At 45.5% G+C, this 57,330-nt stretch overlaps 3 protein-coding genes across 4 annotated transcripts; all 3 read left to right on the plus strand.

The window, feature by feature from the left end:
• The first annotated feature begins 8,096 nt into the window (after window positions 1-8,096).
• LOC121581098 (zinc finger protein 135-like) lies at window positions 8,097-12,086 on the plus strand. 2 transcript variants are annotated; one of them, XM_041896477.2, is made up of 4 exons: window positions 8,097-8,850; window positions 8,940-9,061; window positions 9,220-9,334; window positions 9,535-12,086. In XM_041896477.2, the coding sequence occupies exons 1-4, from the start codon at window positions 8,643-8,645 to the stop codon at window positions 10,575-10,577; spliced, it is 1,488 nt and encodes a 495-aa protein (XP_041752411.2). In that variant the 5' UTR covers window positions 8,097-8,642; the 3' UTR covers window positions 10,578-12,086. The 2 variants fall into 2 exon arrangements, with proteins under 2 accessions (XP_041752411.2, XP_041752412.2); XM_041896478.2 differs by having other exon boundaries at window positions 8,961-9,061.
• A 2,670-nt stretch (window positions 12,087-14,756) lies between these two features.
• On the plus strand, window positions 14,757-32,304 carry LOC121581101 (rho GTPase-activating protein 30-like). The gene is made up of 6 exons (XM_045224856.1): window positions 14,757-14,844; window positions 14,960-15,065; window positions 15,180-15,315; window positions 31,657-31,733; window positions 31,957-32,070; window positions 32,178-32,304. The coding sequence occupies exons 1-6, from the start codon at window positions 14,757-14,759 to the stop codon at window positions 32,302-32,304; spliced, it is 648 nt and encodes a 215-aa protein (XP_045080791.1).
• Window positions 32,305-37,017: 4,713 nt separating this feature from the next.
• On the plus strand, window positions 37,018-41,154 carry LOC123480966 (zinc finger protein 572-like). Its single transcript, XM_041896471.1, has 4 exons — window positions 37,018-37,348; window positions 37,444-37,565; window positions 39,062-39,176; window positions 39,397-41,154. Exons 1-4 carry the CDS (start codon window positions 37,135-37,137, stop codon window positions 40,464-40,466), a joined length of 1,521 nt encoding a protein of 506 aa, XP_041752405.1. The 5' UTR covers window positions 37,018-37,134; the 3' UTR covers window positions 40,467-41,154.
• The last annotated feature ends 16,176 nt before the right edge of the window (window positions 41,155-57,330 follow it).

The following is a 57,330-nucleotide window of genomic DNA, read 5'->3' on the forward strand; positions in this document are numbered from 1 at the left end:
TTAATAAAGTTTACATACTGTTTTACCCACTTCATATGTACTGTATATACCATATTGTAGTCAAGGCCTATCCTATTTACAGTGCATTCGGAAAGTATTCAAACATTTTACATTTTAGTCATTTATCAGACGCTCTTATCCAGAGCAACTTACAGTTAGTGAATGCATACATATTTTTATTTTTATTTATTTTTTCATACTGGCCCCCCGTGGGAAACGAACCCACATCCCTGCCGGCCAAACCCTCCCCTACCTTGGACGACGCTGGACCAATTGTGCGCCGCCCATGGGTCTCCCGGTCGCGGCCGGCTGCGACAGAGCCTGGACTCAAACCAGGATCTCTAGTGGCACAGCTAGCACTGCGATGCAGTGCCTTAGACCACTGCGCCACTCGGGAGTCAAACCCCTTAACTTTTCCCAAATTTTGTTACGTTACAGCCATATTCTAAAATGGATTAAATTACATTTTTTCCTCATCAATCTACACACAATACCCCATAATGACAAAGCAAAAACAGGTTTTTAGAAACACCTTATTTACATAAGTATTCAGACCCTTTGCTATGAGACTCGAAATTGAGCTCAGGTGCATCCTGTTTCCATTGATCATCCTTGAGATGTTTCTACATCTTGATTGGAGTCCACCTGTGGTAAATTCAATTGATTGGACATGATTTGGAAAGGCACACACCTGTCTATATAAGGTCCCACAGTTGACAGTGTATGTCAGAGCAAGAACCAAGCCATGAGGTCGAAGGAATTGTCCGTAGAGTTCCGAGACAGGATTGTGTCGAGGCACAGATCTGGGGAAGGGTACCAAAAAATGTCTGCAGCATTGAAGGTCCCCAAGAACACAGTGGCCTCCATCATTCTTAAATGGAAGAAGTTTTGAACCACCAAGACTCTTCCTAGAGCTGGCACCCGGCCAAACTGAGCAATCGGGGTAGAAGGGCCTTGGTCAGGGACTTGACCAAGAACCCGATGGTCACTCTGACAGAGCTCCAGAGTTCCTCTGTGGAGATGGGAGAACCTTCCAGAAGGACAACCATCTCTGCAGCACTTGACAGGCCACTTGAAGTTTGCAAAATACACCTAAAGGACTCTCAGACCATGAGAAACAAGATGATCTGGTCTCATAAAACCAAGATTGAACACTTTGGCCTGAATGCCAAGCGTCACATCTGGAGGAAACCAGGCACCGCTCATCACCTGGCCAATACCATCCATACGGTGAAGCATGGTGGTGGCATCGTCATGATGTGGGGATGTTTTTCAGCAGCAGGGACTGAGAGACTAGTCAGGCTTGAGGGAAAGATGAACGGAGCAAAGTACAGAGAGATCATTTTATGAAAACCTGCTCCAGAGCGCTCAGGACCTCATACTGGGGTGAAAGTTCACCTTCCAACAGGACAACGTCCCTAGCCAAGACAATGCCGGAGTGGCTTCGGGACAAGTCTCTCAATGTCCTTGAGTGTCCCAGCCAGAGCCTGGACTTGAACCCGATCTAACAGTCTCCCGAGTGGCGCAGTGGTCTAAGGCACTGTATTGCAGTGCTAGCTGTGCCACTAGAGATCCTGGTTCGAATCCAGGCTCTGTCGTAGCCGGCCGCGACCGGGAGACCCATGGGGCGGCGCACAATTGGCCCAGCGTCGTCCAGGGTAGGGGAGGGAATGGCTGGCAGGGATGTAGCTCAGTTGGTAGAGCATGGCGTTTGCAATGCCAGGGTTGTGGGTTAGATTCCCACGGGGGGCCAGTATGAAATAATAAAACAATTATAATAATAATGTATGCACTCACTAACTGTAAGTCGCTCTGGATAAGAGCGTCTGCTAAATGACTAAAATGTAAATGTAAATGTAACATCTCTGGAGAGACCTGAAAATAGCTGTGCAGCGGCGCTCCCCATCTAACCTGACAGAGCTTGAGAGGATCTGCAGAGAAGAATGGGAGAAACTCCCCAAATACAGGTGTGCCAAGCTTGTAGCGTCATACCCAAGAAGGCTCAAGGCTGTAATCGCTGCCAAAGGGGCTTCAACAAAGTACTGAATCAAGGGTCTGAATGCTTTTACACTACCGGTCAAAAGTTTTAGAACACCTACTCATTCAAGGGTTTTTCTTTATTTTTACTATTTTCTACATTATATAATAATAGTGAAGACAGCAAAACTATCAAATAACACATATGGAATCATGTAGTAACCAAAAAAGTGTTAAACAAATCAAAACATATTTCATATTTGAGATTCTTCAAATAGCCACCATTTGCCTTGATGACAGCTTTGCACACTCTTGGCATTCTCTCAACCAGCTTCACCTGGAATGCTTTTCCAACAGTCTTGAAGGAGTTCCCACATATGCTGAGCACTTGTTGGCTGATTTTCCTTCACTCTGCTGTCCGACTCATCCCAAACCATCTCAATTTGGTTGAGGTCGGGGGATTGTGGAGGCCAGGTCATCTGATGCAGCACTCCATCACTCTTCTTCTTGGTAAAATAGCCCTTACACAGCCTGGAGGTGTGTTGAGTCATTGTCCTGTTGAAAAACAATTGATAGTCCCACTAAGCCCAAACCAGATGGGATGGTGTATCGCTGCAGAATGCTGTGGTAGCCATGCTGGTTAAGTGTGCCTTGAATTCTAAATAAATCACAGACATTGTCACCAGCAAAGCACCCCAACACCATAACACCTCCTCCTCCATGCTTTACGGTGGGAAATACACATGCGGAGATCATCCGTTCAGCCACACTGCGTCTCAAAAAAGGACGGCAGTTGGAACCAAAAATAGCCAATTTGGACTCCAGACCAAAGGACAATTTTCCACCGGTCTAATGTCCATTGCTCATGTTTCTTGGACCAAGCAAGTCTCTTCTTCTTATTGGTGTGCTTTAGTAGTGGTTTCTTTGCAGCAATTCGACCATGAAGGCCTGAATCTCACAGTCTCCTCAGAACAGTTGATGTTGATGTCTGTTACTTGAACTCTGTGAAGCATTTATTTGGGCTGCAATTTCTGAGGCTGGTAACTCTAATGAACTTAACATCTGCAGCAGAGGTAACTCTGGGTCTTCCATTCCTGTGGCGGTCCTCATGAGAGCCAGTTTCATCATAGTGCTTGATGGTTTTTGCAATGGCACTTGAAGAATCTTTCAAAGTTCTTGACATTTTCCGTACTGACTGACCTTCATGTCTTAAAGTAATGATGGACTGTCGTTTCTCTTTACTTACTTGAGCTGTTCTTGCCATAATATGGACTTGGTCTTTACCAAATAGGGCTATCTACTGTCACTGCGCAATAGCGAGCAGTAGTTTTCCTACGGTTTAGCTAGCTAGCTTTTGTTTTTGGCTAGTTTGCAGCGGATGCAGCAGGTGTTATCAAAGAGGATGTTGTTGCTAATTTGTTAGCTTCTCCCTTTTCAAGAACAACTTTAAACAAGAAGTTGAGTTCAAATCATCATCATCTGGTGAGTGGAACTGTGTTCTTTATTGCAGCGCACTTGCTGTTATTAGCCATCTCTTTGAAAATAACTTGTGTGTGAAACATTGTTGCATTTCAAGTGGAACTGACAGCAATCTAGACTGATAAATACTGATTTGAAATGTACATAACTGATTCAATTGCAGTTGGAAGAATGACATAGGAATTCTTGGGATGGTGGCTAACGATGAAAAAACACATGCAGACACACACAGGCCCGGTCTTGGCCATTCTGCCTGCTTAGGTGAGACAAAAAAAAATGCCTGCCTATACCCTTGCAAAATTAGAATAGTCCCAGTAAGCAAAATAAGGTTGAAAAAAAACGTCTAGAAAAAACGTATTTTGCAGACATTGATAAGACGTATTTTCCAGACGTTGAAATCGGGTTAATTTTCTTTTCTGAATTTAAGTTGAAAAGACGTAATTTATAGACATCTACAGTACATGATCAAAAGTATGTGGACACCTGCTCGTCGAACATCTCGTTCCAAAATCATGGGCATTAATATGGAGTTGGTCCCCCTTTGCTGCTATAACAGCCTCCACTCTTCTGGGAAGGCTTTCCACTAGATGTTGGAACATTGCTGCGGGGACTTGCTTCCATTCAGCCACGAGCATTAGTGAGGTCGGGCACTGATGTTGGGCGGTTAGGTCTGGCTCGCAGTCGGCGTTCCAATTCATCCCGAAGGTGTTCGATGGGGTTGAGGTCAGTGCTCTGTGCAGGCCAGTCAAGCTCTTCCACACCGATCTTGACAAACAATTTCTGTATGAACCTCGCTTTGTGCACGGGGGCATTGTCATGCTGAAACAGGAAAGGGCCTTCCCCAAACTGTTGCCACAAAGTTGGAAGCACAGAATCATCTAGAATGTAATTGTATGCTGTAGCTTTAAGATTTCCTTTCAATGGAGCTAAGGGGCCTAGCCCGAACCATGTAAAACAGCCCCAGACCATTATTCCTCCTCCACCAAACTTTACATTTGGCACTATGCTTTGGGGCAGGTAGCGTTCTCCTGGCATCCGCCAAACCCAGATTTGTCTCTCTGACTGCCAGATGATGAAGTGTGATTCATCACTCCAGAGTCCAATGGCGGCGAGCTTTACACCACTCCTGCCGACTCTTGGCATTGCACATGGTGATCTTAGGCTTGTGACCGGCTGCTCGGCCATGGAAACCCATTTCATGAAGCTCCCGACGAACAGTTCAGTTGACTGGAGCAGCTCTAGCGGGACAGAAATTTGATGAACTGACTTGTTGGAAAGGTGGCATCCTATGACAGTGCCACGTTGAAATGCACTGAACTCTTCAGTAAGGCCATTCTACTGCCAATGTTTTCCTATGGAGATTGCAGTGCTGTGTGCTCGATTTTATACACCTGTCAGCAACGGGTATGGCTGAAATAGCCAAATCCACTCATTTGAAGGGGCGTCCACATACTTTTGTATATATAGTGTATGTTTGTACTAAATCAAGGCCGGTCCAGACCGGACCAAATCTGAACCAAACATAAATGGACCAAATCTGAACCAAATATAGACGTCTCACAGTGTTCGGCCTGCAATGGAATTTTATGAATGCCCATCCATGTGGTAGGCCTACTGTTTGTAAAACACCAAAAAAAGAAACCGGTCTAGACAGGACTAAAAACAGACTTCCAAAAGACGTCAGCGTCGGTCCTTGCTTACTAGGGTGTAGCTTACAGTGTCGGCCCGCAATGGAATTGTATGTATGCCCATCCATGTGGTAGCCCTACCGTTTATAAAACAGGCAGTTGCATTGGCTGTATTAGTCCTGATTCCTGTGACTAATCAATTTGGTTATTTTAAGCTCTGAATATCAGCTACCCAACTTTATCAGGAGTTATCCTGAACCTATTTGCAATGAGAATCAATGTGTTTACACAGCAGGAAATTGAGAAGTATTTTCTTTTTCGCTATGATCAGCTCGTAAAAAATGTAAAGATAAAAACTTGAATCCACTGATCATGACAATTTACCCCACAGGGTGAAACTCCTGGACAGCAGTTGTGAGTAGCCTGATTGTCCATTCCAAATTGTCCATTTTACTTTGACCTGTCCTGTTTTTAGGATATGGTGTTTGTTAACATGTCAGTGCATTTTTTATTTGATTGGGCGCCATTTAGGTTAGGCTATTTGATCTGAGAAACGTGCATGATGTAAAAAGTGTCCGCCTCATTACATTGTCATATATTTTATCTCCAGCCTGTAGGTTACATAAAAGTTAACATACTCTTTAGGATATATCTGCTACAGGATTTATGTTAGATGACGGAACGGTGGTGGAGCGCCGCAGCGGTCTCTCCAACAGCACTCTGGAGACGCATGCTGGGAATAGACAAGACCAATATTTTGCTCCCCTGCCTTTGACAAAGTGGGTACTGCTTATCACAGGAAGGCATTAGCGTTCACCTGAAAAGCCCATATGCCACTGGTTGAGAGAAATTGTCATTGTTTTGGGGCAGAATTATGTGAGGTTTTACGTGTTGTTGGAGGTGCGTCTTGGCCAGATTAGCTTGGAAAATGCTGCCCTCGTCAATCTTCCGCCATAGGTGGCCGCCTAATCCTGCCTAATGGGCGGGCCAGTCCTGGACACACACACGGTACACACACACATTATTACTTGGTACACCAGATCTAGACTAATAAATACTGACTTGAAATGTACATAACTGATTAAATTGCAGTTCGAAGGATGACACGCAAATTCTTGGAATGGTGGCCAATGATGAAAAAAGCACTTGACTGCTGGGCGAGAAGAAAGGACAGGTTGTGCTTGGCTTCTTGGTGAGTTTACCACCAAGGGCGGACTGGGATCAGAATTCGGCCCTGGCATTTTTAACACACCGGACAATTTTTTCCCAGAGGCCGCAACACCTGCAATTCTTTCCCCCTTGAGGTCCCCACACAGGCCAATTTTTTTCCTTGAGGCCCCAATTAGTAGCGAGATCATGATCATTTTGCACACAAACAAAACTAGTTAGACAGGCCCACTGCAAAAACAATGGACCAGCTTTTCTGGCATTTCCTTGAAATACCAGATGCCCAGTCCACCCCTGTTTACCACAATCATTATCACCAACTCATGCATCATCATCATCATCATCATCATTCTCAATGACCACACTGCTGGTGTTTGGATTATTGTTTTGATATTAGTTATATTAGTGGATGATAATATCTGCCTTCCCTAGTATGCCATGGGCCCAAAGACTGACCTGTCGTCTTCATGTGGTGACATTGAGCTAGAAATGGACGAGACTAGTGAGGGAAAAGGTGGCTGTATAACTGCAGTGACTGTGGAGAAAGGAAACTGCACTGCAGTACAATGACGCTCACATACTCATACACTGTTTGATGCATCTTGTGAATCTTCTGTAAACAAGTTATATGAATAGTTTATTAACTGGATCGTTATTCTGTGTCCTGGCTCCAGAGTTGGGTGTGTGTGGAGATTCCAAGGGAAACGTGGTTCAACCAGCCACCAAATGTCAACTCCTGGAGCAGCAGGAAACCTTTAAGTTGTCTCTCTTTTCCTCTGATGAAACTGATTTCTTTTTTTCAGTGATGATGATTTGGATGGATTTTCCCTAGGCACACAGTGACAGGATCAGTGTACTGCAATTCACAAACAGCACAATCATCTTGGCGTCCCATGACAGAACTGTCAAAGACAGAACTGTCAAAATGTGGGACAAATACCAAGAAACAGGTGCATGTCATTCTAACTCTTCAACTTCCACACACTGAAATAATTTCATCAAGAATTGATGAGTAGTCACAGCAATGCATGTATGCTTACACTTTATCTCTCTGTATCTCGCTCTACAGGTGTGTTTGTGTGGGTCCTGTTCTAGTCTTGGAGGTAAACCCGCACTGCTCCAGTGAACTAGTGTGTGGTGATGCACTGGGCCAGCTCTACTTCCTCTCCTGGAGAGAAATACCACCCAGTGTACACACAGTCATTGTATACACACTGTTCCATAACACATGCAATCATAATTCACTTAATCTCACACAGATATATCAGTACTACTGTACTTGTATGCATATTCTCTCATGTAGCTCAGTCAACTACTCGCTATCTTCTTATACACTATCTGATATGCATACACTTTATATAGGGCCCTGTGTAGCTCAGTTGGTAGAGCATGGCGCTTGCAACGCCAGGGTTGTGGGTTCGATTCCATTCCCACAGGTCTAATACTGCTACACTGAGTGTACAAAACATTAGGAACACCTTTCTTATTGAGTTGCACCCCACTTTTGCCCTCAGAACAGCCTCAATTTGTCGGGGCATGGACTCTACAAGGTGTCAAAAGCATTCCACATGGATGCTGGCCCATTTGATTTATTGACTCTAATGCTTCCCACAGATGCATCAAGTTGGCTGGATATCCTTTGGGTGGTGGCCCATTCTTGATACACACGGGAAACGGTTGAGCGTGAAAAACCCAGCAGCGTTGCAGTTCTTGACACACTCAAACCAGTGCACCTGGCACCTGCTACCATACCCCATTCAAAGGCACTTAAATATTTTGTCTTGCCCATTCACCCTCTGAATGGCACACATAAACAATCCATGTCTCAAGGCTTAAAAATCCTTCTTTAACCCGTCTTCTCCCCTTCATCTACACTGATTGAAGTGGATTTAACAGGTGACACCAATAAGGGATCATAAACTATCCAGGTGAAAGCGATTACATGGAAAGCTCAGGCATCCTAATGTTTTGTGCACTCCGTGTATATGTATGTGCCTTAAAAACCCTAAGAGAATAACCTCTTAATGTTAATCAGCTATAATTAATGTAGTATGCAATAGTTACTTGAAATATATCATGAAATAAAGTTTATTTAAAGTTTACACGAAACTAGTGGCACTCTCTACATGCAGACTAGAACAGACCCTCGTTTTTACCTGGCCAATGATAATTCTACCAATTTTGAAGGGCTGTTGCAGTCTCATATTTACGGTAGTACATATTTATGTCACGTGTTGAAGGGAAGCGCGATTGCAATTGCCACGCATCTCCCACAAGGAATATTGTTGCCGTTTATCAACATCTACGGATTGTTTATTGCACATTAGCTTGGAAATTGTAGACTATTTACTTAACACAGAGAATACAAATCTGTAATTTGGGCTGGACAAGATGGCCAGCTGCAATTTTCAGGCGCAGATGGTATCCATTATGGAGGTATTAGCTAAAGCAGCTGTAGCAGAAATAAACAAACGAGTTGATGATAGCTGTGCAGTTATACGTTTGGAAATGACCCAAAGCCAGCGAGATATCGATGTACTGAAAAGGAAGTGTCAAGTGATGGAGGGCGAGCTGAAGAAGACACGAGTCAGGAGAAAAGGTAATGTGTTATTCATGATAAATTGATTGCATATGCAAAACCCAAATGTGTGAACAGCCCTAATATGACTGAATACAATTATTTTCAAGTTTTTTACCCCATGGCATCAGAGAGATCTTCATATCCAGTCAAGATTGTTTTGAACAAGCAGAGGAGTAACTCACAGTGGAGAGATGGAGAGGTGGCTGTTGGAGAGGACTCTCAACCCCAGGTGTGATACATCACCTGTTACAGTTAGAGACCTGACTTCTTGGATCAATTCTGTTATTGGAATATCAGGAGAATTTACCGCTTTTGTGTGACTTATTAGTATGAAAAGGGTTATATATGGTGTGTGTCCAGAGTAATAACCTCAGTCCCCTGTTACAGCCTACAGATGTGGAGCAGAGAGCGGAGACTGAACCCATACTGATCAAAGATGAGGAGACAGCAGAGGATGTGTGGAAGACTGACCCTCAGGAAGAGCTCAGGATCACTGGAGAGGGTGGGTGCTGACATAAGGGGTACTGCTCTGTCTGTCTGTGAAAGACTGTGGGTGTGGTGGTATGCACGTTCCAAATTGCTAGTTGGCGTTGGGTGTTTTCTGTTCTGGGTTGGCATATGGAGCGCACGTACACACAAAGTCAGTTCTAAAGCAGTCATGTTTTGCAACTGTTAAGGGTCTTTTGTAATGTTTATCCTCAGAGTCTGGTTCCAAGCCTGGGCAACCACCATCCTTTGAGCAACAGCACTGTGATGAGGACTTCATCACACAACCCAACATATCTCCTGAATACTCAAATTCTGAACATCCAGACACACCCCGGCTCACATCTACAGAGGTGTTCAGCACAGAGCAGCACCTGCCAGATGAGGACTCACTAGAGCTAGTGATGGTGAAGGACGAGAAAGAGGAGGAGTTGGATCAGACCACAGCCCTGGCAGGACCTGACCAGTTTGTCATGGATGAGACTGATGGGCATCTGTGGACATCTGTGGATCCAGGCAGAGACACTGACCCTGATGGCCACCCAATTTTCTCCTTTCATGCTTCAGAAGAGTACTCTCAGAATATCTCTATTTTCCCATCTCATAGTGGGCTGCCATCCGTTCCTACTATGACAGATGATGTAGGGCCATCACTTCACTCTTCTATAGGGAAACCACATGCTAACATGTTCAGTGCAGCAGCACACATGAAAAGACATGTCAGGACATTGGCTGATGAGACTAGACAACAGATGCCAGACAGACAGAACAGCGAGAGGCTGAACTCAAGTAATGACGGAAATAATTTAGCACTACAGTCAAGGCAGCATCAGTACAGGGCTTCAGAAGCAACAGTGAGAATGAGTGAGTGCATGACAGGGTCAAACATGGCCACCACCTCCACCTTCTCTGGATACAGCCTGAGTCGCAGTAGTTTTAACATGGTGAAGAGAATGAGGACTCAGTGGAGGTCGGTCGGCACCACCGAGAAGTGTTTCAGAGAGAAACCGCACACCTGCGAACAGTGTGGCAGGAGCTTCACCAAGCAGTGGAACCTGATCAGACATGCTGTGGTCCACAGCGGGGAGAAGCCATACGAGTGCACACAGTGTGGGAAATGCTTCACCCGGCGTTCCAGTATGAAGTTACATCAGAGAACTCACATAGGAGAGAATCCAGTGTCTCAATACGTGGTACCCCGATACCCCGGGGATCCACACACAAGTGTTATGTTGTCTCAGACCAGGTTGGACAAATAGGGGCATAATTGTTCTATAACACTTTGTATGTGAAAAATTGGTACAGAAGGTATTTTGAGACATTTGTACAATATTTTTCTCCCAATTGATTTGTGAAATGGTTTCTGTTGTCCTAACTGTCATTTTAACAACCTATTTATAACTGGTAACATTATGATTTTGTGGTACAGAAATGCAAACATGTTATATTCATAAAAATGTATTTAATGACAGAGTCAGTCTGTGATTTTAGATCAATAATACAGTAGGAGCCATTTAGTATGTATTGTCTAGTTAGTGTTTGTCTATCTGGGATGTTACTTCTTGCCACAAGGGACAGTCTCATATCAGGTCAGGTTAATAACTCAACTTGATTTCCCAAGTTATATTTTCGCGTTACTCTGCTGCCTTAAAATGTTTAGTTACTCAAAACTAGGCAACGACATATTTGTTTCAGTGTAATATACTATACATGCTCTTACAGCTTTACATTTTACGTTTAGAAACAACACTTTTGCTGTGTACATTGACTAAACTGACGCTGCACCGGTACTGTATAAAACTGGTAATCTGAATCAAAGACCATTAGATACTGTAGATCAAGGATGGGCAAGTTTGATGGGGGTGGGGGCCACAAAAGATGTGAACTCATCATGAGGGGCCGCAGTGGCTCTCGTGTCTACGTACCCACATCCATACCCACACAGTCAGAGCCAGCCCTAAACTTTTTGGGGCCTTGTGTGTATATTTCTTTCGTTTTTTTGGAAATTGATCTGTGGGCCTACAACAGGTGAGCCGCCAGTTGCCAATCCCTGCTGTAGATAGCTAAATAGATAATATAAATAAATTGATATGATTGGTTTGAGTTATTCACTGGTTCAATGATTTGCCAATCAACAGACGCGGTAGGTTGCTGCGTCTTGGTTGTGCCGGTGCGAAGTGAACGTAGGAACAGTCTTACCTCTCTTTCTTATTCTTGTGTTTACCTCTACGTCACTCCGAAACTCGAGAGGAGTGACAGTGACAATGTGTTAGGGGTGGGATGGTAGGGGTCAGGGGAATGGAGAGGTGGGGTCAGGTTCAGAGGCTTCATGTTCTACAACCGGCCTGCAGTCACAACGTGCAGTTCAATTGACTTCCGCTGCAGTGAGAGGGCCACAGTAGAGCTCGCTAGCTTGTAGTCCTAAAAAACTGAAATGAGTTAGCCATGGCTCGTTGGTCAAAGCCTATGGGGATTTTGGAAAATACGCCAAAAATAAGGTCTGAGGTTAACACAGGCATGGTCTGAGGTTAACACAGGCATAGGAGACCTTATATTAGTTATTATATTAAATAATGTCTTTCAGTTAACATGACCTTTAAGTATTATGAAGCCTTTATGTGTTTCATGTGTTTGTTTTGATGACATTCTGTAAATGCTTCAAAATTAACATTAACTGATGAAGATTACCTCTTAGCACAAAACGTATAAGAGCTCCTAAGCCTGTGTTTACCACTGACCTTATTTTCGGCGTTTATCCAACCCCCCCGCCCCCCCCCAAAAAAATAAATAAATAAATACAGAAGTGGTCTCAGATCACTGCACTGAGAGGGAGACTAGGAGTGTTGGGGTGAAAGGTGTGGCCTGTTTATTTTGTGGAAGAAAATACATTATGGAGAAGTGAAGAGAGATGTATGCTGTACATTGTGAGCGATGTACATTTAGATTTTAAGTGATCACATTAAGTGTTGTGTTGGTGTACACATATTGAGAAGAGGATTTAGCTGTTTTCTTACTTTACTTCAGTGCCACAAACACAACACAAGACAGCATGACACAGCAGAATGGCTCAAAACACAGCTCAGTATAGCACAGTAAAGCAATGAAGAAAATAACACAGCGTATAATATGAACAGCACATTGTAAATGTATATGAAATCCTCATGGTCACGTAACCATCAATGGCGACCTGTTGCCTGTTTTGCATGTTTTTTTGTCATTAATACGTGTCATATAAAAGTTTGCAAAAAATAAAAAATCATTGAATGAATTAATAAAGCCGCATACAAACATGGTCTCTTTTTTTGCTTTCTTGAGTAAGGCAGCTCCAAAATGCAGGTGTTTCAGCCTAGCTTTCTGTGGTGGTGGTGGGGCAGCCAGCGGAAAATACGGAGTGTAAGGGTTGGTACTGTTCTCTAGTTGTGCCGTGATTGGCTCAGTGTTCTGTCACTCATGGGGACTCTGTCACCGCAGAATCTACGGTTAGAGCGAAAAAATTCAAGCCCCTTGGGTGCTGCCATAGAGTTACATTAGAAGTGCCCATCCAAGAAGGCTCAAGGTCATTGGCCACAGACAAAATGATGTCAAATTACGTTATATCTCCCTTAGCTTTGATTGGACTAATCATGTCAACATCCTACTTTAAAAATCATAGCTTGCAAGCTAGCAGTCATCATCATGAATCAAGTCGACAATCTACTGACAAATCCTTTTCAATCCTTGTCATATGAAGAGAAATTATAGATAAAACATATCGGTGCTCATCGGCCATTGGACATAAATCGCAAATTCAACAATGAGTGGTTTGGAAGGAATCAGTGGCTAACTGCAATCGTTGCAAAGCAATCACTAGCCTGCTATTCAGTGGAGTGGTGTGTGGTCCAAGTCTGGGTTTAAGGGTCTCTTTTCCAAGCTTAAAAGGAAAAACATTCAAAACGATGTGCCAGAAAAGGTTGATCAATCCAGCATGACTTCTGCCGTGTTCCACACAACTGGAAACTCGGAACTGGGAAATTTCAGACTTTCAGACAACTGGGAACTCAGGAAAAAAACGAGCTCCGACTGGGAAAATATGTTTTGAACAGTCATCCAACTCGGAATTCCACAATGGGAACTCGGGCCTCTTTCTAGAGCTCTGACCTGAAGATCACTGACGTCATGATTCAACCTTGTTATTTTCCAAGTTCCCAGTTGTCTTGAAAGCACCATAAATCCAGAAAATGCTAGACTTTGATGACAAAGTTTATTGACAAAATTTGCCCACGAAGGACCGCCTCGCCACCTTCCTGTTCAAGTGAGCACAGCACAACAAGGTGAGTCCAAAAATTTATTGTATGCTGCTACATAAATGATGTAATATGCCAGGGAGATATGTATACTGGAGCTAAGAAATTAATACTAAGTGTATGTTGTGTAGTAAGCTGTTAGTAGCCCATGTGCCTCACCCTAATAATTTGGTCCCTTTCCCCCTCATAACTTAGCCTACTGTTCTGAGTTGGTGGTGCACATGTAGCCTATAGCCTGTTTTAGAGAAATGTCATCATCGAATATTGTAAGAGCTTTCATTGTCTGCTTATATGCCCCCTTTATTTATCCTACGGTTCTGACTTGGTGTACAGGGAGAATACTGTAGGAACGGCCCATGTTCTGAATTCTCAAAAGTGCTGAACAAATAGTTATTTTGACTACGTCCATCCTAGCTCGCTCATTAATCTCTTAATCAAAATTACGGATTGCCTCTTATCCGTTCGTCGTCCCCTTATGCCATAGTTTGTACATCTCAATTGTCAGTAGAAACCACATTTGTTTAAGCAAGTCAGCCATATCAGCTATGTAAATGAGTAAATGAGGCTGAATTAACTGTTTCGCTGCCAGACAAGGCTCCGCTGAAAGCCAGGTGTATCAGTGGTAATGATTCACTCCATGGTGCTGAAAAGAGAACTCTGCTGTTGGGACAGCTTTATGTAGGCCCTAACAGTTTGTGAGCACCGTTTGTCACCGTTATACACTGCTCAAAAAAATAAAGGGAACACTTAAACAACACAATGTAACTCCAAGTCAATCACACTTCTGTGAAATCAAACTGTCCACTTAGGAAGCAACACTGATTGACAATACATTTCACATGCTGTTGTGCAAATGGAATAGACAACAGGTGGTAATTATAGGCAATTAGCAAGACACCCCCAATAAAGAATTGGTTCTGCAGGTGGTGACCACAGACCACTTCTCAGTTCCTATGCTTCCTGGCTGATGCTTTGGTCACTTTTGAATGCTGGCGGTGCTTTCACTCTAGTGGTAGCATGAGACGGAGTCTACAACCCACACAAGTGGCTCAGGTAGTGCAGCTCATCCAGGATGGCACATCAATGCGAGCTGTGGTAAGAAGGTTTGCTGTGTCTGTCAGCGTAGTGTCCAGAGCATGGAGGCGCTACCAGGAGATGCGGAGACTCCGGAGAAAAGGAGGGAACAATGAGAAAGTGTTTGGCTGTGACCTGTTGGACCACCTGGCTACAAATTGTCAGGAGAGTAAGTCCCAAGTTCCCTCAGTCTGTTAGAATATGTTTGAATATGTTAAATATCAGCCTACAGTTGTTCATCCATGTCAGTTCTGTAGAATATTATCATCTTGTCTCCCTCTCAGTTCCTCAGGTGCTGCGAAGCTGCAGTGAATTCATTGAGAAGCATGGGGTTGTAGATAGGATCTACAGGCTATCTGAGGTGTCATCCAACACACAGAAATTAAGGTAAGCGTGTGTGTGTTTGTGTCTCGTGTGTGTTTGTGTCTCGTGTGTGTGTGCGCGAGCGTGAGTGTGTGTGGTCGAGTACAGCAGTAAAATGTAATGTGTTTGTTTCCAAACTGGTGAGTTTGACAGTGAGGGGACCCCAGATCTCAATAAGGATGTGTACCTGCAAGACATTCACCCTCTGCTCTCTCTGCAAGGCCTACTTCAGTTGCCCAATCCTCTCCTCACATACCAGCTCTATGGCAACTATGCTGTGAGTAGGGGAGAGTCAGGTACATTTTTACATTCAGCATCACTCCATCAAGGGAAATATAGTATTCTTTCTAACAAAGATATCGACATGCACTGAGTGTACAAAACATTAGGAACATGACATAGACTGACCAGGTAAAAGCTATGATCCCTTATTGATGTCACCTGTTAAATCCACTTCAATCAGTGTAGATGAAGGGGAGGAGAAAGGTTAAATAATGATTTTTAAGCTTTGAGACAATTGAGATATGGATTGTGTATGTGTACCATTTAGAGGGTGAATTGGCAAGACAAAATATTTAAGTGCCTTTGAACAGGGTATGGTAGTAGGTGCCAGGTGCACCTGTTTGAGTGTGTCAAGAACTGCAACGCTGCTGGGGTTTTCACACTTAACAGTTTCCCGTGTGTATCCACCCCCCAAAGGACATCCAGCCAATTTGACGAAACCGTGGGATGCATTGGAGTCAACATGGGCCAGCATCCCTGTGGAACGCTTTTGACACCTTGTAGTCCATGCCCCGACGAATTGTGGCTGTCCTGAGGGCAAAAGGAGGTTCAACTCAATATTAGGTAGGTGCTTTTAACGTTTTGTACACTCACTGTATATTTCTGGATGCGAGTGGCGCAGTGGTCTAAGGCACTGCATCACAGTGCTAGCTGTGCCACTTGAGATTCTGGTTCGAATCCAGGCTCTGTCGTAGCCGGCCGCGACCGGGAGACTCATGGGGCGGCGCACAATTGGCCCAGGGTAGGGGAGGGAATGGCCGGCAGGGGATGTAGCTCAGTTGGTAGAGCATGGCGTTTGCAACGCCAGGGTTGTGGGTTCGATAAAATAATGTATGCGCTAACTGTAAGTCGCTCTGGATAAGAGCGTCTGCTAAATGACAAAAAATTTAAATGTAAAATGTTATGTATCCCTGGTAATAATCAAAAGCTTGTCCAAAAAAATACCCCGGGTATGGAGTAAGTTGAGTGGCGGGACAAGGTAAGTTAAGCCACCTACAAATGTCTTTAATGAATTAAATATTACCACTACCTTTTGAAAACCATGTCTATCTTTATTTCCCAAACACAATTGAACACAATCACAATAGCTTTTTTGACTTTTAATAATTTTAAGCAACTATTAACACATACCTAACACTTAACAAACACTTTGTACTTCTTTTTACACTTTTAACATAAGCTAGGCCCTATGTTAAGAAGAAAACACTTTGCTCAACTTGTCATTGGCTCAACTTACCCCAAAGCAAACATTTTGACTATATTAGCCCACACAGTTACAAGAACGCACTTTTGTGCTAGGTTTAGGACCTCATATTGAAGCTTAGAGAAACCCCAACTGATGTATAGAACAATCCTAAAGTTATCTGCTTTGGTTTAGATACAAGCATCATGTCACGGTTTCGGCCGAGGCTGCCTCTCTTCCTTGCTCGGGCAGGCTTCGGCGGTCGTCGTCTCCGGAGTACTAGCTGCCACCGTTGTATGTCTCGATGTTCGTTTGGTTTTGTCTTTATGTTGTACACCTGTTTTCGTTTAGCGCTCATTAGTGTCCTATAAGTTCTCGTTGTGTTTGTCAGGTGTTGTGTGTGATTGTTTTGCTGTCGTGATTGTGCGCTACTGTTGCCCGTCTGCTCTTCGTGGTTTTCCTCCTCTGTTTAGGAGGGTTATTCGCACATGTTAGTGCGCATTTTGGTTTACGCCTGTGTGCGTATTTTCTCGCCTCCGGGCTTTTTGGCTCGTGTATTGAGTGTGCTTTCACTAAAGTCTTTTGGACTAATTTTCTGCGTCCTGCGCCTGATTCCTGCACCACACCCACCTACAGCACCCACTGACAGAATCACACACCATAAGGATGGAATCAGCAGGAGCCGCAGCAGCACATGAGTCTCTTGAGGATCGGGTCCGTGAGCAGAATGACCAGATCCTTCGTATCGGGACCGCCCTGCAGGACGTTATCAACACCCTTCAATGCTGGGAGACCAGAGGGACACCCCCAACTCCACCTCCCCTGCCATCACCATCGGCCAGTCAGCCCATTCAAGCTCCGGAACACAGGGGAATTCGACTCTCGCTCCCGAGGGCCTATGATGGGACCGCTGCCGGGTGTCAGGGCTTCCTTCTACAGGTGGAGCTATACCTGGCCACCGTACACCCGGCGCCCTCTGGACACGAGAGCGTGTCCGCCCTCATCTCCTGTCTTACCGGCAAGGCGTTGGAATGGGCCAACGCCGAGTGGAGGAGAATAGACGCCACCACCATCACCTACTCTGAGTTCTCCCGCCGCTTCAGGGCTGTGTTTGACCATCCACCTGAGGGGAAAGCGGCGGGAGCGTCTGTTCTACCTCCGGCAGAGGAGGAGGAGCGCCCAGGAGTTCGCTTTAGAATTCCGTACTCTAGCGGCGGATGCAGGGTGGAATGAGCGGGCCCTCATCGATCACTACCGCTGTAGTCTACGAGAGGACGTCCGTCGGGAGCTGGCCTGCAGGGATACCAGCCTCTCTTTCGATCAGTTAGTGGCAGAGGTGGGACAAAGTCATTGTTATGCAAGTCACAAGTAAGTCTCAAGTCTTTGCCCTCGAGTCCCGAGTCAAGTCGAGTCAAAGATGAGGCAAGTCCCAAGTCGAGTCAAAAGTCAAAGCCATCAAGTCTCAAGTCGAGTCCAAAGTCCTACCATTTTAGTTTCGAGTCATTTCAAGTCCTCTTACCACAGAAATAAAATGTATACAAATCATGTATGTCTGTAAGATTTGTATTTATTTAAACCTTTTTATACAATAACATTAATCAAATACAGCAAAAAACATAACATTTAATTTTCACAAAAAAAATGCTTGTATTTGAACAGCATATTGCACTACAACAATGCAGAGAGAGAGAGAGAGAGAGAGAGAGAGAGAGAGAGAGAGAGAGAGAGAGAGAGAGAGAGAGAGAGAGAGAGAGAGAGAGAGGAGAGAGAGAGAGAGAGAGAGGAGAGAGAGAGAGGGAGAGGAGAGAGAGAGGAGAGGAGAGAGAGAGAGAGAGAGAGAGAGAGAGAGAGAGAGAAAGAAGAGAGAGAGAGAGAGAGAGAGAGAGAGAATGGTTTACGGGGAAGGACAAACACCAAAGCTCTGGAAGTAAAAACAGTGTGGGAACCTGCACTGCAAATGAACAGATCTTACTCCATGTGAAACTCCTACCACAGGAGAGAGAGAGCTGTGTGGACAGGTGATGAGCAGAGAGTGAGTGTGTGTGCGCGCATGCGTGCTGTGGACAGGTGGAGGGAGGCCCCTATACTGCATTGCATTTGCAAAAGATCAAATTGGCCAAAAGTCTGTCAGTCATTTGTGCACGATGGGGACGCAGAATGATGCCACCATGGCTGAAAACTCGCTCCACTGGAGCACTAGAAGCAGGCACTGCCAAGACTCGGATGGCTACTTGAAAGAGTGAAGGAAGAGTCTTACTGTTCAGTGCCCAGAACAAAAGGGCATTCTGTCCTTCTGCCATGTCAATGTAGTGACTTAGCTGTACTGCTGGTGGGGTCCCAACATCCCTTTTCTGCCTCTTATGGTATGCAGCAAACAGCCCTTCTCCTTCCATGTCCTCTAGTTCTTCTTCAGCAGGCACCGGCACAGGCTGCTCTGTCTCTGCAGCATCTTGCAGGATCAATTCTAAAAATAAAAATAAAAACGTGTCACAACAGCAGAAACAAAAGAGCCCTTATTTCTGATGTTGATGATACTGTTCAAGACTGAAATTTTTTATTATTGTTAAAGTCAGATTAATATCACATTAGATCCTATATCAGATTAAGATCAAATTATTGTACGTTGCATTTAAGTTGCATTGCAAGTCAATAATATTTACCTTTAACTCGTTGTGCCACCTCTGCCTTGATGTCACGGTTGACCAGCACATGGGGCTCAATCCACAGCAGACAAAAGGCTGGATCCAAGGCAGCTGCTTTCAGGTAGACTGTGTCTGAAAAGGGGGCAGTGATCCCTTCTTGAGACTGGGCCATTTTTACATTAATGAAGATCCCAAGAAATCTTTTTTTTCAGGGATGCCTGCAGACCTCTGACCAGGCCACTCAGGAAACGAACTTGAGGCTTCAGCTTCTCAAGATGGTGATTGAGGGACAAGATGGATGGAACAACTGCACTGATTGTAATGACTTTCTCCCCTGTGTCAAATCAGTTGCTTCTCCGAACGGTTTTAAGATGTCCACCAACTCCTTCAGCAGATTCCACTCTCGTGGTGTGAATGACAGTTCTTTATGCCCGGCCTTCTCAAGAACTGCGCAGAGCTTTTGCTGATCACAATGAAGGACTGCTTTTACCTGCCGCAGTGTGGAATTCCACCTCGTGCTCACTGCAGCAGGGATGCCTCTGTGCTCCCCAAATTCACCATCGAAGATGTCTTTAAACGTTGTGCTTGTGTGGAGCAGGGAGCTAAGTTTTGATAACTTGGAGAGAGAAGGACATGCCGCTTTTGTTTCTTTCAAACCGTCTCCCACAACCAGCTGCAATGTGTGTGCAAAACACTGCAGGCGCTGTTTCTTTGCCATAGCAGCATCGACGGTTTGCTGGTCTTCTTGGGTTAAGTCATGCCATAGCTCAGGATCATCAAGATTATCTCCAGCATCTTCATCTTCCTCCTGTTCGCTGGGGAAGCAGACTGTAAATGCCTTGCGCATGTTAGCAGCATTGTCACTAATTATATAGTCCAATTTAGCTTTGATGTTGTATTCATCACATATTGCCTCAAATTGGTCACAGATTCGCTCTGCTGTGTGAGAGCCTTTGAAGCGGTTGCAGGCCAAGAGATTAGTCTTTAGCTGTACCCTCTCTGCATCTCGCTCCATCCAGTGCACAGTGACACCAAGGAATCCCCTCATCTTTCGATCAGACCAAATGTCCACAGTGACTGAAACATGGTCAGTGTTGCTCAATTGAGTTTTTAACTTTGACCGTCTCTCCTCAGCAAGGCTCTCTGTTTTTGTGGTCAGCGTTCGGCGACATACTGGGGTATACTTGCTGTCCAGCACAGCCAGAAAGTGACGAAAGCTCTTATTTTCCACAATAGACAGAGGGAAATTGCAATCAATAATCAAGTCAGACAGTATCGCATTGGAGATGGCCTTCTGCTGTGGGTGGGTCAGGCTGTAACGCCCTACACGAGTGTCAAGGAATTGTGAGATTGAAGGCTGTTGTGGTTCATCTACGATGATTTTGTTCATCTGGTATTTTTCATACCTGTAACAGAGAAGAATATGAAACAGATGTCAGAAAATCCTTTACAGCCACACATGTTGTATTTGAAACTACTCTTTACTCATATCAATGTTGTTGTGTTAATATTCATTGCCTATTGTACACTACGGTTTACGATAATACATTTCAGTTTCAGTGTATGCAATATTAAGAATATTTTCACTGCTTCAAAATTCATAAGAAAGCCCTTTCCCTCAAGAAACTGAAGTCATATGCTTTATAGCAGTGGTTTTCAAAGTGGGGACGGGGACCCTTGGGTGCCGCGAGGGGGTTCTAGGGGGCCATGGCAAGTTGGCATGAAAAGTATAGAAAAACAAAATAATTGAATAAATTAAATAACTAAAGTAAACCAAATTAAACCAAAAATAAGCTAAACAATATTCCCATTAGTTAAGAACTGCACTATAATAATCTATTGCATCTCTGAACATTACTACTATAATCGTTATTATTTTATTATATACTGTATATATCCCAGTGGTGCGCTGCCTCACAGACCTACTGTAGACTACGGTAGCACTCTGTCCATGCGCTGTCTGCTGTTTGGGCATGATATGAAAAGGGAAGGCTAATGGTGGATCTACTGTGACTGTGTTATCATTTTCCTCTTTACAATGTATACGTCTTACTATGTTTCCTGTTGTACTTGGATGGGTTTAGGGATGCACCAACTACATCCGAGTTGTGAAAGGGGGTGCATTCATTGTTTAATTGTGATATTTTGTCTTCAGCGACAGTTCTGCTTAGTTGTGATTAACCAAAATTACATAAACGACCTCAATGAGGCAGCACACCAGCAACTCTGAAACTGAATTTTAAAACGCTTAACGTGAAAAACGCTTAACGTTGCTTAATGCTTAATATACTAAGACAGTAATATTATAAGACCAAACTCTGCAAATATCATATTAATAAAGCATACTATGTACAAAACATCAGATGAGCCCAGAATATGAACGAAACACGTTTAATAACACGTTGCGTTTTCCTCCCATAGAAAACCATTATAAGAAAAGGCTTAACGTGTCTTATGTACTAAGACAGTGTTATTAAAAGACCAAACTAAGTAAATATCATATCAATAAAGTATACTATGTACAAAACATCAGATGAGCCCAGAATACATAGTAGCCTACATAAGACATGTTAAGCCTTTTCTTATAATGGTTTTCTATGGGAGGAAAACACTTAACGTGTTGTTAAACGTGTTTGCGTTCATATTCTGGCCTCATCTGATGTTTTGTACATTTAGTATACTTTATTAATATGATATTTATAGTTTGGTCTTTTAATATTACTGTCTCAGTATATTAAGACACGTTAAGCCTTTTCTTATAATGGTTTTCTATGGGAGGAAAACACTTAACGTGTTGTTAAACGTGTTTGCGTTCATATTCTGGGCTCATCTGATGTTTTGTACATAGTATACTTTATTAATATGATATTTACAGAGTTTGGTCTTTTAATAACACTGTCTTAGTACATTAAAGAACGTTAAGCGTTTTTTCACGCAAAGCGTTTTAGAATGTCCATATAATAGCAGTTCAAAAATCCATATTTTTGTAAGCATGAACCAGCAAGGAGACGTGCGTTTGTCTCGTTGATACAGTAAATATGCAGCAGCTAGCTAGTAAGTTACGGTACATCCGATAAGGTGCGTAGCATTCGTTCAAAACTTACCTTTCTTTGTGCAACTTCAGGTGTCGAACAAAGTTGGACGTTGTGGCAGCTCCGTCTGTAATCTTCGATCCGCATGTTTTGCAGATTGCAACTCGTTTTTTGTCGACTACCTCGTAATTTTTATAGCCAAACCAAACTATCTTCGGTATCATTTTGACAACTGGCGCGTTGTTGCTTGATGTGCTTCATTGGTTGTCTTGCAATGTGCCTGCTTAGATGCTGTCGAATCAAAACAACGTGGGACTACAGTGATTGGATAACGTGCAGGCAGCGCGCACTCTCTGTATGCATACAGGTGGATGGTGCACATTTTTTTCACAGATGCAGATAAACGGAGAGCGGCGCGGCCGTGTGAAAAAATTTTTCCCCAGTTTTCATGGGAAGTAGCAAGTCTTCTCGAGTCATAAGGCGCAAGTCCAAGTGAAGTCACGAGTCATTGATGTTAAAGTCCAAGTCGAGTTGCAAGTCTTTGTACATTTTGTCGAGTCGAGTCTGAAGTCATCAAATTCATGACTCGTGTCTGACTCGAGTCCAAGTCACATGACTCGAGTCCACACCTCTGGTTAGTGGACATGACCATCAGGCTGGACACCCTGCTGGCTACCCGCGGACGTTCCGAGGGGGGTCCGTCCATTCCATCCTCCAGCGCCTCCGAGCCGAGCCCTATGGAGCTTGGGGGTGCTGGCGCTAGAGAGAGGAGGGGTCGGAGCACGAGGGGGGCCGTCCTCTGCACCAACTGTGGCCGTGGAGGACACACCGCGGCTAGGTGCTGGGGAGGATCTCCTAGGGGAGAAGACGACAGGCTCCGCACTGGGGAGTCCTTCCAGGTGAGTAGGCGCCCCACTTACCCAGAGCTCTCTGTTGCACACTTCTGTATACCTGTGCGATTTCCACAGGTTGCACCTCATTCCCAGCATAAGGCGCTGGTAGATTCAGGCGCGGCTGGGAATTTTGTTGATAGAAAATGTTGTTTAGAATTAGGGATTCCCCTTCTTCCTGTTGACGTCCCATTCCCCGTTCATGCCCTAGATAGCCGTCCGTTGGGATCGGGCTTGATCAGGGAGGTCACGGCACCACTTAGGATGTGTACGCAGGGGGGTCATGAGGAGATTATCCAGCTATTTCTGATCGACTCGCCTGCGTATCCGGTGGTGCTGGGCATGCCCTGGTTGAGTATCCATAACCCGTCTATTTCGTGGCAGGAGAGGGCTCTGAGGGAGTGGTCTGCCCAGTGTGTGGGTCGATGTTTAGGCGTTTCCGTGGGGGCTACCTCGGTGGAGAGTCCAAACCAGGTGCCCGCATTGCACATTCCCCCTGAGTATGGGGATTTGGCTATTGTGTTCAGTAAGTCGAGGGCGACGCAGTTACCTCCTCATAGGCAGGGAGATTGTGCGATAGACCTCCAGGCAGGAGCTGCGCTCCCACGGAGCCATGTGTATCCTCTGTCTCAAGAGGAGAAGAGAGCTATGGAGACTTACATAGACGAATCTCTGAGACAAGGATACTGTCAAGAGTGCTGTAGGTGGGTGTAGTGGTGGAATCAAGCGCAGGACACCGAAGTATAGTCCAACAGACTTTAGTTAACTTTCCAACAAGGAAAATACGAATACACTTGCCCGAAGGCGAAACTACGCACGAAGGCGACAAAAATAAAGGCGCACTAAACATGTGCGTGAATGCTCCAACGCAGTGGAGTGAAGCTCAACCGAGCGAAATAGCAGTACACAAGCACTACACACGACAGAAATAAAACAATCACACACAACACTAGACAAACACAACGAGAAACTTATAGGACACTAATTACGCTAAACGAGAACAGGTGTCACAACAAACAGACAAAAGCAAACAAACATGAAACATACAACGGTGGCAGCTAGTATTCCGGAGACAACGAACGCCGAAGCCTGCCCGAACAAGGAAGAGAGGCAGCCTCGGCCGAAACCGTGACAGTACCCCCTTGACGCGCGGCTCCAGACGTGCGCTGACTCGGCCTCGGGGACGACCCGGAGGACGCGGGAGCAGGGTGCGTCGGGTGCCCACGATGGAATTCCGTCAGGAGAGACGGGTCCAAAATGTCTCTCCTCGGCACCCAGCACCGCTCCTCCGGACCGTACCCCTCCCACTCCACTAGATATTGGAGACCCCCCATCCGACGTCTCGAATCCAAGATGGACCTCACGGAGTACGCCGGTGCCCCTCGATGTCCAATGGGGGCGGAGGAGTCTCCCTGATCTCACTTTCTTGGAGTGGGCCAGCTACCACCGGCCTGAGAAGGGACACATGGAACGAGGGGTTAATACTTTTATATTCAACAGGTAGTTGTAATTTGTAACACACCTCGTTCAACCTTCTCAGGACCTTAAATGGCCCTACAAACCGCCGACCCAGTTTCCGACAGGGCAGGCGGAGGGGCAGGTTTCTGGTAGAGAGCCAGACTCGATCACCAGGTGCGTACACCGGTCCCTCACTGCGGTGGAGATCGGCGCTCGCCTTATGACGTCGGAGGGCCCGCTGCAGGTGGCGTGTGCAGCGTTCCCACGTCTCCTCCGAGCGCCGCGCCCACTCATCCACCGCAGGAGCCTCGATCTGGCTCTGCTGCCAAGGTGCCAGAACCGGCTGGTAACCTAACACACATTGGAAAGGGGTTAGGTTAGTGGAGGAATGGCGTAGGGAATTCTGGGCCATCTCGGCCCAGGGAACGATACCTTGCCCACTCCTCCGGCCGGTCCTGGCAGTATGTTCTAAGAAACCTACCCACATCCTGGTTCACGCGTTCCACCTGCCCATTACTCTCCGGGTGGTAACCCGAGGTGAGGCTCACCGAGACCCCCAACCGCTCCATAAAGGCTCTCCAGACCCTGGAGGTAAATTGGGGACCTCGATCAGACACAATATCCTCGGGCATCCCGTAGTGCCGGAACACATGGGTGAATAGTGCTTCGGCAGTTTGCAGGGCTGTAGGAAGGCCCTGCAAACAGGTCCTTCATGGGGAGCAAACGACAGGCCTTAGAAAACCGGTCCACAACGACCAGTATAGCGGTATTCCCCTGTGAAGGAGGAAGGTCAGTAAGGAAATCCACCGAGAGGTGAGACCATGGTCGTTGTGGAACGGGCAGGGGTAGTAACTTACCCCTAGGCAGATGTCTAGGCGCCTTACACTGGGCGCACACCGAGCAGGAGGAAACATAAACCCTCACATCCCTTGCCAACGTGGGCCACCAGTACTTGGTACTAAGACAGTGCACTGTCCGGCCGATACCAGGGTGTCCAGAGGAGGGTGACGTGTGAGCCCAATAGATCAATCGATCCCGAACCTCGAGCGGAACGTACTTCCGACCCTCCGGGCATTGCGGTGGACTAGGGTTGGTGCGTAACGCCCGCTCGAGCTCAGCATCGACCTCCCACACTACCGGTGCCACCAGACACGACTCCGGCAGTATGGGAGTGGGCTCCACGGACCTCTCCTCCGTGTCATACCGCCGAGACAGTGCATCTGCCTTACCGTTCTGTGACCCAGGGATGTACGTGATCTTAAATGTAAACCGGGTCAAAAACATATTCCATCTTGCCTGACGAGGGTTCAGCCTCCTCGCTGCCCGGATGTACTCCAGGTTACGGTGGTCCGTCAAAATGAGGAAAGGGTGTTGAGCCCCCTCAAGCCAGTGCCTCCACACCTTTAGGGCCTGTACCACGGCTAACAGCTCCCTGTCCCCTACGTCATAGTTTCGCTCCGCCGGACTGAGCTTCTTAGAATAAAAAAGCACAGGGCGGAGTTTAGGTGGCGCGCCTGACCGTTGTGAAAGCACGGCTCCTATACCGGCCTCAGACGCGTCCACCTCTACCTGAAATGGCAAAGAGGGATCCGGATGCGCCAGCACCGGGGCCGAGGTAAACAGGTCCTTCAGCCTCCCAAACGCCCTGTCCGCCTCGGCAGACCACTGCAGACGCACCGACCCCCCTTCAAAAGAGACGTGATGGGAGCTGCCACCTGTCCAAAACCCCCGGATAAACCTCCGGTAGTAATTCGCAAACCCCAAAAACTGCTGCACCTCCTTCACAGTGGTTGGGGTTTGCCACTACGCACGGCTGACACCCGGTCTACCTCCATCTTCACCCCTGACGCAGACAACTGATACCCCAAAAAGGAGACCGACTCCTGGAAAAACAGACACTTCTCTGCCTTAACATACAGGTCGTACTCCACCAGCCTCCGCAACACTCTGCGCACCAGGGCCACATGCTCGACACGGGTAGGCGAGTACACGAGAATGTCATCTATGTACACAACCACCCCCTGCCCCTGCATGTCCCTGAAGATCTCATCCACGAATGATTGGAAAACTGACGGAGCGTTCATCAACCCGTATGGCATGACAAGATACTCGTAATGGCCCGAGGTGGTACTAAAGGCTGTCTTCCATTCATCGCCCTCCCTGATGCGCACCAAGTTGTACACGCTCCTGAGATCTAATTTAGTGAAGAAACGCGCCCCATGCAATGACTCAGTCATGGTCGCAATCAGCGGGAGTGTATAACTGTACTTCACCGTGATCTGATTGAGACCACGGTAATCGATGCACGGGCGTAAACCACCATCCTTTTTCTTCACAAAAAAGAAACTCGAGGACGCGGGGGAAGTGGAAGGCCGTATGTATCCTTGTCTCAGAGATTCGTCTATGTAAGTCTCCATAGCTTTCTTCTCCTCCTGAGACAGAGGATACACATGGCTCCGTGGGAGCGCAGCTCCTGCCTGAAGGTCTATCGCACAATCTCCCTGCCTATGGGGCGGCAACCGCGTCGCCCTCGACTTACTAAACGCAATCGCCAAATCCCCATACTCAGGAGGAATGTGCAATGCGGGCACCTGGTTTGGACTCTCCACCGAGGTAGCCCCTACGGAAACGCCCAAACATCGACCCACACACTGGGCAGACCACTCCATCAGAGCCCTCTCCTGCCACGAAATAGATGGGTTATGGGTACTCAACCAGGGCATGCCCAGCACCACCGGATACGCAGGCGAGTCAATCAGAAATAGCTGAATCATCTCCTGATGACCCCCCTGCGTACGCATCCTAAGTGGCGCAGTGACCTCCCTGATTAAGCCCGCACCAAACGGACGGGTATCTAGGGCATGAACGGGGAAAGGGACATCAACAGGAAGAAGGGGAATCCCTAAGGCTAAACAAAACTTCTTATCAACAAAATTCCCAGCCGCGCCTGAATCTACCAGCGCCTTATGCTGGGAATGAGGTGCTACCTGTGGAAAACGCACAGGTATACAGAAATGTGCAACAGAGAGCTCTGGGTGAGTGGGGCGCCTACTCACCTGGAAGGAATCCCCAGTGCGGGACCTGTCGTCCTCTCTTAAAGGTGTGTGATTCTGTCAAGAGTGCTGTAGGTGGGTGTAGTGGTGGAATCAAGCGCAGGACACCGAAGTATAGTCCAACAGACTTTAGTTAACTTTCCAACAAGGAAAATACGAATACACTTGCCCGAAGGCGAAACTACGCACGAAGGCGACAAAAATAAAGGCGCACTAAACATGTGCGTGAATGCTCCAACGCAGTGGAGTGAAGCTCAACCGAGCGAAATAGCAGTACACAAGCACTACACACGACAGAAATAAAACAATCACACACAACACTAGACAAACACAACGAGAAACTTATAGGACACTAATTACGCTAAACGAGAACAGGTGTCACAACAAACAGACAAAAGCAAACGAACATGAAACATACAACGGTGGCAGCTAGTATTCCGGAGACAACGAACGCCGAAGCCTGCCCGAACAAGGAAGAGAGGCAGCCTCGGCCGAAACCGTGACAGATACATACGGCCATCCACTTCCCCTGCGTCCTCGAGTTTCTTTTTTGTGAAGAAAAAGGATGGAGGGTTACGCCCGTGCATTGATTACCGTAGTCTCAATCAGATCACGGTGAAGTACAGTTATCCACTTCCTCTGATTGCGACCATGACGGAGTCATTGCACGGGGCGCGTTTTTCACAAAATTAGATATCAGGAGCGCTTACAACTTGGTGCGCATTAGGGAGGGCGATGAATGGAAGACAGCGTTTAGTACCACCTCGGGGCATTACGAGTATCTTGTCATGCCATACGGGTTGATGAACGCTCCTTCAGTTTTCCAATCATTCGTGGATGAGATATTCAGGGACATGCAGGGGCAGGGGGTGGTCGTGTACATAGATGACATTCTCGTGTACTCGTCTACCCGAGTCGAGCATGTGGCCCTGGTGCGCCGAGTGTTGAGGAGGCTGTTGGAGCATGACCTGTATGTCAAGGCAGAGAAATGTCTGTTTTTCCAGGAGTCGATCTCCTTTTTGGGTTATCAGTTGTCTGCGTCAGGGGTGAAGATGGAGGTTGACCGGGTGTCAGCCGTGCGTAATTGGCAAACTCCAACCACTGTTAAAGAGGTGCAGCAGTTTTTGGGGTTTGCGAATTACTACCGGAGGTTTATCCGGGGTTTTGGACAGGTGGCAGCTCCCATAACGTCTCTTTTGAAGGGGGGTCCGGTGCGTTTGCAGTGGTCAGCCGAGGCAGACAGGGCTTTTGGGAGGCTGAAGGACCTGTTTACTTCGGCTCCGGTGCTGGCGCATCCGGATCCCTCTTTACCATTTCAGGTAGAGGTGGACGCGTCAGAGGCCGGAATAGGAGCCGTGCTTTCGCAACGGTCCGGCACGCCACCCGAACTCCGCCCCTGTGCTTTTTATTCCAAAAGCTCAGTCCGGCGGAGCGAAATTATGACGTAGGGGACAGGGAGCTGTTAGCCGTGGTACAGGCCCTAAAGGTGTGGAGGCATTGGCTTGAGGGGGCTCAACACCCTTTTCTCATTTTGACTGACCACCGTAACCTGGAGTACATCCGGGCAGCTAGGGAGACTGAACCCTCGCCAGGTGCGGTGGAACATGTTTTTGGCCCGGTTTGTATTTAAGATCACGTACATCCCTGGGTCACAGAACGGTAAGGCAGACGCACTGTCTCGGCGGTATGACACGGAGGAGAGGTCCGTGGAGCCCACTCCCATACTGCCGGAGTCTTGTCTGGTGGCACCGGTAGTGTGGGAGGTCGATGCTGAGATCGAGCGGGCGTTGCGCACCGACCCTAGTCCTCCTCAATGCCCGGAGGGTCGGACGTACGTCCCGCTCGAGGTTCGGGATCGATTGATCTATTGGGCTCACACGTCACCCTCCTCTGGACATCCTGGTATTGGCCGGACAGTGCACTGCCTTAGTGCTAAGTACTGGTGGCCCACGTTAGCGAGGGATGTGAGGGTTTATGTCTCCTCCTGCTCAGTGTGCGCCCAGTGTAAGGCGCCTAGACATCTGCCTAGGGGTAAGTTACAACCCCTGCCCGTTCCACAACGACCATGGTCTCACCTCTCGGTGGACTTCATCACTGACCTTCCCTCCTCGCAGGGGAATACTACTATACTGGTCGTTGTGGACCGGTTCTCTAAGGCCTGTCGTTTGCTCCCTATGCCGGGCCTTCCTACTGCCCTACAGACCGCCAAAGCTCTATTCACCCATGTTTTCCGGCACTACGGGGTACCCGAGGATATTGTGTCTGATCGAGGTCCCCAATTCACCTCCAGAGTCTGGAGAGCTTTTATGGAGCGTTTGGGGGTCTCGGTGAGCCTCACCTCGGGTTACCATCCTGAGAGTAATGGGCAGGTGGAACGTGTGAACCAGGATGTGGGTAGGTTTCTTAGATCATACTGCCAGGACCGGCCGGAGGAGTGGGCACGGTACGTTCCCTGGGCAGAAATGGCCCAGAATTCCCTACGCCATTCCTCAACTAACCTAACCCCCTTTCCAATGTGTGTTAGGTTACCAGCCGGTTCTGGCACCTTGGCAGCAGAGCCAGATCGAGGCTCCTGCGGTGGATGAGTGGGTGCGGCGCTCGGAGGAGACGTGGAACGCTGCACACGTCCACCTGCAGCGGGCCCTCCGTCGTCAGAAGGCGAGCGCCGATCTCCACCGCAGTGAAGGGCCGGTGTACGCACCTGGTGATCGAGTCTGGCTCTCTACCAGAAACCTGCCCCTCCGCCTGCCCTGTCGGAAACTGGGTCGGCGGTTTGTGGGGCCGTTTAAAGTCCTGAGAAGATTGAACGAGGTGTGTTACAGATTACAACTGCCTATTGAGTATAAGAATATTAACCCCTCATTCCATGTGTCTCTTCTCAGGCCGGTGGTAGCTGGTCCACTCCAGGAAGATGAAGTCAGGGAGACTCCTCCGCTCCCGTTGGACATCGAGGGGGCACCGGCGTACTCCGTGCGGTCCATCTTGGATTCGAGACGTCGGATGGGGGGTCTCCAATATCTCGTGGAGTGGGAGGGGTACGGCCCGGAGGAACGGTGCTGGGTGCCGAGGAGAGACATTTTGGACCCGTCTCTCCTGACAGAATTCCACCGTAGTCACCCGACGCGCCCTGCTCCGCGTCCTCCTGGTCGTCCCCGAGGCCGGAGTCGGCGCACGTCTGGAGCCGCGCGTCAAGGGGGGGGTACTGTCACGGTTTCGGCCGAGGCTGCCTCTCTTCCTTGCTCGGGCAGGCTTCGGCGGTCGTCGTCTCCGGAGTACTAGCTGCCACCGTTGTATGTCTCGATGTTCGTTTGGTTTTGTCTTTATGTTGTACACCTGTTTTCATTTAGCGCTCATTAGTGTCCTATAAGTTCTCGTTGTGTTTGTCAGGTGTTGTGTGTGATTGTTTTGCTGTCGTGATTGTGCGCTACTGTTGCCCGTTTGCTCTTCGTGGTTTTCCTCCTCTGTTTAGGAGGGTTATTCGCACATGTTAGTGCGCATTTTGGTTTACGCCTGTGTGCGTATTTTCTCGCCTCCGGGCTTTTTGGCTCGTGTATTGAGTGTGCTTTCACTAAAGTCTTTTGGACTAATTTTCTGCATCCTGCGCCTGATTCCTGCACCACACCCACCTACAGCACCCACTGACACATCATGAAACCTCTAACACAATACATTCATTTGACTTGGTGAAAATCCATTTTTTTGACCTAACTTGCTTACCACTTTTTTCATGTGGTTTCTTCCATTAGAGGCTCCATGAAATGATGACCTCTTCCAAAGTATTTGGTCAAATGATTTATTTTTCTCCTAGAAACAAAGTGGCTCAACTTACCCCACTCTCCCCTACCTGTCTTAGTACATTACTTGATAGTAATTCAGATACAGTAATTTAATTCAGTTGGAGCAAAAGGGAGAAAGCATTCTGACATGGAAAACGAGAAGTGGTGTTTCTATTGGACAAGTTCAGGTAGTAGAGGTTCAAAATGTCAAAATTTTCTCCCATTTCATACCTACTGAATGGGACCCAGCATAAATATGGCATATTGCTTTTTGTATCAACCTCACACCTCTTTCCCTGTAGGAAGCTGTGGCGATTCAGCTGGAGGAGGAGATGCTAGTGAAGATCAAGGATGTGCTGAAGGAGTTACCTGCATTGCAGGTAAACCTCCACCTATTCACTAATTTCTCCTACTTTTATAGAGACAGAGTAAATGTTTGCAACATTTCCATATATTACATGAATGGAACCATCTGTTTGTAAATTGGATTTAAAATTGTGCCTTGTGTCGTTTTTCTCCAATAGTTTAAGCTGTTTTCAAACTAAATCTACAAACTTAAACCCATTTTCTTCTCTCTCTGCCCCTTCTCCCTCCCCCTGGTTTCTCAGAACTCTAGAGTTCCTGATGCATCACCTTGTCAAGATGGCTTCTTATTCCTCACACACCAACATGCATGCCCGGAACCTCGCCATTGTTTGGGCTCCAAACCTTCTCGTGTGTCTATTTATCTACATGAGAGAGAAAGACATGAACTAGATAGAGATAGTTAAAACAGTGTGTTTGCATTGTTCAACGTTGTTTAACCCTCTGAGGCTGTTTACAGGTCAAAATACATTGAGGCTTCAGGGTTTAACAGTACAGCAGTCTTTATAGAGGTGAGGGTCCAGTCCATCATGGTGGAATTCATCCTCACCCACGTGCCCCAGCTGTTTCCTGATTCAGATACATGATATTTTCCTCCCTAGTCTCTGTCTGCCAAATACCAGGGTCATGTTCATTAGTGCACACTGTATCAAAAAGATATTGGCTGGTGGACAAGAAGAAAGGACAGGTTGTGCTTGGCTTCTTGGTGAGTTTACCATCATCATCACCGACAAATTCATCATCATCGTCATTATCAATGAACACACTGCTACTCTTTGGATTATTGTTTTGATATACACTACCAGTCAAAGGTTTGGACACACCTACTCATTCAAGGGTTTTTCTTTTTTTAAAACTTTTTTCTACATTCTAGAATAATAGTGAAGACATCAAAACTATGAAATAACACACATGGAATCATGTAGTAACCAAAGAAGTGTTAAACAAATCTAAATACATTTTATATTTGAGATTCTTCAAATAGCCACCCTTTGCCTTGATGACAGCTTTGCACACTCTTGGCATTCTCTCAACCAGTAAAAATAAAAGAAAAACCCTTGAATGAGTAGGTGTGTCCAAACTTTTGACTGGTACTGTAAGTTATATTGGTGACTGATAATATGGTCATAACTGTCTTTCCTATTATGTCATGGGCCCAAATACTGATCTGTCGTCATCATGTGGTGACATTGAGCTAGAAATGGACAAGTCTAGTGGGGGAAAAGGTGGCTGGATAACTGCAGTGACTGTGGAGAGAGGTACAGTAGCTGCACTGCACTGCAGTACAACGTCATAACTCATACACATTTTGATGAATCATCTGTAAAAATGTTGTTATATGAATAATTTATTAACTGCACTGTTATTCTGTGTGCTGTCTCTAGAGTTGGTGGTGTGGGAGATTCCAAGGGAAACATGTGGTTCAACCAGCCACCAAACATCAACTCCTGTGTCACACTCTGGCTCCGGGACTTTGTATTTGAGCCAGGGTGTATTCGTTTTGTTGGGTTTGGTTTGGTTATGTTGGGTATTTGGGTGTGCTTGGTTTTGGTTGTTCTTGTTAGTCATATGACTCCCAATCGGAGGTAACGAGTGTCAGCTGTCGGCTCGTTATCTCTGATCTGATTGGGAGCCATATTTAAACTGTGTGTTTTCACCTTGTGTTTGTGGGTTTTTGTTCATTGTTCTGTAGTTGGCACTGAGGACTTCACGATCGTGGTTTGTTTTGTATTCTCGTGGTTATTATTAAAGTCATCATGTTCACTCCAAACGCTGCGCTTGGTCCGCTTCCTTAGACGATCGTGACAGAAAAACCCACCAATCTAGGACCAAGCGGCGTGTCAAGCGGCAACAGGACCCACATACACAGGATTCATGGACGCCTATAAAGGATTCATGGACATGGGAGGAGATACTGGATGGAAAGGGTCCTTGGGCACAACCGGGAGAATATCGCCGCCCTCGTGAAGAGCTGGAGGCAGCTAAAGCCGAGAGGAGGCAATATGAGGAGGCAGCACAGAGGCAAGGCTGGAAGCCCGTGAGCACTAGCCAAAAATTTCTTGGGGGGGGCCTTAAAGGGAGTGTGGCGAAGTCAGGTAGGAGACCTGCGCCTACTCCCTGTACTTACCGTGGAGAGCGAGAGTACGGGCAGACACCGTGTTACGCAGTAGAGCGCATGGTGTCTCCTGTACGCGTGCATAGCCCGGTTCGGTACATTCCAGCTCCACGTATCGGCCGGGCTAGATTGAGCGTTGAGCCGGATGTCATGAAGCCGGCCCAACGCATTAGGCCACCAGTGCGTCTCCTCGGGCCGGCTTACATGGCACCAGCCTTACGCATGGTGTCCCCGGTTCGCCTACATAGCCCGGTGCGGGTTATTCCTCCTTCCCGTACTGGTCGGGCGACGGGGAGCATACAACCAGGTAAGGTTGGGCAGGCTCAGTGCTCAAGGGAGCCAGTAAGCCTGCACGGTCCGGTATTTCCGGCGCCACCTCCCCGCTCCAGCCCAGTACCACCAGTGCCTACACCACGTACCAAGCCTCCTGTGTGTCCCCAGAGTCCTGTGCGTCCTGTTGCTGCTCCCCGCACTAGCCCTGAGATGCGTGTCCTCAGCCCGGAACACGTCAGCCAGCCATGAGCAGCCAGATCCGTCAGCCAGCCATGAGCAGCCAGATTCGTCAGCCAGCCATGAGCAGCCAGATCCGTCAGCCAGCCATGAGCCGTCCAGCCAGGATCCGCCAGAGCCGTCCAGCCAGGATCCGCCAGCCAGCCAGGATCCGCCAGAGCCAGCCAGCCAGGATCCGCCATTCAGTCCGGTGCTGCCCCTTAGTCCGGTGCTGCCCCTTATCCTGGTGCTGCCCCTTATCCTGGTGCTGCCCCTTAGTCCGGTGCTGCCCCTTATCCTGGTGCTGCCCCTTAGTCCGGTGCTGCCCCTTAGTCCGGTGCTGCCTCTTAGTCCGGTGCTGCCCCTTAATCCAGTGGGGTTAAATTGGAGGGTGGTCATTGGGAGGAGGCTACGTAAGCGGGTAGTGACTATGGTGGGGTGGGGACCACGACCTGTGCCAGAGCCGCCACCGTGGACAGACGCCCTCCCAGACCCTCCCCTAGACTTTATGCTGGTGCGCCCGGAGTTCGCACCTTAAGGGGGGGGTTATGTCACACTCTGGCTCCGGGACTTTGTATTTGAGCCAGGGTGTATTCGTTTTGTTGTGTTTGGTTTGGTTATGTTGGGTATTTGGGTGTGCTTGGTTTTGATTGTTCTTGTTAGTCATATGACTCCCAATCGGAGGTAACGAGTGTCAGCTGTCGGCTCGTTATCTCTGATTGGGAGCCATATTTAAACTGTGTGTTTTCACCTTGTGTTTGTGGGTTTTTGTTCATTGTTCTGTAGTTGGCACTGAGGACTTCACGATCGTGGTTTGTTTTGTATTCTCGTGGTTATTATTAAAGTCATCATGTTCACTCCAAACGCTGCGCTTTGGTCGTACTTCATAGGCGATCGTGACATCCTGGAGCAGCACGAAACCTGTAAGATATTTTCCTCTGAAACTGATGTCTTTTTTTCCAATGATGATGATGATGATTTTGATGGATATTCCCTAGGCACACAGTGACAGGATCAGTGTACTGTGATTCGCCAACAGCATGATCATCTCGGCGTCCCATGACAGAACTGTCAAAGTGTGGGACAGAAACATCAAGTAACAGGTGCATGAATTCTAACTCTTCAGTTTCCATGCACTCAAATAATTTTTTTATCAAGAATGGAGGAGTAGTCACAGCAATGCACTGTTTGTGTATGTATGTATGTATGTATGTATGTATGTATGTATGTATGTATGTATGTATGTATGTATGTATGTATGTATGTATGTATGTATGTTTGTCTGTATGCTTACACTTTATCTCTCAACAGGTGTGTGTGTGTGGGTACTGTTGTAGTCTTGGAGGTGAACATGCAATGCTCCATTGAACTGGTGTGGGTGATGCACTGGGCCAGCTCTACTTCCTCTCCTGGAGAGAAATACCACCCAGTGTACACACAGTCATTGTATACACACTGTTCCATAACATATGCAATCATAATTCACTTACTCTCACACAGATACAGTATATCAGTACTACTGTACTTTTATGCATATTCTTTCATGTAGGTCAATCAACACTACTCACTATCTTCTACACACTATCTGATATGGATACACTTTATATCTAATAACTCTACTTATATATGTGTGTGCCTTAAAAGCCCTAAGAGAAGAACCTCTGAATGTAAATCAGCTATAATGCATGTCTTCACGAGTCCACCCGTATACCCGAGACCCGACCCAGTGGGTCTGGGTCCAAAATTCGAACTTTTAACTTGGGTCGGGTTCTGTTCTATGTAACAACAGCCAGGTTGGGTCTCGGGTCTATGTAACTACAGCTGATAGACCCGAATGGACCTGACCACGGCTCTGCATAGCCTATAGTATATTTACTTTACACTAATAAGGTGAATGTATTGACTTATAGAAGTCCTAGACAACATATAAAGACATATTCGCTAACCAGAAGAGCCACTTGTCTGATAAACATATATATTTTTTCAATTAGGTCCAATCGGGTCTGGTCTAGGACAGGTTGGTTGTAGTCGGGTCCGTTCAGGATTGGGTTTGATTGTTCTCGGGTCCATCGGGGTCCCCCCTTTTTTAATGATCAGGTCCGTTCGGGTTCAAATTTGGAGCATGTAGCATGCAATAGTTACTTGAAATATATAATGAAATTAAGTTTACATGAAACTAGTTTATCGTCGTTGTTCCCTAATAACTGTGTGTCAAATAAGTATATTGCTTGTTCTATCCTTTAATAAATACCATACCACATTTTCAGAATGGTTTTATTAGGTTGTGTTGATGAGAATGGACATGACAATATTTGATCATATATAAACCATGAGTGTTTGTGAATGGTTGAAGAAAGTGGATTTGTATTTTACATTTGACCACAGTGCATTATGCATCTATAGCCTTTTATGCATAATAACCATGTGAGCCACGGCATTGCACTACACTCTCCCTCCCATACATGTAGCCATATCTATTGACTAAAAAGAGATATGCTTTATTCAGATCGTAAAACGTCATTTTTTTGGTCAATAGATATGGCTACCCTACAGGCAGACTAGAATACACCCTGGAGAATAGACACTGGTATTTGCCTGGAAGTTGCTAAAACTACCACATTTTCAAGGGCTGTTGCGGTCTCATATTTACGGTAATAAATATTTACGTCACGAGTTGAACGGAAGTGTGATTGCATTTGCGCACGCATCTCCCACTTGAAACGTTGTTGCCATTTATCATCATCTACGAATTGTTTATTGCACTTTTTACTAAAACACAGAGAATACATATCTGTAATTTGGGCTGGACAAGATGGCAAGCTGCAATTTTCAGGAGCAGTTGGTATCCATTATGGAGGTATTAGCTAAAGCAGCTGTAGCAGAAATAAACAAACGTGTTGATGATAGCTGTGCAGTTATACGTTTGGAAATGACCCAAAGCCAGCGAGATATTGATGTACTGAAAAGAAAGTGTCAGATGATGGAGAGCGAGCTGAAGAAGACACGAGGACGAGTCAGAAGAAAAGGTAGTAGATGTGTTATTGATGATAACTTGATTGCATATTGAAAGCCCAAATGTGTGAATAGCCCTAATATTTGACCGAATACAATTATTTTCCAGTTTTTTACCCAATGGCATCAGAGAGATCTTCATATCCAGTCAAGATTGTTTTGAACAAGCAGAGCAATAGCTCACAGTGGAGAGACGGAGAGATGGCTGTTGGAGAGGACTCTCAACCCCAGGTGTGATACATCACCTTTTACAATTACAAAGATCTGATGTCCTCTTGGATCAATTCTGTTATTGGAATATTTACCGTTTTTGTGTGATTCATTAGTATTGCAATGAAACCAGCAGGGAGTATGGCTCGAACCCTCAACCTTCTGGCCAGAAGCCCTGCGAGCCAATCGACTGTGCCACAAAAGCATACTCCAGTGGCAGAGTCGAGATTCGCTCTTATAAACAAGATCCGCTCTCCTAAATGCAACAAAAGTCCAACTTTGGGAGGGTCTCTAAATAATGCTAATTTAACCATTCTCCTATTTGTTTAAAATGTAGTGGTAAATATGTTTTACAGTGGTAAATATTAAAATAAAAGCTTCCAAATGAAACAAACATCCCCACCTTTCTGTCATGGTTTAAACCATTTATTTATATGTGGCTGTGCTGTCCACTCAGTAGTGCTAAATTTCGACCTCAGCTGAGCTCCCTTATGTATAGATTTTCCTTTGTACTTCCTCATTTTCGCCATTTGTTTGCCATGCGTCCTTGATAAATAGCCTTTATTCCAATGCTTTAGATTTATCTGTTGATTTGTCATTGTTTGCTTTTGATAGTCAGCTGTTTAGAGCGCTCATCGTTTAGTTTTTCAGGTGCGCATGGGTGTTCTCCGTGCCATCTGTGGCCAGAAGTAGTAGACCATTTATTTAGCTTTATTTTCTATCAATATTTGTTTTCTTTTCTGGATCAGCAGATGATGGTCGACAATATCACTAGACAACAGCTAGACACCAATGTGCATCCAATCCATCCAACAAGTAGGCTATACGTTAATGACAGTAGGCCTATAAGGTGCCTCTTTTGGTTATTAGAGGTTAACGTTTGGTTAGAAGCATTTGATTTTGCAATGGCATAGGCCTACATTATTTTGGAGTTGTGTGCCCATTAGAAATGTTTTCATAAATGTCATTAATGTAAACAAAGAAAGGTAGTGTTTTATGTCAAATGATCTGTGAAGACTCCAAGCGTTAACTCATGAATTATGGACAACTCATGAACTAGGGTGTAAAACATGTTTTGATTCAACTCATGACATGATTGCCATTGATTAGGCCTACATTAATTGATGCGTCCTGCTGACAAATGTACCTTTTTTGTAGCCTGAAAAGTCATTGTACCATATATATATTTTTTTACACTCAATAGATACCCCCCAAATGTCATGGTGTAATTTACACTCTGGTCGCTACATTACCAGTTACCAATGTAATGACCTTGATAGATCATAAATGAGAGAACGTTAACAACAGTTCTCGTATTGAACGGTTTATTGACCCAGACATCACACAAGCTACTTTCTGGCTGTAGCCTATGCCAAGTAAATTGGATAAAATAACAGGTAGCTATCCAACTTACTTTCTGGACATGAAAAGAGCCTGCTTATAAACCAAGGTCACTGCAGTATGAAAAGGGTTAGCTATTGTGTGTCCAGAGTAATAACCTCAGTCTCCTGTTACAGCCTACAGATGTGGAGCAGAGAGCGGAGACTGAACCCATACTGATCAAAGATGAGGAGACAGCAGAGGATGTGTGGAAGACTGACCCTCAGGAAGAGCTCAGGATCACTGGAGAGGGTGGGTGCTGACATAAGGGGTACTGCTCTGTCTGTCTATGGAAGACTTTGTGTGTGTGGTGGTATGCACGTTCCAAATTGCTAGTTGGCGTTGGGTGTTTTCTGTTCTGGGCTGGCATATGGAGCGCACGTACACACAAAGTCAGTTCTAAAGCAGTCATGTTTTGCAACTGTTACGGGTCTTTTGTAATGTTTCTTTCATGTTTATCCCAAATCTTTAGAGTCTGGTTCCAAGCCTGGGCAACCACCATCCTTTGAGCAACGGCACTGTGATGAGGACTTCATCACACAACCCAACATATCTCCTGAAGACTCAGTGGAACATTATCCCAATTATCATGGTCCAGAGGAACCAGGCACACCCCGGCTCACGTCTACAGAGAAATCAAAGGTGTTCAACCCAGAGCAGCACCAGCCAGCCGAGGACGAGGACTCACTAGAGCTAGTGATGGTGAAGGATGAGAAAAAGGAGGAGCTGGATCTGACCACAGCCCTGGCAGGACCTGACCAGTTTGTCATGGATGAGACTGATCGGCAGCTGTGGACCTCTGTGGATCCAGGCAGAGACACTGACCCTGATGGCCACCCAGATTTCTCCTTTCATGCGATAGAGGAGTACTCTCAGAATAAATCAATTTTCCCATCTCATAGTGGGCTGCCATCCATTCCTACTATGACAGATGATGGAGGGCCATCGTTTCACTCCTCTATAGGGAAACCACATGCTAACATGTTCAGTGCAGCAGCACACATGAAAAGACATGTCAGGACATTGGCTGATGAGACTAGACAACAGATGCCAGACAGACAGAGCAGCGAGAGGCTGAACTCAAATAATGACGGAAATAATTTATCTCTACAGTCAAGGCAGCATCAGTACAGGGCTTCAGAAGCAACAGTGAGAATGAGTGAGTGCATGACAGGGTCAAACATGGCCACCACCTCCACCTTCTCTGGATACAGCCTGAGTCGCAGTAGTTTTAACATGGTGAAGAGAATGAGGACTCAGTGGAGATCAGGCGGCACCACCGGAGAAAAACCGTACACCTGCGAACAGTGTGGCAGGAATTTCACCAAGCAGTACAATCTGATCAGACATGCTGTGGTCCACAGCGGGGAGAAGCCCTATGAGTGCACACAATGTGGGAAATGCTTCACCCAGCGCTCCAGTATGAAGTCACATCAGAGAACTCACATAGGAGAAAGTCCAGTGTCTCAAAATGTGGTACACGCATACCCTGGGGATCCACATACAAGTTTAATGTTGTCTCAGGCCAGATGGAACAAATAAAACATAATTGCATAGTTTTTCTGTACCACTTTCTTTGTGAAAATGTGGTACAGAAGGTATTTTGAGACATTTTGACAAGCTTTTCCTCCTAATTGATTTGTGAAATGGTTTTCATGTTTGACTGTTGACGGCTCCTCACATTCATTTTACTATTTATTTACAACTGGTAAGAAAAATATCATAAAAACCATGTATTTAAATAAGGAGTCAATCTGCATTTTAGATAAAGAACACACACTGAGTAACACCTTCCTAAAGTGGATGAAACATTAATAAGGGTCAGTCTATGTCAGAAAGAAAGAACAGGTATTCATAATGTTTTGTACACTGTATATAGGAACCATTTAGTATATGTTGTCTAGTTAGTGTTTGTCTATCTGGGATTTCACTTCTTGGCACAAGGGACAGTATCATATCAAATCAGGTTAATAACTTAACTCTGCTTAAAATGTTACGTTATGTTAACTCAACTAGGCAATCAAATATGTGTTTCAGTGTATTAGCTCACATCTTACATGTATGTTCATACAACTTTACATTTGACATCTGGAAATTACACTTTTACTGTACATTGTCTAAACTGACACTACACCTGTACTGTATAAAACTGGTAATCTGAATCAAAGATCATTAGATACCATAGATGGCTAAATCGATAAGATAAATAAATATGATTGGTAGTTTGAAAGATTTACTGGTTCATTGATTTGCCAGTCAACAGAGGCAGAGATAACAGGGGAGATATACAGAGAGAGAAAAGGAGAGACTCAGGAAGTCAACAGGGGAAGTTTAGTGATTTCTTGTGTCATCACTTGCTGATGCTTGGTAATGCCGGTGCAGAGTGAAGATAGGAACAATCGTAACTCTCTTTCTTACTTTTTCATATTATTGTTTATACTTCTAAGTAACCCCGAAACTGGAGAGGAGTAATAGTGACAGTGTGTTAGGTAGGGGTGGGATGGTAGGGGTCAGGGGTCAGGGGGGGTGGAGAGGTGGGGTCAGGCGCAGAGGTTTCATGTTCTACGACAGGCCTGCAGTCACAACGTACAGTTAAATTGACTTCCACTGCAATGAGAGGGCCACAATGGCCAGGAGAGGCAGGGAGGAGAGGGCGTCTATCAGTCACAGAGAACAGCCAGAGCCGTGGTTTGGGGTGTCATCAACATAGGAAGACTAGGCGTGATTGAATTTGATGTGTCCCCAGATCATGGCACAGAGGGAGACTGGGAGTGTTGGGGTGAAGGGTGTGTCCTGTTTATTTTGTGAATAAAGATAGGGGGAAGTAAAGAGAGTGATGATTGCTGTAGATTGTGAGCACTGCACAGTTTGATTTTAAGTGATCACATTAAGTGTTGTGTTGGTGTATGCATATTGAGAAGGTGATTTTTCTGGTTTCTTACTTTACAGTGCCACAAACACAACACAAGACAGCATGACCCAGCAGAACATTTCAGAACACAGCTCAGTATAGCACAGTAAAGCAAGGCACTTCACAGAGTGAATCAATAAAGCATAAATTGCAATGAAGAAAAGAACAGTGTAGAATACTAACAGCACATTGTAATTGTATATGAAATACTCATGATCACGTTACCATTGACCAATTTATACAGAAAATACAATGAGTGTACAAAACATTAAGAACACCTTCCTAATATTGAGTTGCACCCCCTTTTGCCCCCAACAGCCTCAATTCGCTGGAGCATGGACTCTACAAGGTGTTAAAAGCATTCCACAAGGATGCTGGCCCATGTTGACTCAAATGCATCCCAAAGCTGTGTCAAGTTGGCTGGTAGTGGATCTCTACTCCGAATAGCTCGTTCCATCACATCCCATCGATGCTCAATTTGATTGAGATCTGGTGACTGGGCGCGCTACTGCAGTAAGCTAAATTCACTGTCATGTTCGTGGAACCATTCCTGGACAATCCTAGCCTTGTGGCATGGGGCATTACCCTGCTGAAAAATCAATTTGCAGATGGATACACTGCTGCTTTGAAGGGATGCACCTGATTGGCAATGATGTTCAGATATCCTGTGGCATTCGAATGTTGCTCCACTTTTATCAATGGGCCTAATGTGTGCCATGAAAACACACCCCACACCACCAGCCTGCGATGTTGAAATGCAGCATGATGAATGCATGTACTCATGTGGTTTTCTCCATACCCTAGTCCTCCCATCAGCGTGAAACAGCAGGAACCGGCATTCATCAGACCAGACAAGGTTTTTCCCATTCTAAAGTGTCCAGTGTTTTCGTTCCATAACCGCAGTGGGACTTTGCAAGGTCGTCGGCTGCCATACCCCATTCGCAGGGGCGCAACTTTGGTTTTAGAAGTGGCCGTCTCTATTTAGAACAACAAAAAGTAAGCATGCCCCCAGTCATCAAGCTAGGTAAGAGATCATTGTTAAATACGTATAAGTGATTGATAAGACTGAACTAGATCAAAGCTAATTAAATAATCAATATTGTGTTGCACCTTTAACTCAAGTGCAAAAATCAAGTACAAATACTTTTTATTGTCTTTATTAAGACATCCTCTATATCAAATTTCAGCCAGACTGCCCAGCCAGCCTGAGCCGCCTACACGCCCAACCCCCACCAGTCTAGTTAATACCTCAACTCTCTCCCAACACAATTCCCCCCCCCCACTTTAAAAAAAAACACATGCACCTACACATATGCATTAACACACAGAAACAGCATATCCTCCATATAATTAATCTCATAGGCCTAATAGTATTGTAGAGCTCTTTTTAATTGCATACAATATAGCTGGGTTGCCCCTTCCTGCCCCTAGGGGACCACCGCCCTGCAGCGCCCCAATCCAACACACCCCACTCAGCTTTAGGATCTTAGTGAAACATTCATTATTGGTTTTGGGTGTGTTATGCCAAGGCCAGAGTGATAACCCAGAAGGACTGTAGACCTCCAGGGCCAGGACTGAGCAGCCCAGCAGCTAGGGATTGCCTAAATAAGTATCTCTCCTGATGTGGGAATGTTTTCAATAGACTCCTTTTGTCATACTTTATTCCATTTAAGGCATCCAGACCTTATGAAAGTTGCCCAGTATACCCTTAATCTTGTAATAAATCAAATCTAGTGATACATAGCTTGGCATTTCTGCCATCCATTATGACATTGTGGGAGGATAACCATGCTTCCAATTAAAGTCAATGTATTCCTTAGATGCTTGGTTACACAGTTTCGTTTGATAACAGTCTCCAGTATCAACATTTACAAGCAAACAAAAACAGGGAGAAGGGAGAATCTGTAGACATGCTGCGATAAAAGACATACTGCCAGAATTCAGCCAGCCTTCACAAGACCATAACATATGCAAGCGCCATGCTCTACCAACTGAGCTACACGGGACTACCCATCAACTCAAGATGGAACTTTGTATAATTAGCTGATATTGTTAATATACTTTAAAATACAACTGAGCTCGGTAGACTTGTCTTCCCTGTCTGTCTGACCCTGCTGGGACACCAGTCATCATCTGATCCTGCTAAGACATGACGATTATAGTGTTGTGTACTGACGGTGCACCAACAGCCTGTAGAGCTGTTTATTACTGTGTCAGTGTGAAATTAAGGAAATTAGCTAGGGAAACTGATGTAGTGTATGATGAATTATGACTTTGCTAATGTTTTCAAGTGGAACCTGAGAGGATGTTTATTCAGTGTTAGAGGGAGTAGTTTTGTGGTGACACACCATAGAACAGAGGAAGTCTGTTAGGTGTCCTCCTGGGATTGGTCTGTAGGGGAACACCCATATCAGATTACATAGCATATATACCACAGTTGGGAGAAAGGAGGTCAGAATAATCATATTAGAGATGGGGCGATTATTCTCCGGGTATCTGCAGGTATCTGTAAATCGACGCTGTAACCCTTTGTTATGAATAAACCTTATGATGAAAATACAGCGTCAGCGGGTCCTCCTTGTCGCACAGCATAATTAGCAACGTTAACTCGACACTACACTGACAAATCAATTACATTACATTGCTATATTGACTCTAATAAACTCACATTGCACAAAAAAAACGTCAGAATTATCGGTCTTCAATCGCTTGGCCGCTGGTTTCATTGTTTGATTCAGGTCTAGTATGAATGAGGCAAAAATAATAACATTACCTACTTTTGGCCAGCTCTCTCTCTAATGGTACATCAACTGGCAAAAGGTAGCTAAGTTCATTTACTTCTGTTGAAACGGGACAAAAAGGCTACAAAACATTTCCATACAAACAACAGCTGTTAGATAGTAATAATAGCCACCTCATATCACTATTTGACAGATAGCTACAGGCTAGAGCTGAACTGGCTGTGGTAGCTACTAGCTAGCTAATTTATTCACCTCAGTCAAGATGGGATGAAACATTAGCAAGCTAACGTTACATGTCAATTACACTACTAGCCCAGCACTGGGAATAAACAATATTTTAGTTTTTTTTCTTCTGTTAAGTTAAACAGCAATTACCTTGCAATCTACATCAGTCAACTAAAGAGTAGCCAGTTTCTGTTCTGCTTGCTTTTACAACTCGGAGAAAGAGCGCAACATATGACTCAAGACATTTCAGGTTTTCATTTTTTATTCATTTGGACATATTTCTATTAACATAATTCCACTTTGACATTATGTAGTATTGTGATTAGGCCAGTGATGACAAAATATACATTGAATCCATTTTAAATTCAGGCTGTAATACAACAAAGTGGAAAAAGTCAAGTGGTGTGAATACTTTCTGAAGGCACTGTACATGGCTGGAACCAACCTGTTTGTAACTAGGGGAACTGTACATTTAGCCATTTGCAGTTTTTCTCCAATAGTTTCAACTGTTTTCGAACTAACTCTACAGAATTATACCACTTCCTTCTCTTTCTGTCCCCTTTCCCTCCCCCTGGTTTCTCAGATCTCTAGATTTCCTGATGAGTCACCTTGTCAAGATGGCTTCTTATTCCTCACACACCAACATGCATGCCCGGAACCTCACCATTGTTTGGGCTCCAAACCTTCTCAGGTGTGTGTGTTTATCTACATCTGCCACACTGTCATGGAGACTGGATAACTGTCTGTGTCTGAGGCCCAAACAGTGTGGTGAGTGTGTCTGTATGATGTATGTTCTTTGTTTCTATTACTTTGTCCTTTTGTTGCCTGTTTTTATCTGTTGATAATTCCCATTTCAACTAGTGAGACTTTACTAAATTAAACCAGAGTGACTTACTGTCTGACTGTCCTTCTGTCTCTCAGGTGAGCTGTTCCAGTGACTGCAAGATCTGTGTTTGGGACCTACAGAATAGTCAGTGTGCAAGATCCTGGGGAGATCCTCCCTCAGTGCAGTCTGCTGCTTGGTGAGTCTAACAGCGGGAGGCAGTGGGGACCTCTCTAATGGTACTAACTAGATGGATGGTGTGACATTATAGAAGGTGTTAAGGGGGGAAAAAACATCTGACTTCAGGGTGAGTTTGTGATGGGTCTTCAGGTAAAATACAGTATGACAGTAAGTTCTGATGTTTCTGTTATCTTGATTATGTTGTCTTCGGAGGTCCGCAGGGGGAGTTTGTGATAGCAGGCTGTGCCGAGGGGGAGCGGCACATGTGGAAATGGGATTCAGGGATGGAAATCAGCAGGATTTTAGCTCACAAGTCACACATACACCACTGCTCTGTGCTACCTGACTCCGGTACTGGATCTTCACTAAATACAAACACACATAATAATATGAATTGCCTTTTCAAAAATACTATGATATACACATACCATGTTGTGATGTTGTATATCGTTTCTATGTATTTTATGTTCAGACAAGACCAAGGAGACTAAGCAGGAGGAAATGGTGGGTGCTACGGCATCTGATGGCACTGTGAAGCTGTGGAACCCCTTCCAGGTGAGATGAATGCAGTTTGATCATGATTTAGGATTTGATTTAAATAACATGCTTCAACAATAACATCAACTGATATGTATATCAATAAAAGATGTAGTGATGCTTGGTCTGATTGTCTCTTTGCCTCTGATTCTAGGTACAGCATTACAGCACCTTGCAAGGCCATGGCGGAGTGATACATAGAGCAGTGTCAAAGCAGGAAGGAGTCCAGGCATTCCTCACTGTGTCTGAAGATCGGTCGCTGAGGTTATGGAGTATGAAAAATGTATGTACTCACTAAATGTAAGTCGCTCTGGATAAGAGCGTCTGCTAAATGACTAAAATGTAAAATGTAATGGAGCATTGCTATGGCAATAGGTAACACATTTATTTATCAACCTAAATAAATCGTCCAATTTCCATGCTTGTTGTTTTTTTGCTTATTTTAAAAAATTAATTTCCCCTCTTTATTCTTTCCTCCAGAGAGTCCTCCCAACCAGAGGGGCACTGTTACTGCTCTGTGCTTCTCCTAGAGTGGCGATCTGCTGATATCTGGCTATGAGTCTGGCAGAGTGGATATATGGAAACACAACTATGTAGTTGGCCACAAAAAGCTATCTCCATACAGTAACGTCCATTCAGGACCTTGTTTTGTTGGTGTGTTTATCACATTTTACATTTTAGTAGACACTCTTATCCAGAGCTACTTACAGTAGTCAGTGCATACATTTTCATGCTGGTACCCCATGGGAATCAACCCCACAAACCTGGCGTTGCAAGCGCCATGCTCTACCAACTGAGCCACACTGTGACTAACAAAACAGTTGGTTTATCTGTGATTTGCTTGTGTCTCTCAGGTGTCTGACAGTAGTGTAAAAGTGATCTGCTCCATGCATGATGGCCAGTTAGCTGCAGGCAGTGCTCTCTGACTGTGTTGAGCCTGGAGTGGAATCCTCAGCACAATGCTGCAAGGTCAGCTCTTGGCCCCTATATTTCAAGTTCTCACACCATGGCAAATGTTGATATTGGCACAATTTGATTGAATTTATAAGAAATTGATTACATTTGCTGGTTGAAAATGTTGAAATGTTCAGCAGTACATACAGTAGATTACATTTTAGTCATAATGTTTTCTAGTACTCCTTCAATGCCTGCTGGTAAAGACTGTCATCATTTTGTCCCTAGTCTGTTGAAGGTGTCTATATACTCAGTGTCTTCCCCAGTGATGCACCTGTACTACTGCTCTATCCTGCTGGGAACCTGTGAGGATGGAAATATCATCCGTGTCCTCGTTGACGCTGATAGACAAATTAACAAGTAAACCACACGCAGGCACACACACACATTATTATGTAGTAAACCAGATCTAGACTAATAAATACTGACTTGAAATGTACATAACTGATTAAATTGCAGTTCGAAGGATGACACGCAAATTCTTGGAATGGTGGCCAACAATGAAAAAAGCACTTGACTGCTGGGCGAGAAGAAAGGACAGGTTGTGCTTGGCTTCTTGGTGAGTTTACCACCATCATCATCACCAACACATTCATCATCATCGTCATTATCAATGACCACACTGCTGCTGTTTGGATTATTGTTTTGATATAAGTTATATTGGCGGATGATAATATGGTCCTATCTGCCTTCCCTAGTATGCCATGGGCCATATGGTGACATTGAGCTAGAAATGGACGAGAATAGTGAGGGAAAAGGTGGCTGGATAACTGCAGTGACTGTGGAGAGAGGTACAGTAGCTGCACTGCAGTACAATGACATGCACATACTCATACACATTTTGATACATCTTGTGAATCATCTGTAAACAAGTTGTTATATTAATAATGTATTAACTGCATTGTTATTCTGTGTCCTGTCTCCAGAGTTGGTGGTGTGTGTAGATTCCAAGGGAAACATGTGGTTCAACCAACCACCAAACATTAACTCCTGGCGCAGGAGGAAACCTGAGGATCTCTCCCTTTTCCTCTGATGAAACTGATTTATTTTTTTCAATTATGATGATTTTGATGGATCTTGACAAGGCACACAGTGACTCACCAACAGCACGATCATCTCGGCGTCCCATGACAGAACTGTCCAAATGTGGGACAGAAACACCAAGACACAGGTGCATGTAATTCTAACTCTTCAGTCTCCACACACTCAAATAATTTTTATCAAGAATGGATGAGTAGTCACAGCAATGCACTGTTTGTGTATGTATGTATGCTTACGCTCTATCTCTCTGTATCTCTCTCCACAGGTGGGTGTGTTTGTGTGTGTGGGTACTGTTGTAGTCTTGGAGGTGAACATGCAATGCTCCATTGAACTGGTGTGGGTGATGCACTGGGCCAGCTCTACTTCCTCTCCTGGAGAGAAATACCACCCAGTGTACACACAGTCATTGTATACACACTGTTCCATTACATATGCAATCATAATTCACTTACTCTCACACAGATACAGTATATCAGTACTACTGTACGTTCATGCAAATTCTCATGTAGCTCAATCAACACAACTCACTATCTTCTACACACTATCTGATATGGATACACTTTATAGATAATACCTCTACTTATGTAGCCTATGTCAGTGGAGGCTGGTGGGAGTAGATGTAGGACTGGCTCATTGTAATGGCTGGAATGGAATAAATGGAATGGTATCAAACATATGGAAACCGCATGTTTGACTCAGTTCCATTTATTGCATTCCAGCCATTACAATGACCCGTCCTCCTATAGCTCCTCCATCCAGCCTCCACTGGCCTATGTATGTACCTTAAAAACCCTAAGCGAAGAACCTCAATGTACACTACCAGTCAAAAGTTTGGACACACCTACTCATTCAAGGGTTTGTCTTTATTCATTAGAGTTACCAGCCTCAGAAATTGCACACTTTTTTGGTTACTACATGATTCCATATGTGTTATTTCATAGTTTTGATGTCTTCACTATTATTCTACAATGTAAAAATGAAGAAAAACCCTTGAAATATACACTTCCAGTCAAAAGTCTTGACACACCTACTCATTCAAGGGTTTTCTTTATTTTTACTATTTTTTACATTGTAGAATAATAGTGAAGACATCAAAACTATGAAATAAAACATATGGAATCATGTAGTAACCAAAAAAGTGTTAAACAAATCAAAATATATTTTAGATTTGAGATTCTTCAAATAGCCACCCTTTGCCTTGATGACAGCTTTGCACACCCTTGGCATTCTCTCAACCAGCTTCATGAGATAGTCACTTGGAATGCATTTCAATTAACAGGTGTGCCTCCTTAAAAGTTAATTTGTGGAATTTATTTCCTTCTTAATGCGTTTGAGCCAATCGGTAGTGTTGTGACAAGGTAGGGGGGGTATACAGAAGATAGCCCTATTTGGTAAAAGACGAAGTCCATATTATGGCAAGAACAGCTCAAATAAGCAAAGAGAAACAACTGTCTATCATTACTTTAAGACATGAAGGTCAATATGGAACATTTCAAGAACTTTAAAAGTTTCTTCAAGTTCAGTCATAAAAACCATCAAGCGCTATGATGAAACTGGCTCTCATGAGGATCGCCACAGGAGTGAAAGACCCAGAGTTACCTCTGCTGCAGAGGATAAGTTCATTAGAGTTACCAGCCTCAGAAATTGCAGCCCAAATAAATGCTTCACAGAGCTCAAGTAACACACACATCTCAACATCAACTGTTCAGAGGAGACTGTGTGAATCAGGCCTCCATGGTCGAACTGCTGCAAAGAAACCACTACTAAAGGACACCAATAATAATAAGAGACTTGCTTGGGTCAAGAAACACAAGCAATGGGCATTAGACCAGTGGAAATGTGTCCTTTGGTCTGGAGTCCAAATTTGAGATTTTTGGTTCCAACTGCCGTGGCTTTGTGAGACACGGTGTGGGTGAACGGATGATCTCCGCATGTGTATTTCCCACCGTAAAGCATGGAGGAGGAGGTGTTATGGTGAGGGGGTCCTTTGCTGGTGACACTGTCTGTGATTTATTTAGAATTCAAGGCACACTTAATCAGCATGGCTACCACAGCATTCTGCAGCGATACGCCATCCCATTATTTGTTTTTCAACAGGACATTGACCCAACACACCTCCAGGCTGTGTAAGGGCTATTTGACCAAGAAGGAGAGTGATGGAGTGCTGCATCAGATGACCTGGCCTCCACAATCCCCCGAACTCAACCAAATTGAGATGGTTTGGGATGAGTCAGACCGCAGAGTGAAGGAAAAGCAGCCAACAAGTGCTCAGCATATGTGGGAACTCCTTCAAGACTGTTGGAAAAGCATTTTAGGTGAAGCTGGTTGAGAGAATGCCAGGAGTGTGCAAAGCTGTCATCAAGGCAAATTGTGGCTATTTGAAGAATCTCAAATGTAAAATATATTTTGATTTGTTTAACATGATTCCATATGTGTTATTTCATAGTTTTGATGTCTTTACTATTATTCTACAATGTAGCAAATAGTAAAACTAAGGCAAAACCTTTGTTGTTTGAAAAGGAAATCATCTCCCAAATATCACTATTTCTAAAACAAGCCATAGAAAGTTGGATGCAATTTCAATTTAATCCTCCAGAAACGACAGAACAAATAATGCAACAATACCCCCTAAAAAAAGAAAGATTGTGGTTAAACTCAAATATACTAATTGATATAAAAAAAGAAAGAGGTATAATCTTCGTAAATGATATCATAGGTAGGACTGGTGGAGTTATGTCACACATGCAGCTAACAAAAACATATGGAAATGTCTGCTCTACCCAAAATTACAACCAAATCATTGCAGCATTACCGCAAAAATGGAAGAGGAAAGTGGAAGGGGGAAAAAGTAAGGAACTTGTCTGTTGGCCCTGCATTAAAGACCATAATTGGTTAAAGAAAATTGTGATAAATAAAAAAGGATATCAGTTTCATTTAACAACCAAAGATTGACAGCCATCCCATATAGATTGCAAAATAGTTGGGAAGAGATTTTTGACGTATCGATTGCATGGCAAATGGTTTATAAACTGATACGCAAAACGACGCAGGATTCAAAATGTAGAATTTTTTATTTAAATTATTATACAAAATTCTTGCTACCAATATAATGTTATTTATATGGGGGATACAGTCTTTCCAGCTCTGCAGATTTTGCTGCAAAGAGACAGAATAATTAGATCATTTGATTTGGTACTGTCCATTTGTAGCTTGTTTTTGGTCACAGGTCCAGGAATGTCTGAAGGATTGCAATATTTACCTGGAGCTAACCCTGCAGATAATAATATGCCATTTAGCAGACGCTTTTATCTAAAGCGACTTAAAGTCATGTGCGCATACATTTTTACTTATGGGTGGTCCCGGGGATCAAACCCACTACCCTGGCGTTACAAGGGCCATGCTCTACCAATTCAGCTACAGAGGACCATAGATAGCACTACTGGTTGATCTGAAAAGTCATAGTCAATCAATCAATAATATAATAATACTTTTAGCAAAAATGTTTATTTTCAATTTACAATTTGTAGAAACAATTTTGTGAAACATCACAGTACAGTTGAAAAATATATTTCAAATAGAAATCCAATATGGATGGTGTTAAGAGATAGATGGGAGGGGTTGAATGGAGCTGAAGGTTGGGACTAATAACAACTAATAACAAGAAAATGACTAATGTAAAACATACTGTGTCCATAATAAGTATATAAACTCAGCAAAAAAAATAAACGTGCGTTTATTTTCAGCAAACTTAACATATGTACATATTTGTATGAAAATAACAAGATTCAACAACTGAGACATAAACTGAACAAGTGCCACAGACATGTGACTAACAGAAATGGAATAATGTGTCCCTGAACAAAGTGGGGGGGGGGGGGTCAAAAGTAACAGTCAGTATCTGGTGTGGCCACCAGCTGCATAAAGTACTGCAGTGCATCTCCTCCTCATGGACTGCACCATATTTGCCAGTTCTTGCTGTGAGATGTTACCCCACTCTTCCACCAAGGCACCTGCAAGTTCCCAGACATTTCTGGGGGGAATGGCCCTAGCCCTCACCCTCCAATCCAACAGGTCCTAGACGTGCTCAATGGGATTGAGATCCGGGCTCTTCGCTGGCCATGGCAGAACACTGACATTCCTGTCTTGCAGGAAATCACGAACAGAATGAGCAGTATGGCTGGTGGCATTGTCATGCTGGAGGGTCATGTCAGGATGAGCCTGCAGGAAGGGTACCACATGAGGGAGGAGGATGTCTTCCCTCTAATGCAAAGCGTTGAGATTGCCTGCAATGACAACAAGCTCAGTCCGATGACGCTGTGACACACCGCCCCAGACCATGACGGACCCTCCACCTCCAAATCGAAACCGCTCCAGAGTACAGGCCTCGGTGTAACGCTCATTCCTTCGACGATAAACGCGAATCCGACCATCACCCCTGGTGAGACAAAAACGTGACTCGTCAGTGAAGAGCACTTTTTGCCAGTCCTGTCTGGTCCAGCAACGGTGGGTTTGTGCCCATATGCGACGTTGTTGCCATTGATGTCTGGTGAGGACCTGCCTTACAACAGGCCTACAAGCCCTCAGTCCAGCCTCTCTCAGCCTATTGCGGACAGTCTGAGGACTGACGGAGGGATTGTGTGTTCCTGGTGTAACTCGGGCAGTTGTTGTTGCCATCCTGGGGGGAGCTGTCTGCAAGGATGCTGGGAGTGACGGCGCTCTGAGGTCCTGTCGGACCTAGACTAAACTCTCCTCTTTTGGTGTTTTTCAGAGTCAGTAGAAAGGCCTCTTTAGTGTCCTAAGTTTTCATAACTGTGACCTTAATTGCCTACCATCTGTAAGCTGTTAGTGTCTTAACGACCGTTCCACAGGTGCATGTTCATTAATTGTTTATGGTTCATTGAACAAGCATGGGAAACAGTGTTTAAACCCTTTACAATGAAGATCTGTGAAGGTATTTGGATTTTTACTAATTATCTTTGAAAGACAGGGTCCTGAAAAAGGGACATTTCTTTTTTGCTGAGTTTAGGTTATAGGTTGAGAACTTTTGTGAAAGAGCACAGTTTGAAAGATATAGTGTCACGGATCCCCCCGGTACTGCTGCTCATTCCGTTCACCAGTTCCGGAGGTCTACGTCACCGGCCTTTTAGGCGTCACTGACCTGGTTCATTACCACCAACCCCCGGACTGTCTTGTCTCATTACGCACACCTTGTTCCCATTCCCCCTGATTAGTAGGTGTAAATACACACCACCGTTCAAAAGTTTGGGGTCATTTAGAAATGTCCTTGTTTTCGAATGAAAAGCAATTTATTTATCCATTAAAATAACATCAAATTGATCAGAAATACAGTGTAGACATTGTTAATGTTGTAAATAGCTATTGTAGCTGGAAATGGCTGGTTTTTAATGGAATATCTACATAGGCGTACAGAGGCCCATTATCAGCAACCATCAGTCCTGTGTTCCAATGGCACGTTGTGTTTGCTGATCCAAGTTTATCATTTTAAAAGGCTAATTGATCATTAGAAAACCCTTTTGCAAGTATGTTAGCACAGCTGAAAACTGTTGTGCTGATTAAAGAAGCAATAAAACTGGCCTTCTTGTTCTGAGAAATGAAGGCTATTCCATGAGAGAAATTGCCAAGAAACTGAAGATATCGTACAACGCTGTGTACTACTCCCTTCACAGAACAGCGCAAACTGGCTCTAACCAGAATAGAAAGAGGAGTGGGAGGCCCCGGTGCACAACTGAGCAAGAGGACAAATACATTAGAGAGTCTAGTTTGAGAAACAGACGCCTCACAGGTCTTCAAACGTACAAAATCAGCAGGGGATCAAATACTTTTTTCCCTCACTGTACTTCAGTATACCATAGTAACATCTGACAAAAATATTTAAAAACACTGAAGCAGCAAACTTTGTGAAGACCAATACTTGTGTCATTCTCAAAACTTTTGACCACGACTGTATATACACGTGTTTGATTTGGACTTCGTCCCCGTCGTTTTTCATGACATACATTGTGTTGGGTGGAGAAATAAAAAACCCTAATACGTATTCCTGTGCCTGTCTTCAAATCATTATACAACGTGACCGAATAATCAACCCATAAAAATGGAGACAGAGGGAAAGGCTGAGCTGGCGACCATCGTAGAGACCATCGTCCAGCATCACGAGGACTGTCTCTCTACAGACTCGGCAGCACCATGGACAGCGTGCTGGCAACCATCCTGCGGTTGGAGGGGAAAGTGCAGTCCCTCCAGTCTCCAGCACCGGTTCCAGCACCAGCCCCCACACCACCACTACCTGCCTCCGTCCCATCTGAGCTGGTCCGCGGAATACCCCTGTCCCTCCCGGAGCACTTTGATGGTGTGCCAGCGAGATGCAAGGGATTCCTTCTGCAATGCGTCCTGTACCTCACTCGCTACGCTGAGGGTGTCTCCGGGAGAGACAGGGTTGCCACAGTCATCTCGGCACTGACCGGACGGGCCCTGGACTGGGGTGCCACGGTCTGGGAGAGGGGCGGACCCGAGGTCGAGTCCTATGAGCGCTTCACCCTCCTTTTCCGCTCGGTGTTTGATAATCCTGTGGAGGGCCGAGAGGGGGGTGAGCGTCTACTCCGACTATGCCAGTGATCTAGGACCGCGTCGGAGTTCGCCCTGGAGTTCCGGCCCATCGCGGCCTTCACCGGATGGAACGAGTCGGCTCTGGTCACCGTTTTCCACAGCGGACTGCAGGAGGAGGTACAGATGGAGTTAGCCTGCCGTGATGACAATCTGTCACTCGACCAGCTCATCAGCATGGCGATCCGTTTGGACAACCTCCCGCGGTCCCGACAAAGACCTGCACGGAATCCGGTGCCCATGGCTACACCTGCTCTGTGGCCAGAGCCAATGGAGGTGGTCTCTGCATGTTGGTCCGAGGCAGAGCTTAGGAGAAGGAGGAATTTGGGCCTCTGGTCCTATGGTGGAGAAAGGGGTCATTTGTCCCCAACCTGCCCTCTATCCACTAATAGGCGAGGAGGTGACAAGCCAGGGAATTCCCCTGCTCCAACCTAGGGAGGATGCAAGATCTCCTCTCCTTTTCTGTCAAATCAACCAGTGTGTTTTTCCATTAAATACCCTGAATACCCTAGCCCCTCACTCCCGTTACCTCTGATTGATTCCAGAGCTGCCGGGAATCTTTTAGATAGCGCCCTGGCCACTGCATTACGCATTGCTTGGGTTCCCCTACAGTCACCCATTCCAGTTCGAGCCCTAGATAATCGTCCAATAGGGACAGGGCTCATACATCCCATCATTGTTCTCGTTTCTCTGCTGACCCATGACACTCATTTAGAACAGATCATCTTTTTGATTATAGACACCCCCAGGCACCCCGTTGTTTTAGGTCTCCCCTGGTTGAGTTGGCATAACCCTGTTATTTCCTGGTCCAAGAGGAGACTGCTGGGTTGGTCGCAGGAGTGTCAGGGGAGGTGTCTCGTGGTGTCTGTCAACACCACTACGGTGGAAAGTCCGGACCACGCCACTCAAGTGAATTTACCGGAGGAATACCAGGATCTGGACCGGGTTTTCTCAAAGACCCAGGCTACACGCCTGCCTCCTCATCACCTCTGGGACTGTGCCATTGACCTGCTGTCTGACGCAGTCCTCCCGAGAGGACACATCTATCCCCTCTCCTACGCGGAGACAAAGGCCATGGAGACCTACATACAGGAGAGCCTCCAACAGGGTTTTATCCAGCCTCCTCAAGCTTATTTTTTGTTAAGAAAAAGATGTGGGACTGCGCCCCTGCATTGATTATCGAACACTGAACAAAGCCACCGTTAAGTTCAGCTATCCTTTACCCCTCATCCCAACCATCATCGAACAAATGCACGGGCCGCAGTACTTCACGAAACTGGACTTGAGGAGCACCTACAATCTGGTGCGCATTCGTGCAGGCGACGAATGGAAAACAGCCTTTTCCACGACCACGACGCATTACGAGTATCTCTTAATGCCCTTTGGCCTGTCTAATGCTCTAGTCTTCCAGGCCTTTATTAACAAAGTGTTTCGGGACATGCTGGGACGGGGTGCAGTGGTTTATATAGACAACATTTTGGTTTATTCTACTGACCGAGCCCAGTATGTCTCGTTAGTCAGGTCTGTGCTGGGAAGACTGTTGGAGCATTATCTCTATGTTAAACAAGAAACATTTTCGTTTTTCCAGCGGTCCTTGTCCTTCTTGGGCTACCTCATATCCATGGAGGGAGTGGAGATGGAGGAGTAACAAGTCAGCGCAGTCAGGTCATGGCCCATCCCCAACTCTGTGAAAGCAGTCCAGCGATTCCTGGGGTTCGCCAACTATTTCCGGAGGTTCATCTGGGGCTTCAGCACGGTGGTCGCGCCTCTTACCTCCCTACTGAGAGGAGGTCCCCATACTGAGAGGAGGTCCCCAGCGGCTTCGTAGGGACAGTGGAGGCGGAGCGGGCATTCGAGACACTGAAGGCACGCTTCACCACTGCTCCCGTGCTGGCACATCCCAACCCCTCACTCCCCTTCATCGTCGACGTGGATGCCTCCGAAGTAGGAGCCGGGGCAGTGCTGTCCCAGCGCACTGGAACACCTCCAAAACTGCGGCCCTGCGCCTTCAACTGCAAGCAGCTGAGCCCCGCCCAGGGGAACACCACCATTCTCATCGTTGTGGACCGGTTTTCCAAAGCTTGTCGCCTCCTTCCTCTGCCTGGGCTCCCGTCGGCCATGCAAACCGCGGAGGCTCTTTTTACGCACGTCTTCCGGCACTACAGGATCCCGGAGGATCACACTAATGGAAAGCGTTCATGGAACGCCTGGGGGTCACGGTCAGTCTCTCCTCCGGGTACCGTCCTCAAGCTAATGGGCAGGTGGAGAGGGTCAATCAGGAAGTGGGCAGGTTACTGAGGTGTTAATGTCAGGACCAGCCAGGGGAGTGGGCAGATTTTCTACCTTGGGCTGAGTACGCGCAGAATTCCCTCC

Source organism: Coregonus clupeaformis, chromosome 14 (genome assembly GCF_020615455.1).
Source record: "Coregonus clupeaformis isolate EN_2021a chromosome 14, ASM2061545v1, whole genome shotgun sequence".
Classification (NCBI taxonomy): domain Eukaryota; kingdom Metazoa; phylum Chordata; class Actinopteri; order Salmoniformes; family Salmonidae; genus Coregonus; species Coregonus clupeaformis.

Coding starts and splice junctions, on each gene's coding strand:
- LOC121581101 (XM_045224856.1), top strand. CDS start 14,757: ATGCGGAGACTCCGGAGAAAAGGAGGGAACAATGAGAAAGTGTTTGGC. Junction 14,845..14,959: donor GGCTACAAATTGTCAGGAGA/GTAAGTCCCAAG, acceptor TCTCCCTCTCAG/TTCCTCAGGTGCTGCGAAGC. Junction 31,734..31,956: donor AAGGAGTTACCTGCATTGCA/GGTAAACCTCCA, acceptor CTCCCCCTGGTT/TCTCAGAACTCTAGAGTTCC.
- LOC121581098 (XM_041896477.2), top strand. CDS start 8,643: ATGGCCAGCTGCAATTTTCAGGCGCAGATGGTATCCATTATGGAGGTA. Junction 8,851..8,939: donor GACACGAGTCAGGAGAAAAG/GTAATGTGTTAT, acceptor ATTATTTTCAAG/TTTTTTACCCCATGGCATCA. Junction 9,062..9,219: donor GAGAGGACTCTCAACCCCAG/GTGTGATACATC, acceptor CCCCTGTTACAG/CCTACAGATGTGGAGCAGAG.
- LOC123480966 (XM_041896471.1), top strand. CDS start 37,135: ATGGCAAGCTGCAATTTTCAGGAGCAGTTGGTATCCATTATGGAGGTA. Junction 37,349..37,443: donor AGGACGAGTCAGAAGAAAAG/GTAGTAGATGTG, acceptor ATTATTTTCCAG/TTTTTTACCCAATGGCATCA. Junction 39,177..39,396: donor GCTCAGGATCACTGGAGAGG/GTGGGTGCTGAC, acceptor CCAAATCTTTAG/AGTCTGGTTCCAAGCCTGGG.